This window comes from Malania oleifera, chromosome 11 (genome assembly GCF_029873635.1).
Source record: "Malania oleifera isolate guangnan ecotype guangnan chromosome 11, ASM2987363v1, whole genome shotgun sequence".
Lineage (NCBI taxonomy): Eukaryota > Viridiplantae > Streptophyta > Magnoliopsida > Santalales > Ximeniaceae > Malania > Malania oleifera.
Genome location: NC_080427.1, coordinates 53,437,131 through 53,509,219, shown reverse-complemented (window position 1 = coordinate 53,509,219; position 72,089 = coordinate 53,437,131). Strand labels below are relative to the sequence as shown.

Genomic DNA, 72,089 nt, shown 5'->3' with positions numbered 1-72,089 from the left:
TGAATGTGGCGCCCTGTGAAATTCTACTGCTATAAATAAATATGCTTTAATACCAAAATATTTCAACTTGATACCCAAAGTGGGTACTAGGTACACTTATCCATAACTCATATGATACAACACGATGAAATAGCAAATACACTCCAAATACAATACCAGAGTACTACTTTCTTCCAAAATACATACACAAATCCCCAAAAGTCCATAACACACCCTGAAAACAGAAAGTATAATCATATACATCACGCCGTGTCTCACTAGAACCCACCCTAAACAATGCTAACTAGCCCTACCTTGGAGCGCTCTTGGCTTGGTTTCCTAGATTCCCTATAAATTCAAAGATTATAGGAGTGAGACACATCTCAGTAAGACGGAACTAATTATTATTAGTGTGTGGCAACATGAGTTTTACCATAGTAAAAGTACATCCATTAATTAACTTAGCTTTAATTGAGAAAATCATTTAAAACTGTATTCATACCTTTATTTATACATTTCAAAATACTTATTTTCTTTCATAACATACTATGGTATATATATTCCTCTGTATACGTAAATACACATATATGCATAAAAGAACTTCCCTGGATAGATAAACATACAATGTCATGAGTTAACCCCACATGATCGGGTTGTGTGGTCCGAAGGCTGGACTTAACCATGGTTGACATACCACCAGGCTAAGTCAAACTGTATCTATATCTGTATCTATAACTTTGAGTACGATTTGCCTACCCAACTGGTCCAGACTCTAGGGGGTAACTCTACTCTTCACTGGCCAAATCAATTGTATACCACCAACACTCTCACAACAATGTGGCTATACTAGTGTCTGTGAAGCTACGGTATCATGCTTAGCTATGGTCCATCAGGGTTCTTAAACCATATAATGCGATTTCTGAAACAATATAGTAACATAATTTCAATTCAAAAATCAGTGTAATTTGTCATACTATAAATCTGTATTGTAGTCCTTTATAGGACACTGTAATACTATATAAAATCTGTACTGTAGTCCTTTATAGGACGCTGTAATACTGTATAAAATCTGTACTGTAGTCCTTTATAGGGCGCTATAATACTGTATAAAATATGTACTGTAGTTTTTTATAGGAAGCTATAATACTGTATAAAATCTATATAAAACTTTGTCATACTGTAGTTTTGTATAAATTACTATCTTACTATAATGTTGTATACAACCATACCTCTGTTTATATATTTTTACCATAGAAACTAACAAATCTAATTATACATAACTTTCAAACTCATGCGACACAAATTGAGTAATAACTTAGACTATGATATTCTGCTGCAATACTGGTATAATTATCTTTAGGGTTTTACTCAACTCAATAACCCGATTTTCTCAAACATACATATATCATTTCAAGTTCCCATTCTCACAAATATTTATACTTAAGAAAACATATATATTACTCATAAATCACATATTATAATTTAATCAGTTAAATTTATGAAAATTCCTGACATAATCTATTCCTCTTACTTGTTTCCTGAAGCTATGCCTATAGGGATCCCAAAACTGTGTCTGCGGTGCTCGCACAAATCCTGTATCCATATATCCTAACTCAATTAGCTTAACCCTAGAATATTTATCATTTTACCTTAACTAAACCCCAGTAATTCAAAACCATCGACGATTTTCCTCTGAGCTCGTCAAACCGTCGACGGTTTGGTCCTGCACCAAATTGATTTCCCTTTTTATTTTTTCGGGTCTTTACATCCTCCCCTCCTTATAAAAATTTCATCCTTGAAATTTGCTAACTAATATTTATCAACATCTGGAAATCGCCAACATATTTACCGACTTTAGGGAGAGCCGGTGCCACCCACATAGCGACCCCATCCCAATTTTATTAATTACCCTAACTTATGGCGGAGGAATACCGTGGTTACATATACGGTTTTGGAAGATTACAATAACCAAATCAAAACTCTCCCAAAACTCATTCAAACATAAAAACCATTACATGTAAATCTACAATTAAATACATCTAAACTTACACATAGCATACTTACATACCATTACAAATAGATTTAAACTAAACAATTTATCCTAAACAAATCTTAATCATATCACCAAAATGCTTATCTACCTCGTGCTGGACCTAGCTGAATAGGTGTGGATATCTCTGATGCATTTTCTCCTCTAGTTCCCATGAAGCCTCCTCAACTGTGTGATTGTGCTAGAGTACTTTTACCAACGAGATCTTTTTAGTGCGTAGTTCCTGTTCCTTCTGGTCCAAAATTTGAACTGTCACTTCTTTATATGACAAGGTATCTTTAAACTCTAATGACTCAAAACTGATCACGTGTAAAGGATCTGGGATGTACTTCTTCAACATAGATACGTGGAACACGTCATGGATCCTAGACAGTACCGGAGGTAACCCTAACTTGTAGGCAACTGGACCAATTCTTTCCAGTATCTCAAATGGTCCAATATACCTAGGGCTTAACTTACCCTTTTTCCCAAATCTCATAACTCCTTTCATTGGGGCAATTCTCAAGAATACACGATCCCCCACACCAAACTCCAACTCTCGTCGGCTGGTATCAGCATAACTTTTTTAACGACTCTGAGCTATCTTGATTTTGTCTTGAATGAGTTTGATTTTCTCAGAAGTTTTCTGTACAATCTCTGGCCCTAGAATCTATCTTTCATCCACTTCATCCCAATATAATGGAGTTCGACATCTCCTACCATATAATGCTTCATACGGTGCCATTTCAATACTGGTCTGATAGCTATTATTGTAAGCAAACTCCACTAGTGGAAGATACTGAATCCAGCTACCTCCAAAATCCAGCACACAGACACTTACTTCCAACAATATTATCTAGATTCTGCCCTGGAGCACTCTAACTTTGATTAGTCGTATTTCTTGAAATATTTGAATTCTTGGGTGAGACACCTTTCAGTAAGAAGGAATATATTATTATCAGTGTGTGGCAATATGAGTTTTAGTGTTCCAAATATACTACCATTATTTACCTTTCCTTTCACTGTAAAATCATGTAAAACTGTATACACATATAAAAAAAAATATTTCAAAATACATACTTTCCTTTCACATTATACTCTATATAAAATAATAACTCTGTATAGGTAAATATGCATATATGCATAGAAGAACTGCCCTGGATGGATAAACAATAACGTCATGAATTAACCCCACATGATCTGGGTTGTGTGGCCCATAGGCTGGACCTAACAATGGTTGGCCTAACTAGACTAAGTTAACTGTATCTGTATCTGTATCTGTAACTATGAGTATGATTTGCCTACCCAATTGGTCAGGACTCTAGGGGGTAACTTTACTCTTCACTAGCCAAATCGACTGTATACCACCAACACTCTCACAATAGTGTGGCTACACTGGTATCAGAGTAGATTTATCTTATAAAAAAAATGTAGCAGAATTTTTGGGCCATCACAATGAAACAATCAAAACATAGCAATCGCCTTTCAGCCAAGAGAATAAAAGAGAGTGTGCGTGTCGTTTGCATTTTCAATTCGTGTTCTTGCCCTAATGTGCGAGAGTAATATGTTTAATTAGTGCACTAGGGTTTCAAAAACTTTCCCTTGAATTTTCTCTCAATTTGGAAACCATTCACGCAATATTTGGAAATAAGAACAACATTGTTTAATGTTTAAACACACGCATTAGTCGCTTGTTCCCAAAGGGTTAGTCGCCCGTGCTCTTTTAAAATTATCGTATTCTGAAAGTCAGAATAAGGTCAGTTGACTGTGCCTGATAGGTCAGTCGCTTGTGCCTATTCTGTTTGAATATTTTTTTTTATGGGGACTGGCATACGTTGCCCATGTCTTTTTCAGATATTATGACATGTGGACGGTCTCCAGATGTCCACATTTCTTTTGTAGATGTTACGACACGTGGACGACCCCTGAAAGTCCATGATTTCTTCGCCGACATGATAACACATGGAAAACCTCCAGATGCCCCTTTTGTTCATTGCTACACAGGAATTCATGGAGTATCTAGAATACGTTTTCAGTGTGAGAAAGTCCTGAATTGAGATACCAAAGTAAATCGAGATCAAAATCCCATGTGGGCCCTACACGATTTTGTGGGCCCCATACAGTTCCATATTGGGCCCCACACAACTAGGCCTTCCCTTTGACTTTTGACTTTTATTTAATATTGCAAGTCAACTTAGCTTGCAAGTGTAAGTGTGTGCTTAGTCACTTGTGTGAGTCTTTAATGTGTCTTGTTAGTTGAAGTCTTTATTATGTTTGGAATTGTAAGTGTTGAGAGTTGTGTGTCTTATTTTGTCTCCCATGCTTACATGGGAATTGATTGTGTGTATTTATTTTGTCCCCCTTATGCTAGCTTAGGTAGTTATGTTTGTGTCTTCCCCTTCCTTATGTAAGTTTCTTTATATATTTCCATTGTAAAGAGTTGTAACAACAGAGAGAGAGTTAAGTTAATATATTGTTATTCAATTAAAGACTTTGTCTTTTTGAGCTTGTCTAAGATTGTTCCGATCCTTGTGATTGAGTGGTGAGACGCTTTGTCCGTTCTCCTCAAAGATCAGTTGGTGAAAGATCAATATTTATCCAGAATTTCCATTCATTTCCATTTTCATGACATTCCATCCATCATCCACACGGCCACTACCAGGTTACTTCCACACAGCTAGCAATAGTCCATTTCACTTGTCACATATACATACATATATCAAGTGTGCGCAAAGGACTTCAAAAGCTAGTCTAACTTTTGAAGAATATCATCAAGATATCCGTCATAGTTGTTGGTAGCTTCAGAGTTCGTTTGGACCATTCAACTACACAGCAAAACTATTGCAACTTAAAGCTTGATTAAGGAATCCAAGGTGTGTTATGAATTTGTGTGAATCAAACTAAGTCTTCCAACAATTTTACCTTGCTAAGATTGTTCTTAAACCACTCTTATATTGCTTGTGAACCTTTGTTTAAAATTCCATAAGCTTTGGGTGAAAAATCACATTGAATCCTTGCATTTTAGTTCAAACCCGTAGCAGGTTAGTCACCTAATCCTAACGGTCAACTGACTAACTTGGGTCAAGTGAGTAGCCTTGATGGTTAGTCGACTAACCTTGTATTGACTCTTGGTATTTTTCCAAAAATATTAAACAGTCGATTGACCCAACACTGCCACTCCAGAAATATGTTTTTAAATTATTTAGGCGACTGACCCTTGATCTACAATCGATTGTAGTTGCCCAAACTTTCAATATTATTTCACATTGTTTGAAGCTTTGCTTAAACTTGTGTAATCCCGTGCTTGAAACTCTAAACTTCCATGTTTAAATATCACATCTGAGCTATTAGATTTCATGATTGATACTTGCTAGCTTTTAAATCAATCATTGGGAATATTGTTTGCTAAGCTTAGAATTTAATTCTTGAAACATTGAAATTGCATCTTTCCGTATTTAACTCAACATATTTCTGAAAGAATCAATTGGGACTTATTTCTGAACAACATCATACACTTTTTAAAATTCCATAACATGCGAAATTTGGATGATGGATGGAGGTCGTGAAAGAGGGGAATGAATGGAAATCGCTGAATAAATATTGGTCACACACCAACTGATCTCCAAGGATAACATACGTAGCCTCTCGCCACTCAATCACAAGGATCGGAACAAGCTTAGACAAGCTCACAAAGACAAAGTCTTTAACTGAATGACAATATATTAACTTAACTCTCCCAGCTGTTTCAACTCTTTACAATGGAAATATATAAAGATACTTACATGGGGAAGGGGAAGACACAACCATAACTATTATTTCACATTGTTTGAAGCTTTGCTTAAACTTGTGTAATCCTACGCTTGAAACTCTGAACTTCTATGTTTAAATATCACATTTGAGCTATTAGATTTCATGATTGATACTTGCTAGCATTTAAATCAAACATTGGGAATATTGTTTGCTAAGATTAGAATTTAATTTTTGAAACATTGAAATTGCATCTTTCTGCATTTAACTTGACCTCTTTCTGAAAGAATCAATTGGGACTTATTTCTAAACCACATCATACACCTTTTTAAAATTCCATAACATGTGAAATTTGGGATGCTTTATTGTGTTTACGTTGATTAGTTGAATTCTCAAATCAAGGTGTCTTGAGTGTGTATGCTTGCTTGTGAGGGTTGAAATTGGTAGGACTAGGTCACCCATCCCCGTCCTACATCAATTTTCAAATACAGAAGCACCACAGTCACCTGCCTTTCAACAAACTTGTTTTTCAATAATTTTTGGTTCCAAACTTAATTCATATATTTGAAAACTCATTTTGGACTTTGAGAAAATATTTTCCATGAATAAAATTAGGTATCTAAGTCCAATGCCATTTCCTAGGAGCTTCAATCAATCAATATTGAATTTTGAAGTACTTACATGAGACTTTCATATGATTTTCCTATCTTAGTGTCTAAGTCTTCATGTTGTGAAACTTCCAATATGTCTTCTGAGCTTTATGCACTGCTTCAACGAGCTTCATGTCTCATATGACTTGAACCTTCATGTTTATCATGTCTCATTGCCTTAAGTTTGATTTTCCATTCAGACTCTTTAAGCATATCCACTTGAAACCATAAGATCACTTAAGTCCTGAAACTCAACCTTGCATAGCCATGTTAAGTAACCTTGATTTGTTATCATCAAAATGAGATTAAGTCTTGTTAGGCCAATATAGAAGGTAGTTTGTCTTGGGGGCATAGGATTGTTGGTGTTTAATTAAACTAAATTCGAACCATCATTGATTGTAAGACTATCGTTGTTACAGTCTTATATATTTGTTTGTACATTTTACTCTATTTTATTATACCTTTTTAATGCTATAGTCTTAAGAAATATTTTATTTGATGTTCACGATGTGTTTTTCATTCAAATTTTTGGTTTATATTTAGAAGGAATGATGCATTATTAACTAATTGTAACTTTATTTGTTTTTTGGTCGTAAATTAATAGTGCATGGATATGAAGATTATTAAGTATTCAAGCATGTGCATGCATTGTTGGTGTATGCTTCAATTTTAATAGAAGTAAGATAAAATATTCATTTTGTGATTTCCAAGATACTGTAAACATATGACTCTTCCACCAATTATAGTACCTAATGGAAACCCCTGCTTGGAATGATCTTGGTGGGATAGGCAAGAATTCAACCTTACCCGAAAGTTATTGATCCATTCTGAATTGCATAGCCACCCGATGTGGCAGGTACTTTGCTACACAACCTATTTCAACTAGCTCACAAGCACACAAGCACCTAATGAAAGACCGTAGCTCATTGTCTAAACTCAACCAATCAAACATAGATTGTTATTTTGTTAACGGTGCATTATTAGTGACAATTTTAAAAATCGTCACTAATACTTATGATTTTATAAACTGTTACTAATAATTCACTATATTAGTGACGATTTTTAAGACCGTCACTAATAATGAACCCCTTTGGGGATCTTGAGTTGACTTATAAAGGTCAAGTTAGAGGATAATTTCTTCTCAGTGAGACTGCGCAGAGATGAGTCCTATGTACTTGGTAACCTATTGACCTTTTTTTCAGATCAACAAATGCATTATTAGTGACGGTTGTAAAAATAGTCACTAATATAAGACTACTAGTAACAGTCTTTCTCTTCAAGCATTCTACTTAAAAAGACATGGGTTGCTCGTTATATTTTATCTTCAACTCATCCAGATTCTCATTTGTAGTGTCAAGCACACTAGCAAGGTTAACCACAACATTATTTATATCATGTTTTGCTTCTTGGATAATATTAGCAATTGTTTTTATCTTTCCATTGCTATGAATTGTTTTTCTCCTATTGACCCTATTGAAATGTAATCGTCTTCACGAGCAACCCACCCATGCGCGCATGCCAAGAAAGGAGGGGGGAGGACAGGAGGAAAGAGGGAAAGGAGAGGGGACCCCAAACTGAGTGGGGTCAGTTCTGACACGTCCATCACATTGAACTGGGTGTGTCGAAGCTGACAGTGCCCAAAAAATCCTTCCTAGGAGCTTTTTCCCCATTTAGAAGTAAAGTTAGAAGACAAACAAACTTAGTAAATTTAGTTCATTTTAAAATGTCCAAGTTGGTCATATAAGGTCCAAATTGAGTGTGGTCAGTCCCGACACATCCATGAAATTAAGCTCAACGTGCTGGAGCTGACGGTGCCCAAAAATTTCATGCCAATTGAAAATTATGCGCTTAGAGGTGAATATAGTAAACTTAGTTGATTTTAACCACCTAAGTGTCCATTTTGGGCATATGAGGTCCAAACTGAGTGGGGTTAGTCCCGAGACATCCATCACATTGACCTGGACGTTCCGTAGTTGATAGTGCCCAAAAACTCCTCCTCGGGAGCTTTTTCCCCACTTAGAAGCAAAGTTCGAATACAAACAAACTTTGTAAACTTAGTTCATTTTGTGCACTTAGATTTCCAAGTCAAGCATACATGGTCCAAACCGAGTGTGGTCAGTCCGAACATGTACGTGACATTAAGGTCGACGTGTCGGAGCGAACGATGCCAAAAAATTCCATGTCAATAGAAAGTTATGTCTTTAGAGGAAAAATTAGTAAAATTACTTGATTTTAACAACCCAAGTGTCCAATTTGGGCATACGAGATCCAAACTGAGTTGGGTCAGTCGCAACATATCCGTCACATCGAATTGGATGTGACGGATCTGACGGTGCCAAAAAACTCCTCCATGGGAGCTTTTTCTCCACTTAGAGGTAAAATTAGAATACAAACAAATTTAGTAAACTTAGTTCATTTTAAGCACCTATGGGTCCAATTTAGGCATACGAGTACTGAATGGGGTCAATCCCGACACGTCTCTCAAATTTACCTGGACGTGCCTAAAAAATCCTCCCTGGGAGCTTTTTCCACACTTAGAAGCAAAGTTAGAATACAAATATAGTAAACTTAGTTCATTTTAAGCACCCAAGTGTCTAATTCAGGCATAAAAGGTCTAAACTGAATGGGATCAGTCCTGACATGTACATCACATTGACTTGGATGTGTCGGAGTTGATGATGCCCAAAAACTCCTCCCGGGGAGATTTTTACTCACTTAGAAATAAAGTTAGAATACAAACAAACTTAGTAAACTTAGTTCATTTTAAGTACTTAGCTTACAATTCGGGCATACAAGGTTTGACTCGAGTGGGGTGAATTTCAACTAATCAAACTTAGTTATTTACAATTGTATTATTTTTTTAAACTATGTCTGAATGTTCAATCATTTTGCTATCAAATCATTTTTAATTATAGTACTTACATATACGTTCAAACATTGTATACTAATTTCTTGTAAAATTATTATTTTGTAGGGTTTGCAGTTGTCACAACACTACGACAATGCCAGTCACTACAGTCAGATGCATGCAACTTTTGACTTTTCTTGTATTCTTTGTTATTTGAACTAGATTTATTTTTTATTTTTTAATTTGAATTTGTATTTGTATGTATTTGAATTTTGAATAATTTGTATTTAAATTTTGTATAATTTATGAATGTCTTAGCAATTCTGATTTAATTTTATGTATGCTAAAATGTAATTACAGGTTTTTATAGGAATTAAAAAAAAAATTATTTCAAAGTATTAGTGATGGTTTGAAAAACCGTTACTAATAATAGTAAAAAGAAGTATTAGTGACGGTTTTTAAACCGTCACTAAAAGACTAAGACCCTCACTATATCATCAACATTTTCTTAGCTAAAAATCGTCACAAAAGCCCAAATATTAGTAATGGTTTCATAACCATTACTAATAGGCAATTATTAGTGATGACCATTAAAAACCGTCACTAAAAGAGTAGCATTAGTGATGGTTTAGTTACCCTCACTAATAGCGGGGCATATTAGTGACAGTTGCTAAATTGTCACTAATATTTGGCTTTAGTGACGATTTTGAGCAAAGAACATGTAAATTTTATAGTGACAGTTTTAGGCTTTTAGTGACGGTATAAAACCATTACTAGAAGTGAAGTATTAGTGATGGTTTGTGGATTCGTCATTAATAAGTATTAGTAATTGTAGCTCTGGCGACTAATTTCGAACTGTCACAAATACTGCTTGAACTATTACTAATACTTATTAGTGATGGTTCTGTATTATTAGTGACTATTTAAAATCGTCACTAATAACCTTATTATTTTTAGTGTGAGGTAATCTGAACCTGATGAAACAGAAAGCATACCACCATCACTGCTCTCTAAGTCCGCCTCTTCTACTACATTCGTCGATTTTGAAGAACCCTCTTTATTTTCTGCATTCCCCTTCTTCCTTTTCAGACACTTTGTTTTTATGTGCCACTTTTTCCCGTACTTAAAACACCTTATGTCATTTTTCTTCTTGGACTGAGATCGAGACTTATTACTACTTGATCCATTCTGAACTTGCTTCTCCCACATTCCTGGCTACCCTTCACCACAAGCCTTTCACCTTGTGAAATCACATCGCTAGCCTTCTTTCTTTGATGAAAACCCAGCAGAGCACTAGTTACCTCTTCCAAATTTAGGGTTTCTTTGCCCTATGTTAGAGTTGTAGCCAGATTTTCATATGTATGAGATGTAGGTGGGGAATTCAATAGCATCAACTTCTTGTTTTCTTCCTCGAGCTTTACATCAACCCACATCAAATCACTTATAATCTGATTGAATACATTGATGTGTTGGTTCAAATTCGAACCCTCTACCATCTTAAGCCAATACAACTTCTGCTTAAGATACAACTTGTTCATTAAAGACTTGGACATATACCGACTTTCAATTTTTTGCCAAATAGCCATAAGAGATTTCTCATCCATGACGTGATGCAACACATCATCGGTCAGACAAAACCTGATAGTCGCCACAACTTTCACTTACAATTCCTTCTAATTCGTTTCGTCCATGCCTTTCGGTTGACCTCTGTATAATGCATTCACAATACTTTGTTGTACCAACAAATTTTTAACCCTTCTCTGCCATAGTCTGAAGTTTCCCGTTCCATCGAACTTAACAACATTGGACTTTGCAGAAGAAATTCCAGAAGCCATTATAACCAAATGCTCTGATGCCAATTTGTTGTGCAAATGAATGCACAGCGGAAACAAATGATCTTAGAATGCAGCAACCAACAATGAAATATACAGAAAACACAATCATGTAGATTATATGAAAGCAATAAAACAATGACACAAATAATTACGTGGCTCGACAATGCTTACATCCACGGGAGCAAACGACAGTGATTTTTCACTATCTTCAGTCAAGAGACATGGATTACAACATACAATATATGTAACCTTCCTAGAGGTTTTTCCTCCCAGAAACTCAACCTATATAACTTCCTAATTCAAAATTTGAAAACTAGCGTCAACTAACCGAGCAAAACCGTCGATGGTTTCAGACATACCATCGACAATTTAAAGTCAGGACCAAATAGTCGATGTAACACAGCAAAATTCTCGACTGTTTCTTCTGCACCTCGACAAAACCATTGACGATTTTAGAAAATTGACATTGGTTTCCTCTCGCAAACCAGCTTCACTGTTTTCTATGTTTTGTCTATGCATATGCATTGCTTCACTATTTTCTATGTTTTCTCTTTGTATATGCATTCCACTCGACATATGAGCCACATAAGCAACATATTACAACAGATCCAAACTTTAATAATGTTCCATAGGGAACAATATGGTGTAATACATATCTTTATAATATATATATATATATATATATATATATATATATCCAATGGTTTATGCCCAAAAAACTTGGAAGATGTTATATAATTTTCATTTTTTATTTCAATATTTTAAAAATTATGAAACATAATCTAATTTTTTAGTTTTATAAAATTTATATGAAATAAATTAATAACAAAAAAAGTTTTAACATTATATATTTGCAGAAATAATTTTATTTTTAATTTTTAAATAATTACTAAAAAGCCACATTATTTTTTTAATTCTTTAACTCTTACTTTATGAAGGGAAGTATGATATTCCGATCCTAAACTTTGATTCAAGTGAGTTGTGTATTGACTTTCTTCCGATTGACATAAATTTAAATTCAAATCCTAAAATCTACGATCCTAAAAATGAATTTATATCATTTTTAGAAAATTAAAAAATAACTTATATCTTTATAATTATTTTAATGTCTACAAATAAAAAATAAAAAAAAATATTTTGTAAAATAATTTTTTTATGTTTTCTACAAAAACTAAAACTCTAAATATAGGCTAAAATTCTAACAATTCTTTAAAATTAAAAAAAAGTACAAAATAAAAAGTAAAGAAATATTTTTCACAACTCATCATTTTCTTTTGTTTGAACAAACGCAACCTTAACAAGAAACAACCGGATCAAATGTAGACCAGCGGGAATGCATGTACGGGGTCGGAAACGGAGAGGAAGAAAAGCAGAAGGCTGAAGTGAGGATTGTCAGAAGAAGAAATTTGGCAATTGCCAATTTTCCATCCAGCTTTAAAACCCCTCTCTCTCTCTCTCTCTCTCTGAGCTCACCGCGGTCTGTGCTTCCTTTTCTTTCCTCTGTTTTCCATATTCTGTGCATTTCCTCCTCTTCTTTTCCTTCTTCATTTTCACATTTTCTCACATTCTCTCAGAGTCTCAGGTAGAGCAAAGACTTGCAGTTCTGCACGGCAAGCGAGTCGAAAGGGACGCCACAGAGGTAAATTAATTCATTCGAAGCTTTCCTTCTTCCTTCTTCTCCTTCTTCTTTTTTACTGATAATAATATAATAATCATCGATGTCTTGACAAATCGTTGTCCATGGTTGTTGTTATCGACCGACATCCGACGTTGCTGTCGTCATCCGCTAGGGCGTCGCTGATTTGACTGTACCTCTGCACAATTAGCAGAGGAGGAGCGAGAGTGGAGTCAGGGGCTGTCTTTTCTTGTTTCAGCAGGTACATATGTTGAATTCATTATCTCTCTGTAGCTTCTTATTGTGTTTCTCTAGATGCGAGTTTCGTTTGAAGTTGTTACGAAAATTCATTCTCTGATCTAACTCGCTTTCTCCTGTTTCAATCAAATTGTTATTGCAAATTTTCCTGCAGTATATATTCATTCTCTCTCTGTCCTTCCTTGCTGCTTGTTCATGTTTTGTTGTTCTTATCCTCAAGAAAAATTCATGTTCTGAATTGCTCATTATTTTTTTCCTGAATTTAATTAGAACAGTAGGATTGGAAAATCACACTACAATATTGAGATTGGAGAACGATTCTAATCAAGCATTTTTAAGGACTATCTTGTCTTGTAACAGCGATCACTTCTGTCGTTCTTAGACAAATTAAAATCATAAGGTTGTAAATGTCAGGAAGAAAACATGTCGGTGGGGATTTAAATGTGAACAATTGCTTACTATTGTTGAATCAACAGTTGTTACTTGTTGATCCTTATAAGAAGACAAAAATCTATATGAATGAGTCCGAAGCAAAGTCGGATAATGTTTGCTCTGATTTGCAGGCCGGTGATCTGTTAGCCTCCACGTGTTCTTTTGGAAACTAAGACGGAAGAAGAGATTCCATTAGGCCAAGGCTGAATCATCCGTTAAGGTTGTGTTTGGCAATTATAAACCATGAATCCCAACACCTTCACCAGTACTTCTATGAATCTTATGACAATAGGGATCCCAATAAAAATCTTTCTAGCAAAGTTAGATAGCTTAGAGCTGGGCGTACGATTTGGAAGTAAGGATGAAATCCCTACACAGGATAACAGGGAAAGAAGAGAAGGGGAAAAAAAAAACCAGAAGCAAAGAAGAGAATAGAGAAGCCAAGGAGGGGAAAGTTGGCAAGGGAGAGAAAAACGGAAGGTAAGGAAAAAGGAAAGCGAAAAGAGGCAACAGAAAATACAATAGCTAAGAAGGAAGAAAATGAAAGGAAACTAAGGGTCCGTTTGTATCAAGGGATAGGAAGGCGGAGGAGGGGAAAGAACAGGGGAAAACACATAATTTTTTCTTGTTAATTTTCTTGGTTTTGAAGATGACATTTCCTCATCTTCTTTTTTAGGTTTGTTGAAATTGGAGAATGATAATTTTCTCTATTGATTCACACTCAATATAAGGATTACAAGGGTGTATATATATATATATATATAAAAGAGAAATGGAAAAAATGGAAAATAAATATGGAAAAAATGAAAAGTAAATATTGTACTAAAATGGAAAGTGTATATATCACTAATACTCTCCCTCAAGTTGGAGTATGGAGATCCGTAATGCTCAACTTGCGTGATAAGTTTTGGAAATGTTCACGACCCAAAGTTTTGGTGAAGATATCGGCAAGCTGACTGTGGGTAGGAATATGCTTCGTGAAGAAGAGGCCAGCCCGTAACTTGTGACAAATAATATGACAATCGATTTCTATATGCTTGGTACGTTCGTGGAAAACAGGATTCTGGGCAATGTGAAGAGGCGTTTGGTTGTCACAATATAAGAGCATAGGCTGAGAATGCGGTACGCCAAGATCATGTAAAAGAGTTTTGAGCCATGTAAGTTCACAGATAGTGGAAGCAAGTGCCCGAAACTCAGCTTCGGCGGAGGAGCAAGAGATTGTAGTTTGTTTCTTAGTGCGCCAGGAAATTGGACTAGTGCCCAACTGAATGAAAAACCCAGTGGTGGAGCGGCGAGTGAGTGGACAACTAGCCCAATTCGAATCAGAATAAGCTGAGACTTGAAGAGTGTTGGCAGTAGGAAAAAATAAGCCTTGACATGGAGATGCCATAATGTATTGAAGAACACGTACATCAGCATCATAGTGTGGTTTTCTGGGCTGGTGCATAAATTGACTGAGAATATTGACTGAAAATACAATGTCGGGACGAGTGATGGTAAGATAGATCAAACGTTCAACGAGTCGCCGAAACGAGCTTGGATCGGAGAGAAGATCACCATCAGTATTATTGAACTTCAGATTTTGTTCCTTGGGAAAGTGGGTAGGACGAGCACCCAGATGACCGCTATCGGTGAGGATGTCAATAGCATATTTGCGTTGGTTGAGAAAAATGCCAGTGGGAGAGCGAGCTACTTCGAGGTCAAGGAAATATTTCAATTTTCCAAGATCCTTAAGTTTGAATTCTTGAGCGAGCATGACTTTGAAAGTGCTAATATCAGAGAGATCATTGCCAACCATGAGAATGTCATTAACATAAATAAGTATAAGAGTAAAAGACTGACCCCGAGAGCGGGTGAAAAGAGAGTGATCGGCCTGAGATTGGGTGAAACCCGCAGCAAATAAAACAGAAGATAATTTAGAGAACCAATTGCGAGAAGCTTGCTTGAGGCCATAAAGGGATTTTTGAAGACGACAAACACGAGTCTCCCCTTGTTTACAATAACCCGAGGGAGGGATCATATAAACCTCTTCATCGACGTCACCATGGAGAAAAGCATTATTGACGTCCAATTGAAGAAGATGCCAATTCCGAACGGCTACCACTGCAAGAACACACCTGACAATAATGAGTTTAGCAATAGGAGCAAAAGTATCATAATAATCCAAACCTTCTACCTGACTGTATCCTTTGGCCACCAAGTGAGCTTTGTGTCGCTTTATGGATCCATCGGCCCAGAGTTTTGTTTTGAATACCCATTTACAGCCAATTGGTTTTTTTTCCAGGTGGAATGTGTTGAAGAACCCATGTATTATTGGTTTCCAAGGCTTGGATTTCAGAAATCATGGCTTCACACCAATGGGAGTGTAGCACAGCCTGAGAATATGAGGTAGGTTCGGGATGTTGGGACATAACAGAAAGAAAAACCAAATGTTGAGTACAGAAACGATGATAAGATAAAAAAGAGGAGAGACAATAAACCATACTTGAGGGACATCTTGAAACTTGTGAAGCCGTGGAGGACTTTGGTAAAGTAGGGCAGATATAATCAGTTAAGTGAGAGGGATGTGTGACAGCTCATTTAGGCCGTGAAGAGGTGGGTGGAGGGGGTGGGGGGGGGGGGGTGGAGGAGAAGAGGGTGAGGGTGGGGGTGTCGGGGAGGGGACCAAGGGAGAAGGAGAGAGAGATGAGGGGCTAGGGTTAGGTGTGGTTGGTGGAGGAGGTAAAGTGTAGGAAGGATGTATATCAGGAATAGGAAGAGGAAGGACTGGAGAAGATGTAGGGGTTGGAGAGATAAGATGATAGAGAAAAATATTTTCTTCAAAAGTGACATCACGGGAGATGAAAATTTGTTTGTTTTCAAGATCGTAGACACGATAAGCCTTATGATGAGTAGGATAACCTAAGAAAACACATCGAAAAGCATAAGGAGAGAATTTATTGCGATGTTGGCGAGTGGTTTGGGCATAGCTCAAGCACCCAAACACTCGCAAGTATGTATACAATGGTGGTTTCTGAAAAAGAAGTTCATAAGAGGACTTATGATTGAGGCTGGGTGAAGGAGTGTGATTAATTAAATATGTGGCTGTTAGAATGCATTCGCCCCTAAAAGAAATGGGAAGATTGGCTTGAAAATGTAAACACCGAGCCACATTAAGAAGATGGCGATGTTTACGCTTGGCAACACTATTTTGTTGAGGTGTATCCACACATATGCGCTCATGGAAAATGCCTTGGTCATGGAAAAAGGATTGAAGCGGGGTGGATAGAAATTCTCGACCATTATCAGTGCGTATATGCTTAACAGTGCAATTGAAATGATTTTCAACAATGGTGCAAAAATTTTTAAGGCAAGTGAAAGTATTAGATTTCATGCGCATAAGATAGACCCATGTAGCACATGAGTAGTCATCCACAATTGTTAAAAAATAATGTGCACTAGAGAGTGAAATTGTAGGATAACGACCCCATATATCACAATAAATCCAATTTAAAAAAAATGTGCTCTTATGTGTATTCAAGGAAAAAGGTAAACGAGTGTGCTTTGCTCTGGCACAAACATCACAAGGCAAATGAGGAGAATAAATATTTAAGGTTTTCAGCAGACATGAAATGGAAGGGTGACCGAGACGTTGATGCCAAAGAGTAATGTCAGAAACATGTTGAGAGTGGAAAACGCAGGTGGAGGGGGGGAGGGTTTATAGTGGTAAAGTTCATCGTTGATAGGTCCTGAAAGACACAAAAGGTGGGAAAAAATATAGCAACACAATTGAGATCCTTGGTAAGTTTGTTGATGGATAATAAGTTAAATTTAAATGAAGGCACATAAAGAACATGAGAAAGAGAGAAAGTAGGAGAAAACCGCATAGTACCGGTATGAGTTACAGAAACAATGTCACCATTTGGAAGTTTAATGGGGCATGATTGATTGAGAAACTGAATATTATCAAGAGAAGACAAAATGGAAGTCATGTGATCGGAGGCACCTGAATCAACAATCCATTTAGTGTTAGAAAGAGAAGCCGAATGACAAGAGGCGAGGTTACCAGCAAAATAGGCAGAGTTGGTGTTCAAGGGTGATAAAATATCCAAGAGTCGATGACATTGTTCACTGGTGAGACTAGAGACAACAATCTCAAAAGAGGTTGAAGAACCAGTGATAGTATTTGCAGCCATTGAAGAATCAGATATGATGTTGGACATAATGTTAGATCAGTTCAGATGAATCAAACCACCGAATCGGGTCAGATCCGATCTCTGCGAATTGGGTCAGATTCGATCACCGATTGCTTAATCAGAGAAGTTGAAGGTGCCATCGGAGTATTAAAGAGAGAGTTGAGAGCATTGAGAGCATTGAGAAGCTGCTGGAGATGAGATGGAGAACTTCCTTGACATGGGAGCGGCGACTGTAAGATAGAGGGCGCTGAAAACTGAGAGAGATGGAAGGCCGTCGAGGAGCTGAGAGAGACGAACCGCGAGGTAGGAGATGAGTGTGAAAGATGAACACTCCACGGCACTGATGAGCCACGACTGAGATACGACGGGACGACCAGAGCGTGTTCTCGGTTGCCGGAACCGGCGAGAGTCTGGTGGGTGTGCAGCGGCAAGGGTGGGCAGCGACAATCAGACTGAATCACATCCAGTGAGTAGACCGTATTGAAAAAGGAAAACACTTTTCATCTCAAGAAAACCATCATTGAAGAATAGCACAACTGATTAAATAAAAAAAAAAAAAAACAAGGTTCATGGTCTGGTCATGCAGGCGTTGGCGCAGCAAGGGCAAGAAAGGGACGCTTCCATGGCGAGTGGGGTTGCTGGGAGTTGGTGCAGCAGCGATGGAAGTTTCTGCCAGATGAGAAATCGCCCAAAGGAAACGCCAGAGAACACAATGACAAGAGAGTGCCGGAGACTGAGATACGATGAGGGAAATGAGAGAGAGCCGAGGTAGAGTGAGATGACGCTGAAATGAGAGAGAGCCGAGACAGAGTGAGATGACGCCGGAAAAAAAGAGACTTAGTCAAGAGGACCACATGCATGTGAGTGGGTGGAGACGTCGATGATGCGACGTTACGTTCGGCGCTGGGAGTTGCACCAGCCGGGACTTCGGAGAGCGGCCGGAGAAGATTAACGGAGAAGCACTGAGACGACTAAAAACTTCGAAGCTGAGGAACTGCAAGACTACCAGAAAAGAAAAAAAAACAGAGAGAGAGCTGAACGAGTCGCCGGAGGGTACTGCCGTGGAGATACGGCCGGAACTGAGCACGAACAGAAACGCCGGGAGGCCTTAATCGAGAAGCCGCCAGAAAACAGAGAGAGGGGAAGCAAAAATGGCGAGAGAGACGACCGGAAATTTGCTGCACTGACTGTTGCGTCGCCGGACTGAGAGGGATAACTGAGACGAGACTTTGCCGGATTGAGAGAGAGAGACTGCAACTGAAAACTAAAAAAAAACACTAGCGAAGCTATGACTGAGACGGAGATAACGCTGGAATGGAGAAAAATTAGGTTTTGCGTTCAGAAACAGTAGGCGGCGGCAAGAAAGGTTAGGGAAGAAAATTAGGTTTGCTCTGATACCATATTAAAATTGGAGAAAGATAATTTTCTCTATTGATTCACACTCAATACAAGATTAGAAGGGTATATATATATACATAAGAGAAATGAAAAAAAGATTAGAAGGGTATATATATATATACATAAGAGAAATGAAAAAAATGGAAAGTAAATATCGAAAAAATGGAAAGTAAACATTATGTTAAAATGGAAAATGTATATATCACTAATAAGGTTGGCAGTCCCTTGGTGCCCTTGATCAAATTTCGTTTTGCTTTTGTAGAAACTATTATTTCACGAAAAAAAGAACAAGGAAGAACATCAATATTGACTGAAAGAAGCAATGAACAGTTGCTGTGTTGATGTATTTTATTCATAATAGCCTTTATGTATACAATTGCAGGAGGAATCAAAGAATAAAATTGGTTACAGAATAATTACAAATAAAACCAGAAAGGAATAAATCTGTTGTAACCAATTGGGAATGTAGCTGGGTTTTGTTATAACTGCTAATATTGACATTAATAAAAGTAAGCACACCTGCACTTTCCATTTAAGCATAAAAATTGCTTAGCTTGCAAAACTAAGAATTGCTTCCTATAGACCTTTTTCTCTCACTTATATTTTCCTAGTCCCATTTCAAAATACATTTAAAAAAAAAAAACTTTGGGAGGGCCTCGACTGCACAATAGTGGCAGACTGTTCCTCGGTTACAATCTATCAAACTTTCGAACATTGGACTCCCAACCACATTCTATACCATATTCTTCATATCCTATGGACTACCCCAATCTCTCTGTTAACAGAACAGCAGCAGCACCAACAGAATAGAGTCTAAGAGCAGTAGCAGCAGTTGTCTCTCACACGCAGAGCAGCAGCAGCGGTTGATCTTCTGTTGCAAATTAACAACTTGCAGTTGTATTTAACTGTTAGTTCAGTCAGTAGTTTTAGTTGATTTGCTATTTGTTTTGAGTTGTGAAAATCAGTTAGGGATTATTGTATATATATTTACTCTGTTGTAAGCTTCATTCAATTCAGTGAATAAGATTTGAATTGTAACATGGTATCAGAGCATTCTTTTTTGTTTTCAATTTCAAAATTCTTGATTTCAAAATTCTTCGAATTTTTCAATGGCTTCTACTGCTGGATCTTCACAATCCATGTTCAATTCAAGCACAAGAATAGCAGATGAATATGCTAACAATCCTTATTTTCTTCCTACGAATGAAAATCCAGGTTTTGTTCTTACTTCTCAACCTCTCAGAGGTCCATAAAATTATACAAGTTGGGTTAGATCTGTGTTCTTGGCTTTGAGTTCCAGGAACAAGTTTGGATTTGTGAATGACTCAATCACAGAACCAGATCCTTTTTCTTCTTTATTCAATTCTTGGAGTCACTGCAATGCTACAATTCTTTCTTGGCTAACCAATTCTTTGAGTATGGAATTGAAGCTAGAGTGATGTATATCAATAATGCAAAGGATTTGTGGTTTGATCTTAAGGATAGACTCTCTCACAGGGTAATACACCACAATTGTTTGAACTTGAAAAAGAAATCTCTTATCTTTCACAAGGTTCACTCTCAGTGAGTTCCTATTTTACAAAGTTCAAGATTTCATGGGATGAGTTTGTCAACTATTAGCCTTTTACTGTTTGTTCTTGTGCTTGTATTTGTAGATCCAAGGCTTCTAAGTTGGATGTCCAGCACAAGGAACATGTTTTTAGGTTTTTGATGGGCTTAAATGATAGTTATAGCAATCTTATTGGTCAAATCTTGTTAATAGAACCATTTCCTTCACTGAGCAAGGTTTGTTCATTGGTTCTACAAGAAGAAAAGAGAAGGAACATTGGTCATGGTACCATGGGTGATAATCTTGAAGCTATATGAATGTTTATTACTCACAATAAAGGGTGATTTCAGAATCACAATGGTGGCAAAGGAGGAGGGCATTCTAAGAAAGAAAGGCCAATTTGTACCCATTGTGGTCTAACAGGTCATATAGCTGATAAATACTACAAGCTTCATGGTTATCCTCTAGGATACAAACCCAAAGGAGGCAACAAAGTAATGGCTAATCAAGTGACTGGTGGTTTTAAGAATTTTGATCAAACTTGTGGTTTGCCTGGTTCTTTGCCTCATCTTGGTCTTCAATCAGAGATCATGCCTGCATCAAATGTTTTTGATGGTTCTCTTAGGGTAGCTTCTTTGCAGACAAACTTCTCAAAATAGCCTTCCTTGGCACAATGTCCAATTACTCAGGCTCAGTGTGAACAATTGCTTGCTTATTTGAAAATTCATTCAGCATTTGGATCAAGAATTGGTACTCAAGCTTCTCATCAGGTTGCTTTTGTCACGACACCTGTTGCATCCTCTCAACCCTTTTTCAATTCTTGTAGCACTTCTACTCCTCGTTCTTCTAATTTTTTAGATAACTCCCTTTGGTTTCAACCAAACCTATCTCACTCCATTTTTTCTACCCAATTTGTTCGCACACATGATTTTAAATCCAATGATTGGATCATTGATACTGGAGCCACTGACCATATGGTCCATTCTGTCTCTTAACTAACTTCTGTTACTTCCATTGTATAATCTTATGTCTATTTGCCAAACAGGAAAAAGGCTTTAGTTACACACATAGGCACAGTGCAACTTTCTCCAACTCTCATTCTCATTGATATCCTGTGTGTCCCTACCTCAAGCTTCAATTTAATTTTAGCTAGTAAGCTTACAAAAAATCTTTATTGTTGCCTTATAATTCTTGGTAATTGTTGTTTCATTCAGGACCTTGTTTTATGGAGCACGATTGGTCTGGGTAAAGAACACAATGTGCTGTATTTGCTGCAAGATTCTGCTATGCACACTACTCTTGCTATCAATACTGTTCATGTTGGTTATTCTTATTCAGAGTTGTGGCACACTAGGCTAGGTCACCCTTCTTATTCCAATTTTTTCTTGCTTAAAGAAGCTCTTGATGTAAATACTTCTAATAAACCAGATTGTTGTGATGTTTGTCATTTTTCTAAGCAGAAAAGACTACCCTTTGCTTGTAGTATTCATGTTTCAAATAAGCCTTTTGAGCTAATACATTGTGACCGATGGGGTCCTTTTGCTACTTATACTATTGAAGGTTTTAGATATTTTTTAACAATTGTGGATGATTTCATTAGGTGTACTTGGGTTTACCTTGCTAAACAAAACTCTGATACTCAGTTTCTTCTTCCTCAATTTGTTGCTTTGGTTAAAAACAATTTAATGCCACAATTCAGACCATCATGAGTGACAATGACACTAAATTTTTTCTAAAGGATTTCTTCCATAATAATGACATCTTGCATCAGTTGAGTTATGTTGATACTCCTCAACAAAATGCCATTGTTGAAAGGAAGCATCAATATATCCTCAATGTTGCAAAAGCATTGTTATTTCAATCCAAGGTGCCATTAAACTACTGGGGTGATTGCATATTGACTGCTGTTTATTTTCTTATTCTCATTTAAAATGTTTTGGCTATTTATGCTTTGCTTCTACTCTTTCTCACAATAGGCACAAGTTTGCACCTAGGGCTAAAAAATGTGTGTTTCTAGACTACCCTCATGGCATTAAAGGATATAAACTTTTGGATATTGAGACTAATTCTATTTTCATAGCTAGAGATGTTCAATTATATGAGCATATTTTTCCATTTGGGAATTCTGTTAACCCTTCTATTTCTTATCTAGATAGTTTTTTTTCCCTTATTGTACTTAGTTTTTTTTCCCTTATTGTACTTCTAGTTCTTTTGTTCTTAATTCTGATCTTCACTCTCCCCATTTTTCTTCCAATTTTCTACATTTTGATGCTTCACACTCCAGTCCATCTTTATCTCCTTCTACAGAATATAATTCCTCTAACCATGATTCAGCAAATTCTACTTCTTCAGCAAATGTTCCTTCTAACCTTGAATCTGTAGATGCTCTCTCTCCAGTATCTATTGCCTCATCTCCTTCCATTCTTCCTTTTCCTCCTTTAAGAAGGTCTATTAGATCTCATCATCCTCCCTCTTACTTATCAGATTACTCTTGTAAGCTTGTTAGTACCAAGCTTGCCTTTGGTTTGCCATATGATGTTTCTAATGGCCTAAGCTACTCTCACCTTGGCCCCTCTTTTCACTCTTTTTTCATGGCTATTACTTCTAATCCTTCAGAACCTGTTTCTTTTTATCAAGCAGTCTAGTTTCCTGAGTGGAGAGAAGCCATGGACAAAGAAATTGCTGCTTTGGAAGTTAATGACACTTGAACTCTCACAACCCTACCGTCTGGTAAATCTCTCGTTGGTTGCAAATGGGTGTATGTAAAAACCCAAAATGTGAAAAAATTGGTTTAAATATTAAGAGGGGCAAAATTAGAAATTTTTGGGTCAAGGGCTATAAAAGGAAATTTCTATTACTTCTTCATTAAGTAAACTCAATCCTATCTCTCTCTCTCTCTCTCTCTCTCTCTCTCTCTCTCTCTCTCTCTCTCTCTCTTTCTCTCTCTCTCTCTCTCTCTCTCTCTTTCTCTCTAAACTCTCTCTACTCTCTTCTTCTCTCTAGAATTCTTCGCCGATCGTTGACGGAATCGAAAAATGGAAGCTACCATGAGGATCGTGGAAGGATTCTCTACAACTTCTATTGATCGGAATCTCGTTTCGGAGATTTTTGGGTTTCGGCGTAAAATCGAGGTAAGGCTCGATTTTTAATTCTGATCCAGTAGTTTTGTAGGTATCAGTCTTGTGAGTATATTCTGTACTATGATTTGTAGGTTTTGAAACTCGGTTCGCTGTTTAGGGACCTTGGAGTTCAGGATTTGCTTACGGGGTTTAGGTAAGGGGAATTATGTTTATATTGGTTATTTTTGAAATCAGACTCGGTGCAACTGTGATCCACGGTCTTGTGTGTGTTTTGGCTACTCATTTAGGGGGATCTAAAGGGGAAAACTATGAGTTTTTCATTATTATAGTTTTGGGAAAAAGGGGGCGACGGGCTGAATCCTGGGTTTTGTTGAAAACTGAGTATATGTTTGATTTATACTGTGATATTGGGATGACAGTGCCTTGACTTTGTTTAAACTGTATTTGTTTGGAAAACCATGATTTAGATTATCAAATGAGTGTGGTTTGTTTGGTTATATGAGCATGCATGTGTGTGTGATATGTTGAAGTGCTAGTAGGAACGCAATTCCGAAATTGTTACAGGTACTAAGAGTGGCCGGCTCTATATCCGAGGGCGTGTGTATCGCCAGCCACGTTGGCAAGAGTGGTCGGCTCTATATCCGAGGGCGTGAGCCTATTCCGACAGATCAGGCCGAAGGGTGTGGATCCACTAGTTAGCGCCGGTACGATGCCATGGGAGTCAAGGACTAGCCATGTTCTGGTGGCGCCGTGCTTCGCGGGTTGGCTACGAGCCAACGCCGGAATGCCGGACCGGCTTCGGGCCGATGGGTGTGACGACACCGAGTTACTGATCATGTGTGTGTATTATGACGGAGCTGCGTATAAATGGCCTTCGTATGTGTGCGTGTATGTACTGTGTAAATTAGTACTGGAATGCATTTAATTGCGTGTATGTTGTATCATGATAACACTCAAATGCCACACACCGATATAACCTGTGTTCTTCTTTACTAAGAGGTGTCTCACCCCTACTGTACGTACATGTTTACAAGTCCTTCGGGTAACCGATACTAGGGTCCTGGTGTAGAGAGCGTAGTGGCCGGTGTACTAGGTTAGTGCTTGGGTAAGTGCTAGGACTGTAGTTTTGTTGGGTTGCCATTTTGAGTTGTATTTGGGCACTTAATTTGTTTGTTTTGTTAGAGCCATGTTCTGCTTTTGTATTGACTCTGATATGGTACTGCATATGTTGATATAGAATGACTTTTTCCGCTACGTATATGATTATGATTGGATAAGTTTAGGGTGCCTGGGAACCCCACGGGGTCGGACCCTCATCATGTGTACTATATTTGTGATGATTTATATGATACAGGGACATGTTAGGTTACAATTTTCACCCCTGGGTTCCATTTCCGGGTTTGGGGCGTGACAGCTTGGTATCAGAGCTAACCAGGTTACTAGATCTTGTAGACTTGGTTAGGCTTAGTTATGAGTACATACCAGAGTATAGGATGTGGATATGGGTAGAGTTTGTTGAGGGTTGTTCGGTTGCTAGATTGGGAATTGTCGATGGTATTCCGTGTTTTTCTTGGGATGACGATTCCAGTAAAAGTAGGGCAAATCATTGATGACTTTCATGTCGGTGTGATAGGACATACCTAGACCTGGAAGGAAGTAGTTAACACGATTAGTGTAGATCATTGTGTTAACTGTATATGTTATAGGGATACTGATAGATTCCTATTGTGTTGCAGAATGGAGCCCAAGGATAATAATCTGGGAAGTGGCTCCGAGGAGACTACGAGTGATGAGTCCCCTTCTGTGCCTTGAGGTTTGACGAGGCAGGTATTACGGGAGATCGAGCGGAGTGTGAGGAGATGCGATCGCTCTCCTACTGCTGCGAGGTGCACCATTGAGAGGGTCACACGCATGCATCCTCCGACGTTCTATGGAGGACCTGACCCGATGACAGTAGAGGACTGGATGGAGAAGACTGAGAGGATTCTGGGAGTTATGCACTGCATGGATAGGCAACGAGTCCTCTATGCTACTTTCCAACTGTCTGGGGAGGTGAGTCGATGGTGGACTGCGGTGAGTCTGCTGGAGAGGCAGAGAGCTGGTCCTGAGGAGATGACATGGAGCTATTTCAAGGAGGTGTTGTTTGACATATACTTCCCGACTTCAGTACGTGATGCAAAGGCAGATGAGTTTTCTGCTCTGACGTAGGGGAGTTTGACGGTGCAGGGGTATGCGACTCGATACATAGAGCTGTCCCGTTTTGCACCATGTATGATCTAGAGAGAGTATGAAAAGACTCGAAGGTTAGAGAAGGGTTTGAGGAAGGATATCCGTAGACTGGTGGGTATGCTTCAAATCCGCGAGTTCTCGGTATTGGTGGATAAGATTACGATGATCGAGACTGGTATTCGAGAGGACGAGGCGGATCAGGAATTGAGGAAGAGGACAGTACCTTATGGTTCTCAGATAGGGTCTCGTCAGGGATTGTGGAAGAAGAAGAGCAAGGGCTTGGGTTATCATCAGAATACCAAGCGCCAGGTTTCTCAGGGGAGCCAGACTGATGGTCGTTGTACCAGATGCAACAGGCAGCACGAGGGTGAGTGCCGGCCATTTGGGGTTAGTTGCTACAACTATGGACAGCCAGGCCACAGGTCTCGTGATTGTTGAGCACCGAGGCAAAATGTGCCTGTAGTTAGTGGGGACCGAGGGAGCAACTAGATACCTTGGGGAACCATTCAAATGAATACAGCTTCGGCCAGAGTATACTCTCTTACTCTAGCGGACGCTGAGCATGCAGGTAACGTGGTGACAGGTACCTTATTATTGCTTTTGAATAAAACTTCTGTTTTGTTTGATTCGGGTGCAACCCATTCTTTTGTATCTGTGAATTTTGTGGGACAGTGTGGGGTTGAGACTCGAGATATGAATTAGGTGTTATCTGTTACTACGCCATCTGGGAGTGTATCTTCCTGTAGGAAGATGTTGGTAGACTGCCTAGTGGAAATTCAGGGAAAGCTGCTGTCGCGACGTCCCGGGAGCGCGTGTGCCCCGGGCAGCGAACTAAAAATCATTTTAATATTTTCATAGAAAAACATGGAATGTCGGAGTCGCCACTAACCTTTAGTGCGGTTAGAACACATGATTACTACCCCGCTAGGGGTAGAATCGGTCTACATTACCAGAGTTGGGGTCGGGAGTTCGGTTACGCGAGGGGAAGGTACTAGCACCCCTACGCGCCCGTTCTTACGAACGGTACCTAATTAATTTGAAATTATCCCTAAGTTAATCTAATAAGCCTTTAAATTACTCCTTTTTATGACTTTATAATTACACGTGAAAAATAAATAAATAAATAAATATGATATAATATATGCATATATTCCCTCAGAGCTTAGGGTACGTGATGCCCGAAGGCTCATACCCCCCGCAATAAAATCATAGGGATAAAAAAAAAAAATAATAAAATACTTTATAAAATACGCTCCCAAATTTTAAAATTGTAAGTAAAATATTTATAGGAAAATAATAGTATGGGAGGTTTTAATAATAGATATAATAATTTAAACATAATAAATAAATAAATAAAATAGTAATAAACTAGAGTATTAGGATACCACAATACGTACTAATTAACATATATAATAGAAGCTAAAATATCTAACATACCAATAATAGTAGAATATAAACATATAATATAGACTAAGATAATGAGCATATCATAATATTAAGATACTACATATACGTTATAAACAAAAATACTTAAACATACCATAATACACATAATTATGATAATAATAATAAACATCCACAAATAATATAATACATAATAGATTACTATAATACTATATATACTAAACATACCATATAATAACATGATACCAAAACACCAAATATACTATATTACTTAAAGTATTAAACTTACCATAATAAATAATACCTTATATATTAACATACTTAAAGTATCATAATAATAATAATAAATATATGGTATTACTCAATATGCTATATTAAAAGTTACCTAAAATACTAAATTGGATGCATGATGTTACTTATAAATCCTAAATTGTTAAATACCTAGTATTACTAACATTCTAGAATATTAAACACACATACAACTATAGTTCTAAAATATCACATATACTGCAACTAGTTTACTAAAAATTTTAACATGACCAAAATTCTAAAATACTAATAATATACTATAAAGTTAACATACAATATAAGCATGAATAAAATATCTTACACACAAGAACCACAACAAGATGACAACCCAAACCCTAAGAATACATATTACGCATTAAGACAATATAAATTTTACAATATAAATACCATCATGATAAAATCTTACAATATAAACCATACCTCAATAAATACAACGAATAACGAACACACCCTAAAAACACATATTAAACATTAGATTGTATGCCCTATCAATATAACCCTTACCATGCGAATATTAACATTTCAATAAATACAACCATAGCTCTAAGTGCTAGATATACAACTTGAATATCATATACTTGAATTCACACAATAAATATTACCACATTTAGATACAAGGCAATAGAATACTTACCACTGCAAATAAAGGAAACCCTACAACAATGGGAACAAATCAATTAATATTTACAATAATTACCACAAGAAAAAAAATCCAAACAAATATCACTGCAATAAAATGAAACCGTAAACACAATATTACAATTTTAACGCATATACAATAAAAAGGCCAGATGCGAATATTACCTACATACTACAATAAATAATATATTAATATACATAATCATACAATGAAGTATTAAACTTTAAACATTAAAACAAATCAGAATAAGAAAAGAAACAGAAAAATAAATAAGTAAACTAATAAATAAATAAATGAAAAACAAAAAGAAAAAAAAATATATATATAAAGTAAAACACAATACACGTGCACGTGTGTCTGTGTGTATAGCATGTATGGTGTGTATGGCCGGACTGTGTTGATGTGCAGGGATGATAGGGGTTACCTGGTGTGATGGCCGAACTGTGTTGATGCTTGCTGGAATGAAGGCTGGGCTGGAAGCTCTCGGGTTGGTGGAGAGTTGCTGGGGTGACAGCGCTGGGAGGTTTCGCCGCCGGAACTCGCGGTTGGAGGGAGCTGAAGGTGGCTTCTCGCAGACGAGTAGATTCGTGTTGCCGAGTCGGAGCCTGGACAGAGGGTTGCCCGTGAGGCCGGCAGCGGCGCTGAGGCAGCGGAAGATTGCTGCAGACCGGCGTTGGCCTCGTCTGGGCGGAGGACGGTTGCCGGCTGGACAGCCTGGACTGAAAGTTGCTCGTGAGGCCGGCCGTGGCACTGAGGCAGTGGAAGATTGCGGCGGACCTGCGTTGGCTTCGTCTATGCGGCGGGCGGCTGCCGGTTGGACAGCCTGGACGCCAAACGGAGGTGCTGGCTTGCTGGTTGCTGCGTTTGGCTATGCACCTCTGGCAGTGAGGGGTAAGAGAGTAGGGAAGTAGAGGATGTGGGGGCTGGTTTCGCGAGAGGAAGAGAAGGAGAGATCTTTTTTATTTTTTATTTTTGGCTCGGCCGTGTTGCGCTGTGGCTGCCCCCCCTTGGCTGTGAGCTGTGCCCTCTTCTTATAAAAAAAAAAAATTTGAAAAACAAACCCTAAAAAAAAATTCCTTTTTCAGTTTTTGGTATTTTTCTTTTTTTGGAAATAATATATACTACTATTATGGTTATAAGGAAATAATAATAATAATAATAATAATAATAATAATAATAATAATAATAATAATAATAATAATAATAATAATAATAATAAGTATAGCAAAATAATAATAATAGAAAAATAGTAATAACAAAAATACATAAATAAATAATAATAGTATAAAAAATAATAATGATAGCAAAATAATAATAATAGTAATAACAAATAAATAAATAAATAAATAAATAATATAAAATAATAATAATGATAGTAAAAATAATAATAATAAATACTAAAAATGTTAAAAATAATAATGATAATAATAATAATAATAATAATAACAGGATAAATAAATAATAGTAATAATAATAATGATAATAAAGGTAAAAATACTAATAATAATAATAAATAAATAATAAATAATAATAATAATAATAGTAATAATATTATTCCTAAAGATAAAAGTACTAATAATAATAATAATAATAATTAAAAATAATATTAATAATAATGAAAATAATAATAATAATAATAATAAGACTAATTAATAATAATAATAATAATAATAATATGGATAAATGAAATAATAAAAATACTACTAATAATAATAAAATAATAATAATAATAATAATAATAATAATAATAGTAATAAATATATTGGGCCAGGGTAAAAATGGGGTGTCTACAGCTGCTACCGACGAATCTTGTAGTATACGACATATCAGGGTTTGATATCATTCTAGGGATGGATTGGTTGTTCTCCAGTTATGCTGTGATCGACTGTCGTAGGAAGGTAGTAGTTTTCAGATCTCCTAGGAAGCAAGAGTACGAGTTTGTAGGATCGTGTGTGCGTTCAGCGCCACAGATTTTGTCGGCATTATAGGCGAGGAGGCTACTCTTGGACGGATGTCAGGGGTACTTAGCTTGTGTGGAGGAACCTCCGCGGGATAAGTTGAGACTCAAGGATATTCGGGTAGTTAGCGAATTCCTGGATGTATTTCTAGATGATTTACCCAATTTACCTCCAGATCGTGAGGTGAAGTTTACGATAGAGTTGCTGCCTGGTAAGGCACCGATCTCTAAAGCTCCATATCGGATGACTCCAGAAGAACTTCAGGAGTTGAAGGAACAGTTGCAAGAATTACTGGACAGGAGATTCATTCGACCTAGTGTTTCGCCCTAGGGAGCTCCAGTACTGTTTGTGAAGAAGAAGGACAAGTCGATGCAGATGTGCATTGATTACTGTGAGATTAATAAGGTAACAGTGAAGAATCGTTATCCTTTACCTCATATAGATGATCTCTTTGACCAGTTGTAGGGGACGCGGGTCTTTTCGAAGATTGATTTGCGGTCAGGATATCATCAGGTGAGGGTTAAAGCGGAGGATGTAGCGAAGACGACTTTCCGAACTAGATATGGCCACTACGAGTTTTTAGTCATGCCTTTTGGGTTGATGAATGCTCCGATGGTGTTCATGGATCTGATGAATAGGGTTTTCCATGAGTACCTAGATCGATTCGTAGTGGTATTCATTGATGACATTCTAGTATACTCGAGGAGTACGGAAGAGCACGCGGAACATTTGAGGTTAGTGCTACAGATTCTGCGGGAGAAGAAGTTGTATGCTAAGTTGAAGAAATGTGAATTCTGGTTAAGTCAGATCGCATTCTTTGGCCATGTGGTTACTAAGGATGGTATATCAGTTGATCCTAGCAAGATTGAAGCTGTGGTCGACTGGGTAAGGTTGAAGAATGTGTAGGAAATTCAGAGTTTTTTGAGACTGGCGGGTTATTATCGTCGGTTTGTAGAAGGTTTCTCTAAACTGTCTGGACCTCTGACACGATTGACCAGGAAGGGAGAGCAATTTGAGTGGACCAGTGATTGCAAGTAGTGCTTTCAGGAGTTGAAGCATCGGCTGGTTACTGCTCTAGTATTGACCATTCCTTCGGGGGATGGTGGATTTGTGATTTATAGCGACGCGTCTCTAAAGGGCTTGGGATGTGTGCTTATGCAATAGGGTAAGGTTGTGGCGTATGCTTCTCGGTAACTGAAAGAGTATGAGAAGAATTACCCTACGCATGATCTGGAGTTGGCTGCTGTTGTGTATGCACCGAAGATCTGGCGACACTATTTGTACGGGGTGCAGTGTGAGATCTTCACTGACCATAAGAGCCTCAGGTATTTCTTCACACAGAAGGAGTTGAATATGAGGCAGAGGCGGTGGCTTGAATTGATTAAAGACTACGATTGCACGATCAGTTATTACCCGGGGAAGGCTAATGTGGTAGCTGATGCGTTGAGTCGGAAGTCAAGGCCTACGACTGTATCTGCGGTTGTAACTCAGTGTCACATCAGACGGGATTTGGAGAGCTCAGGTATAGAGTTGGTGGTGGGTGATCATCAGGCTTATCTTGCTGGTTTGGTGGTCCAACCGATTTTGTTTGAGCGTATAAAATCCGTGCAGGCTAGTGATGCAGAGTTGGCAGAGGTATGGAAAAGGTACAACAGGGACTAACTATAGAGTTTAACATCTCTGAGGGAGGTGTGCTGAGGTTTGGGACCAGACTGTGTGTTCCGAACGATGATGAGATCAGAAGGACGATTCTAGAGGAGGCGCATCATTATATGTTTATGGTACATCTTGGTAGTACGAAGATGTATTGGGACTTGCGTGAGACCTTCTGGTGGTCTGGTATGAAGAGACAGATTGCTCAGTTCGTGGAGCAGTGTCTGACGTGTCAGCAGGTGAAAGCTGAACATCAGAGGCCTGCAGGGCTGTTGCAGCCTTTGCCTATTCCGGTGTGGAAATGGGAGCATATTTCCATGAATTTTGTGACCGGATTGCCGCCAATGCTTCACGGGCAGAATGCTATCTGGGTGATCGTGGATAGATTGACAAAATTTGCTCATTTCATACCGATGAATGTTAGCTATCCTTTGAGTAGGCTAGCAGATTTGTATGTGCATAAGATTGTGAGAATGCATAGGGTACTGGTGTCCATTATGTCAGATCGAGATCCGAGGTTTGCTTCTCGATTATGGACTAGTTTGCAGGAGGCATTGGGGACGAAGTTTACTTTCAGTACAACGTTCCACCCCTAGACTGATGGATAGTCGGAGAGGACGATACAGATATTGGAAGATATGTTGCGAGCTTGTGTGTTAGACTTCGGTGGTAGTTGGATACAATTTATGCCACTTGTGGAGTTTTCTTATAACAACAGCTTCCAATCTAGTATCGGGATGGAACCGTTCGAGGCTTTGTATGATCAAAGGTGTCGATCTCCTTTGTGTTGGGATAAGGTTGGTGAATGTCAGGTGTTAGGACTTGAACTTGTGCAGCAGACGTATGAGAAGGTGAGTTTGATCCGGGAGAGGATTAAATCAGCTTAGAGTCGGCAGAAGAGTGTAGATGTTCGCCGCCGTGAGTTAGAGTTTGAAGTGAGAGGTAAGGTATTTCTGCGTATTGTTCCGATGAAAGGAGTGATGAGATTCGACAGGAAGGGCAAGCTGAGCCCGAGGTATATCGGACCATTTGAAGTACTTGAGCGAGTGGGTCCGGTAGCCTACAGAGTTGCATTACCTCCAGCACTTTAGAGGGTCCATGATGTGTTTCACGTCTCCATGTTGAGGAGGTATGTGTTGGATCCTTCACATGTGATTAGTTATGATGAGTTGGAAATTGGGGATACTTTAACGTATGAGGAGATACTTGTTTAGGTTCTGGACCGTAAAGTTCAGAAGCTTCGTACTAGAGAGATACCATTAGTGAAGGTATTGTGGCGAAACCACGAGGTTGAGGAAGCTTCTTGGGAACTAGAAATGGAAATATGCCGGAAGTATCCACAGTTATTTTGAGCACTTGTACATGATCCTACTGTGGGTTGGGATAGGTGGTTAGTCATCAGGAGTGTGAGTATTGTGAACTTTTGAGACTGTTGTATATGTAACCACAGTATTCCTCCGCCATAAGTAAGGGTATGTATGTGTATGTGTATGATGGGACTGTGCTGTGATGATCGCCAGTTCGCTCTTGAGTTGTGTCTAGGTGTATGTGTATGATGGGACTGTGCTGTGATGATTGCCAGTTCGCTCTTGAGTTGTGTCAATGTATTTGATTGTATGTATGAATCTGGGAATAAGAGATGGCAAATTTTGAGGACGAAATTTTTGTGAGGGGAGATTGTAAAAACCCAAAATGTGAAAAAATGGGTTTAAATATTAAGAGGGGCAAAATTGGAAATTTTTGGGTCAAGGGCTATAAAGGGAAATTTCTATTACTTCTTTATTAAGTAAACTTAGTCCTATCTCTCTCTCTCTCTCTCTCTCTCTACTCTCTCCTTCTCTCTAGAATTCTTCGCCGATCGTTGACGGAATCAAAAAACGGAAGCTACCATGAGGATCATGGAAGGATTCTCTGCAACTTCTATGGATCAGAATCTCGTTTCGGAGAATTTTGGGTTTCGGCGTAAAATCGAGGTAAGACTCAGTTTTTAATTCTGATCCAGTAGTTTTGTAGGTATCAGTCTTGTGAGTATATTCTGTACTATGATTTGTAGGTTTTGAAACTCGGTTCGCTGTTTAGGGACCTTGGAGTTTGGGATTTGCTTACGGGGTTAAGGTAAGGGAAATTATGTTTATATTGGTTATTTTTGAAATCGGACTCGGTGGAACTGTGGTCCACGGTCTTATGTGTGTTTTGGCTACTCATTTAGGGGGATCTAACGGGAAAAACTATGGATTTTTCATTATTACAGTTTTGGGAAAAATGGGGCGACGGGCTGAATCCCGGGTTTTGTTGAAAATCGAGTATATGTGTGATTTATACTGTGATATTGGGATGACCGTGTCTTGACTTTGTTTAAGCTGTATTTGTTTGGAAAACCATGATTTAGATTACCAAATGAGTGTGATTTGTTTGGTTATATGAGCATGCATGTGTGTGTGATATGTTGAAGTGCTAGTAGGAACGCGGTTCTGAAATTGTTACAGGTACTGAGAGTGGCCGACTCTATATCCGAGGGCGTGAGCCTATTCCGGCAGATCAGGCCGAAGGGTGAGGATCCACTAGTTAGCGCCGGTACGATGCCATGGGAGTCGAGGACTAGTCATGTGCCGGTGGTGCCATGTTTCGCGGGTTGGCTACGGGCCAACGCCGAAATGCCGGACTGGCTTCAGGTCGATGGGTGTGATGACACCGGGCTACTGATCATGTGTGTGTATTGTGACGGGGCTGCGTATAAATGGCCTTCGTATGTGTGCGTGTATACACTGTGTAAATTAGTACTGGAATGCATTTAACTGTGTGTATGTTGTATCATGATAACACTCAAATGCCACACACTGATATAACCTATGTTCTTCCTTACTGAGAGGTGTCTCACCCCTATTGTACGTACATTTTTACAGGTCCTTCGGGTAACCGGAACTAGCGTCCTGGTGTAGGGAGCGTAGTGGCCGGTGTACTACGTTAGCGCTTGGGTAAATGTTAGGACTGTAGTTTTGTTGGCTTGCCATTTTGAGTTGTATTTGGGCACCCAGTTTGTTTGTTTTGCTTGAGCCATATTCTGCTCTTGTAAAGACTCTGGTATGGTACTGCATATGTTGATATAGAATGATTTTTTCCGTTGCGTATATGATTATGATTGGATGTGTTTAGGGTGCCTAGGAACCCCACGGGGTCGGACCCTCATCCAGTGTACTGTATCTGTGATGATTTATATGATACAGGGACAGGTTAGGTTACAATTTTCACCCTCGGGTTCCATTTTCAAGTTCAGGGCGTGACAGTGTACATAATCAAGTATCACCCTGATGGTTCCATTGTAAGGTACAAATCTCATTTGGTTGCCAAGGGTTTCACTCAAAAGCTTGGCTTAGATTACTCAGATACTTTTTCACCTATTGCCAAGTCAGTTTCAGTGTGGTTATTGCTTTCTTTAGTTGCTGTGAAAGGGTGGTATTTACATCAACTTAATGTCAATAATGCTTTTCTTCATGGAGAGTTAATTGAGGATGTGTATGTGTCTCTTCCACTAGGTTTTCATAGCAAGAGGGAGCATCTTGTTTGTAAATTGAATAAAAGTCTATATGGACTTAAGCAGCCCTCCAAACAGTGGTTTGAGAAATTCTCTACCAAAATTTTGTAGATGGGATTTGTCTAATCAAGATCTGATTATTCTTTGTTTACTCACACATCTGGTTGTTCTTTCACAGTGCTGCTAGTCTATGTAGATGATATCTTGCTTACTGGTAACAATCCTTCTTGTGTTGAACATTTGAAGCAAGTACTTGATGCCAAGTTTGGTTTGAAAGATTTGGGATCCCTAAGATACTTTCTAGGACTTGAAGTAGCTAGAACTGATGAAGGGATTAGCTTAAACCAAAGAAAATATGCATTTGAAATTCTGAAAGATATAGGTTTCATTGGCATTAAACCTGTTAAATTTCCTATGGAATAAAACTTGAAGTTGTCCAAGTATGAAGGTAAACCACTTGCTGATCTAGTTCTCAGTGTAGAAGGCTAATTGGTAGATTGCTATACTTAACTTTAACTCGACCAGATATTACCTATACTGTGCATAGGTTAAGCCAATTTGTATCACAACCTAGGGAGCCTCATTAAGTTGTAGCAAATAGAGTACTTCAGTATATTAAAGGCTCTCCAGGCAAAGGACTTTTCTTTCCAAGTAATTCGGAGCTGTATATTAAGTCCTTTTGTGATGCAGACTAGGTTGGTTGCCCAGATACAAGGAGATCATTAACTGGTTATGCTGTTTACTTGGGTGAATCGTTGATTTCTTGGAAATCAAAGAAGCAAGGAGTGGTTTCAAGGTCCTCGGCAGAAGCTAAGTATAGGGCTATGGCAAGTGTAACTTGTGAGATCACATGGGTGTTACAATTGCTTAAGGACTTGAAGATTGAACATCCTAAACTAGCCTTGCTATTCTGTGACAACCAAGCAGCTTTACACATAGCTGCAAATCCTGTTTTTCATGAAAGAACAAAACACATTGAAGTGGATTGTCACTTGGTAAGAGATAAGATTATGGAAGGCATAATAAAAACTTTTCATATTGCAACAAACTCTCGTGTGGCTGATATATTCACCAAGGCATTAGGCTTCTCTTCTTTTTCAAGGCTATCAGAAAGGTTAGGATTAAAGGATATTTTTGTTATGAGGCAAAGCAAATCACTCTCTTCAGTGCAAGTCACAGAGATCAAGGATTGTGACTTGAGGGGGAGTGTTGATCTTAGTCTAATAGAACAGCAGCAGCACCAACAGAATAGAGTCTCAGAGGAGTAGCAGCAGCTGTCTCTCCCACGCGGAGCAACAGCAGCAGTTGATCTTCTATTGCAAATTAACAACTTGCAGTTGTATTTAACTATTAGTTCAGTTAGTAGTTTTAGTTGATTTGTTATTTGTTTTCAGTTGTTAAAATCAATTATGGATTATTGTATATGTATTGACTCTGATGTAAGCTTCATTCAATTCTGTGAATAAGATTTGAATACTTCCATTCAATTTTAACACTCTCACCACCAAAACCAACTTAGGGCGTGGTTATTGCTATTGTTGTTGTTCTTGTCGTGGTCTTGAATCACATCCATGGCGTGGAACATGTAATACATACATACATACATATATATATATATATATATATATATATATATTAACTTATACTAATTTTATATTACTCGATCAATTCATGATTGAACAAAAGTTTAATCAATACTGTTGCTGTCCTCCTTTTGCTTAATTTGGATCCATGTTTTGCTGACAGTTTTCGATTCTGCTACTGCTGTTTGTTTTGTTGCATATGTATATAAGTAAACTTGTGGTTTTTGATAGTGTTCGCAGTGCTGAAAATTTGTTAATGTGGCAGCTTCTGCTGTCGCTGTTCTTTATTTTATTTTACTATTATTATTATTTTTGAAAGTCTTGGATCTTGAATCTATCTTTTCACTTTAAAAACTGCCACACTGCAATGTTAACCATGCTGAAGCTTTTCAATTCTAGTTACTCTTTAGCATCTTTTATTTTTCTTCTTTTCTGAAACAAATTTAACCTTATTTCTGTTCAACTGACTATTTTATGATTTGTTGCAGATGGAAGAACTAGAACAAGCTATTAGGGAGAATATTGAAAAGTCCTTTGAGGAAGAGAATAGCCAGCTACGGCTGATGCAGGAGCTGAGTGCTAGTCTTAAAGAGTTGTGCAGTACGCTTCGTCAGTGGGAAGCTGCTAAAAAGAGGTTAGCTGGTTTAAATCGCCTCCTTGCCAAGCCTCCCATGTCGATTAGACTGAAGAAAGTCATTCAGGTGGTCTTCTGTATTTTTTATATTTGTATTCTTATTGTTATGATTTCTTTAATTTAATATATTCGCAAGAATTTATAATGCATTAGTCTCCAGCATGTGCAAAAGATGTCTCCGTTTAGCCCACGTGTATTCCAACTTTAGCCTTAGTTATACAGTTAATTTATGATTTCATGTTGCATTGCCTTAGGTAGGTCCTTGTCATGGTTTATTACTCACTGGTGTTCACCAATGTCTTTCATTGCTCCCCCAGACGCAAATTTATTAGATCTCCTCTCCAATTCTACGAAGCTTTTTGTTGTGCCAAAGTAATTCAAATAAGAGTACTCGAGTTAGACTAGCTATCCCTGGTTTTCTTTATTGTGATTTCACTCCACGCCCCATGAGGCAACTGATTCTTCGTACTCTTCCCGAAAGGATGTTGAATTATTTATTTCTGTTTTAGGTACGACTGTGCAATCCAAATACCTGCATATATTACTATATAATGATACTGACCAACATGTATATATCATATTAAGATTGGTTCCTTGAGGGGCACCATGGTTCAGAGACGATGGAGTCATCGGTCTTTGAGAGGGGACGCAGATAATAGACAGATCAGAGGGGACGCAAATAAAGATAAAATACAGAAAATTGTTAATGTGGCGGAGTTTTATTTTAGTGCGCTGGCTATTGAGTTTGATTCACTTATGAAGAAAGCTGCAGTTGCTGATGTTCTTCATGTTGAGAACGACACAGATTATGATGCAGTCTGCATGGTAAAGGGAACGTATGGTTCTAAGGGACGACTTTTTCTTGCTCCAAAATATGATAGGCTTATGAGAGAGAAAGTTGAGGCGGCTGGATTTAAATTGTTCCCGCGGTTGGCTTAGTTCTTTGGACCCCGCCTCAAATATACCATTTCATCATCTCTTGCGAGGTTGGTGATTGTGTTTTATATATCGTACATGTGTAATTTACTTGAACTTTCTTATCTGATTGCTAGTTTAATTAATCTAATAAATTTTGAGTAATTAAATGCATTTGCTTTTAAACTCTAGGTCTAGAACATTTTTATAACAGATGAGAAGTTATAAGTCGCGGTTAAATTTATCTTACAGGCTTGATCTAATAAACTAATGTCAAGACTCCTTTCTAACTACTAAGTAGAAATCTGTAGTGTTGAAATGTGCAAAATGAATACAAAGAGTGATGGAATTTAACTTGTTAAATTAGACTCTAGAGACAAGGGAGCTTGATGTGTGCGTGTGTGTGTGCGTGTGTGTGCGTGTGTGTGTGTGTGTGTGTGTGTGTGAGAGAGAGAGAGAGAGAGAGAGAGAGAGAGATACTGTTTTTATTCATGAAAATGTTCACATTTAGTTTCCTAATTTGAGGAACACGGACTCAAAATGATTTTGCTAATGTTAACCCCATGAGCAGTGAATCCACATTGTGCTTTATGCGACTATAGTTTGGTATATGCTTAAGAAGGTTTGTCATTTTTTTTTAGTGTAAATATATTTTTAATCAATGTGCTTAATTGGTTTGCTGGATATTAGTTGCTGTCATGAACACTTTTCCTCAATTAATTTATGCATGACTACTTAATACATGTTTAGTACATAAGAATGGAAGAAAATCAATCGGGTGGAATGAAAAATTGAATTTCTCGCTTGATCATTTCATCACTCTCTCCAGTCGTATTTGTGCTCTATACATTCCATTTCCTACGCCATTTCATTATGCAAACCAAACATGTTAATTGCAAGAACTTTTGAAAGCCTATTTAATTTTTCGCATCATTCTTTTCAGTCTATCTAAACATAACTGTTTTTTGTTTTGTTTTGGTTTTTTTTTTATGTTGAAGCTTCGTATGTTAAAAAACTTTGCAAGTAACTTTTTTTCACCAGTAATAAATGTTGCAGTCGACCCATGCAGGGCAATGGCCAAATATGGAAGCTGGGTTTTTCACACTCGGAATGAAGAATGCATGCCTGCATACTCCCTAGTTTGGAATTAGTACGTGTACATACACACATATACATAAACCTTCTCGATTGCTCATGCATTAGGAAGCTATGTTTTTTTTTTTTTTTTTTCCTCTTTTGGACAAGTAATGTTTCTTCATCAAACCCCTATACTTTTCCAAGTTCTCTGCTGCCCCTTTTAGTCTTTCATCCTTTAGAACTTTGAAGTTCACAGCTAGAGATACATGTTGCCAAGTTTGGTTTTCTTTTGATGATTGCTGCGGTAAAGTCCATAGCGGTCGACCTCTGCGTTGTGGCTTTTCAATTCTGTATGACAGCTGAAACAGATGAGGTTTGCTTTGTGCAAAGTTCAAAATTGGACATAAGTTTGAAGTTGTCTTTTTTTTTTTTTCTCTTTCCTGCTTCTTTCTCTCATCTTAATTCCCTTTCCCATGTGAAATTCAACTGAGTCTCTTATGCCATCAATTAGGAAACTAATTTACTTTTTCATGCTTGGTTTAAAAAAGAGAGAATTAATTATAAATATATTACAATTAATTAATGAACAAGTTTTCTGATTTTTGCACATTACTAGTATTTTAATTTTTTAAAAAACATTTTAGTCGTAATAAGAAAGATATTTTTTAATAGTATTTGATATATGGAGACATAAAATATAATGAAAAATAAATTTCAATTCCTTTTTTCCTTTTCTCAAGTAAATTTTTTGGTCGAAATAGTACTTAAATTCTTAATCTAAAGGGAGGCTAAAGGATTATTTCCATTCTCTTTTTTGTCCCTTCATATGAGCAAGAAGCATGAGAAAATACAGGCACCTACAAAGCAAACCAGGGCACTTTTACTCCAATGGACAAAGTAAATTGAATCAGGACCAGCATATCGAAACAACTACGGACCAATAGGAAAAAATTGATGCATGAATAATTCCTCCCACTGTGTGAAGGAGGAAGCAAAACAAAGTCTGCTTCAAATAAATAGGCTCCTTAGGGCCTTCCTCAGGACAACATCAGCGCTAGAAGAAATACATGGCAATAACTGAGTTTATGTTAGTCAAGCTACAGAAACGAATTCATTTATTTGGGTATAATGAAGTGAAATAATATATGATTATCTTTTAATGTATTTTTTAAATTGTAAAATAGTTATTAATTTCTTTTATATATTTATAAAATGATCCTATGAACAGTAACACTTAAAAGTAACTAAAATGTTTTATTAAATAGTTCTAAAAAAATGGTTTTTGAAAAACACTTTTTACAATAAGTGTTTTTTTTTTTTTTTGATAATTCGGGGATTTCAGCTACCATTGCATCACTTTGGACACTATGGTGAGGCACCAAACCCAAGTAGTGAAATCTGCCCGCCCATTGACGCACTTATGATAATTTACCGGTGTAATGCCTAAAGAGGTAATCGAAATCGTGACCTTAGGGTCACCAAAGTCACAAGTTGTCCTTACTACTTGAGTTGACCTTATTGGACTTAGAATAAATGTTTATCATAATAAAAGACAAACACCGCTTTTTTTTTTTTTTTGGTTTTGTTTTGTAAAAGTGCTTATTTTAGAAGGTGGTAGGTGCTATAAGTATTTTTTTGAAGAACTCTTAAATCGGGATTAACTTTTTTTGTGATTGGCAAAAATATGCTGCCTTTTTTTGAGGTTTTAAAATTCTTAAAGACCTCTCATGAGCTTTTAAGACTTTAAAAAATCTCTCTATAAGGTTTGTAAGTAAAAGTTAGCATAATTTGAGGGGAGTAAGTCTTTCAAAAATCAAATTCAAGAGGCATTAAATTGTTGGCTAGCTTTTGAAATTTTAGGTAGGATCAAGGGATATTTTTAAAATTATAGATTCGTATCTTTTTATCAAATCGTAAAGGGTGTCACTATCTTTGTGTAACGACCCAACCCTTTATACAGACCGGCACTGTTAACCCAAATATAGAATACCTGTACCTGATAAACATATATAGACAACCCACCCTAAATAGGAACATACGAGTGTAAATCATACATAACTATAATGTAAATGTTGCGGAAAAACATAAACATTCATTGGGATTTCTACTAAACTTATACCATAGCTTACTATTGTATCCTTAAATACATATATCCAGATTTAGAACTTAACCTGTTATTATAACCCTCCAAAAAGGAACTCCAACTAAATTTAATACGTGATTAGAACGCTTGCGTAAGCTAAACCAAAAACAACCTCCCAAGTCCCTCTAGCTACTAAGACCGACGCCCTGATGGACCTGAAAACGGGTGAGACATTTTTCAATAAGGTGGAAAGTATTACAACAGTGTGTGACTGCGTATACTTATTTCAATCAAATTCAAAACATACAACGAACATTTTCAATATTGTGGTGCAACAGGTAAAATAACGTAAATACTATAAATTTCTTCCATAAAAGCCTTTAAATCATGTATATGAATATTAGAACAACGACTAGCTTGGTATGACATAATTCCACCTATTTACCCCATGGCACGGGTTGTGCACTGATGCCTCTAACATGCCCTATTTGTGCAGACATTGCCGAGCATCTATTCTATAGTCCGACTGCCTCCCTTGGTCTATTATTTCACCAGTGATTACAAACTCCTGCAAGCCGACTATCTTATGTACCCACACTGATTCACATGTGTGATTGCACTGTATTTACTAACTACGAAACCGAGCCTCTAGGAGAATTTTTCAACCCTCGCACTGAAGTATATATCAACTCCTTTCACTGAAGTCTTTTTCAACTCATTTGGTAGCAAGCTTGGTTTCCATTTATCTTATATACAATTTATAATGAAAATATAATAACCTGTGCAATTCCAGTATTTTCAGAAACTCATTCAATCACTTCGAGTATAAACCGGCACACTCTCTCGGTTTACCCTTTTCACATCTATAGCACGGTGTATAACCGACACCTGTTTTCCATATTTCCAGTATAGTAAAGTGGAACTCCAGTTCCTATAACTTAAACAAATATTATAAAAGACTCACACATTTCCATTTCAACCATATGTCACACGAGTTTAATCAAAAGTCCGCTATATGATATAAAATTCACTAAACACCATTCAAATGGAAATAAAGGATTCAAGAATCTCCTACTACAATAATAGTGCAAATAAGTGGTTTTGTAACATTTGGAGATCATACGTCGAAATTCTCGTTTTTATCAAAAATCGTAAAATCATAAAACCGGCACTTCTACCCGGCGAAATTTAGCAAATAAGCAGTTAAAACATACATATTGATATAAACTAACTTTTTAGCGGATTGGTTTTACATAAATACTGTTGTAATCAAATTTCCCTTACCTTAAACTCGAAAATGAAAACAAACACGAAATGGTCCAAATTGACAACCCGGAATCCTCGAAACCTAAAAATCACATAACATAACTTCACTGCAAGCTAGCCTACTATATAACTCCCTAATTAAAAAGGGAATCAGATCCTTACCTCAATTTTTGGGAAAATCCAAAAATCTCCAAAACAATTATTTGATCTACTAGAGTTGTAGAGCTTCCTCCCTTGATCCACGCAGGAACCTCCATTTTTAGAAATGGACGTTGAACGGTGAAGAATCGTAGAGAGTGAGAGGAAATTTGCTAGTTTAGAGAGAGAGAGAGAGAGAGAGAGAGAGAGAGAGAGAGAGAGTGTGTGTGTGTGTGTGTGTGTGTGTGTGTGTGTTTTTGAGTTTCTTAGCCCTTAAGCAACCAAAATGGATATTTATAGGGCCCTTGACTGAGTTAAACTCATCGATGATGCGGCGTCTTCATCAACGTGTCCACCACATAGCTCGTCGACGAAGCCATACCTTCGTCGCCGAGCCCTTTCCAAATATTTCTTCGTTCGCTCGGTATTCCCTCATCGACGAGGCTCTGAATTTCGTCGACGAGGAACTGAAGGTACTTCGTTAATGAACTCACTGGCTTCGTCGACGAACCCTACTGTAAATCCCCTTTATTATGTTTCTTACGTATTTTCCTTATTTACGGATTCAGGTCTCTACAATCTCCCCTCCTTGTAGGAATTTCGTCCTCGAAATTTATTAAACAATCCTTTCTTGTATTTCCATTTTTACGAAAGAGTCAACAGCCACCCACATAGCGACTTCGGCCCAAATCTATTACATACTCTCACGTATGGCAGAGGAATACCATGGTTACACAAAAGATACTTTGGAAGATTACAAACACAAACAAAACTCTCCCGAAGACCATGCCATTTAATCTATACCATCTATACTACTATACATACTTATGAACTACCAAATAACTGTGGGTACTTCTGATGTATTTCAGATTCTAATTCCCATGAAACTTCTTCCACTGCATGGTTACACCATAATACCTTCACGAAAGGTATTTCCTTAGTTCGTAACTGCTGAACCTTCCGGTCTAATACCTGTACTGACACCTCCTCATATGATAAAGTATCACTAATCTCTAGAGGTTCGTAGCTCAGTATGTGTGACAGATCTGGTATGTACTTCCTCAGTACAGACATGTGAAATACATCGTGGATTCTAGATAGTGCTGGGGGTAAAGTCACTCGATAAAAAACAGAACCTATCCTTTTCAAGATCTTAAAAGGCCCCTTCTTCCTGAACCTCATGACCCCTTTCATTGGAGCGATGCTCAGGAATACCATAAACCCTACCCCAAATTCCAACTCTCATCGACGAGTATTAGCATATCTTTTTTATCGACTCTGAGCTGTCTTGATTCTTTCCCTGATCAATTCAACCTTTGCAGAGTTCTGCTGAACCAATTCTGGACCCAATATCTGCCGCTCACCTACCTGATCTTAGTACAACAGAGATCGACACCGACAACCATAAAGTGCTTTGTAAGGTGCCATCTCTATGCTAGCCTGGTAACTGTTGTTATATGCAAATTCAACAAGCGGTAGATATCGTATACAATTATAACCAAAGTCCAATACACAAGCCCGCAACATATCATCTAATGTCTAAATAGTCATTTCCGACTGTCCATCTGTTTGTGGGTGAAAAGGCGTACTGAACGTTAGTCGTGATCCCAAGGCATCCTATAGACTATTCCAGAAACTAGATGTAAAATGCGGATCTCAATCTGAAACAATAGAAATAGGGACACCATGAAGTAGTACCACCTCCTGCACTTAAAGTTCTGCCAACCTATTCAAAGAGTAGTTGACTCTGATTGGAATGAAATGTGCAGTCTTCATCAGCCGATCCACTATAACCCATATAGCATTTTGCCCATGCATCGCCACAGGTAGACCCGTCACAAAATCCATCAGGGCATGTTCCCACTTCTACTCAAGAATGTCAAGTGGCTGAAGTGGTCCTGCTGGCCTTAGATGCTCCGCTTTGATCCGCTGACATGTCAAGCATTGCTTTACAAAACGAGCGATCTCCCTTTTCATGTTAGACCACCAAAAAGATTCCGTCAAATCCCGGTATATTTTCGTATTACCAGGATGTACAGTGTAGAGTGAACAGTGTGTCTTCTCCAAAATGGCCCGTTTAATCTTGGCATAATTTGGTACACAAACCTTGCTATGAAATCTCAACATCCCATCGCTAGAGATACTGAAATCTGGCTTCAACCCTTTCTGAACTCCTTCTTTAACCTCAACTAACTCTGGATCCTCCCTCTGCGCTACCCGAATCCTCTCATGCAAAGATGGCCGAACCACCAAGCTAGCAAGAACAACTTGATGATTTCCTTCTACCACCTCCAAATTCAACCTTTCAAGGTCCATACAGATTTGATGCTGAACCCCCACTGCTGAGATTGACGCATCAACAGACTTCCGACTCAGAGCATCAGCTACCACATTAGCCTTTCCTGGGTGATAGCTAATAGTACAGTCGTAGTCTTTTATCAACTCAAGCCACCTGTGCTGTCTCATGTTTAGCTCTTTCTGTGTGAAAAAGTATTTAAGACTTTTATGGTCAATAAAAATCTCACACCTTTCACCGTACAAATAATGCCTCCAAAATTTCAGTGCAAACACTACCACTTCTAATTCCATATCATGCATCAGGTCGTTCTTCTTATATTCTTTGAGTTAATGAGAAGCGTAAGCAACTACTCTACCTTGCTGCATTAGAACACAGCCAAGACCCTTTTTAGAGGCGTCACTGTAGATAACAAAGCCGCCATCACCGGATGGAATGGTCAGAAATGGAGCAGTAACCAGTCGCCGTTTCAGCTCCTGGAAACTCAGCTTGCACTCATCAGTCCAATCGTACCTTACGTTCTTCCGCGTGAGTCTCGTTAAAGGACCTGCTAAACTGGAAAACCCTTCTACAAACCAATGGTAGTAACCTACAAGACCTAGAAAACTTCTGACCTCCTGAATATTCTTTGGCCTTGCTTGGTCCACTACTGCCTCAATCTTACTTGGGTCCACTGATACACCTTCTTTAGACACTACGTGCCCTAGAAATGCAACAAGTTCCAGCCAGAACTCACACTTCTATAGTTTAGCATACAACCTCTTATCCCTAAGCATTTGCAACACCAGTCTCAAATGAACTTCATACTCTCCAGCACTCCTAGAATACACTAGGATGTCAACGACAAATACCACAACAAACAGGTCTAGATATTCATGAAAGACCCTGTTCATCAAATCCATAAATGCTGCAGGTGCATTAGTCAAACCAAAAGGCATAACCACAAATTCGTAATGGCTATATCGGGTTCGAAATGATGTCTTCCAAACGTCCTCCGCTTTCATCTTCAGCTGGTGATACCCAGATTGTAAATTGATCTTAGAAAAGATCTGCGTGCCCAGAAGCTAATCAAACAAATCATTAATTCTGGGTAGCGGATATTTGTTCTTTATCGTCACCTTATTCAATTCTCTGTAGTTGATGCACATCCTCATTGACCCATCATTCTTCTTCACAAATGACACCGTTGCTCCCTAAGAGAAACACTAGGTTGAATGTACCCCTTGTCTAGAAGCTCCTGAAGCTGCTCCTTCAACTCTCTTAGCTCAGCTAGAGCTATACGATACAGAGCTTTTGATATAGGCGTCGTACCTGGAGCTAACTCTATAGCAAATTCCACTTCACAGTCTAAAGGTAATCCTGGCAAGTCCTCTGGAAACATGTAAGGGAACTTGCGCACTACTATAATCATCTCCAGATCACGTTCTTCTACTAGCGTTTCTTTCACAAACACCAGAAACCTTGGGCATCCCTTCAGGAGTAACTTCCTAGTTTGTAGAGCTAAAACGATCTGTGGTGCGGAACACATACACGACCCTAGGAATTTAAATTCCTGCTCCCCAGGCAGTCTGAACAACACCTCCCTTCTGTGGCAATCAATACTAGCATAATTGACCGACAACCAATCCATCCCTAAGATGATATCAAAGCCATACATGTCATACACCACAAGGTCAACTGGTAGCACTCTCCCCTGAATTTCTATCAGGAAGCTATGGACTACACTGCCACACCCGACGGCAAACCCAGACTGTGTAGCCACTACCAATTCATAATCTAACGGTTGCACCTCTAAACCACATAATTTAACAAATCCACGGGAAACAAAAGAATGCTTTGCCCCAGAATCAAATAATGTAACAACTTTATGAGAAAGCATCTAAATGATACTTGTGACAACATCACCAGCGTTCTCGACATTGGCGGGAGTCAAAGAATACACCCTAGCCTAGGTCGTACCCCTTGCTGACCACCATGCTGTGCCTGAGTATTTCTCTTGTTTGGCTGTTGCGACGTTCCACTGTTCACCCGCATACAATAGTCTCTCATCTGATGCCCTTGCCTACCACACAACATACAAGCCCCTGTAGTCAACCAGCACTGCCTAGCGTGTTTCTTGCCACACAAAGAGCAACCACGATTAGATGCAGTATTTTGGGACGTACCACCACTATTCTTCTTCCAACTGCCCTGCCTTACCCCAGCCGAAGAACTAGGAGGCACTGGGCTCTTCTTCGAGACCTGAACCTCTGTGTCCTCTAGCAAACACTCCTATGCCACAGTGGCTTTGTCAAACAACGTAGCAAAATCCTGTAACTGCAAGATCGATGTCTGCCTACGGATCTCCTTCCTTAGACCCCTCTGAAACTTCCAGGCCTTCTTTACTTCATCTAGTATCATGAATGGAGTGAATTGGGACAACTTTTGGAATTTGCAGTGTATTGCTGCACCGTCAGTGATTCCTGCGTCAGGTTCATAAATTCCTCCATCTTCGCGTTTTTGACCGCGGCCAAAAAATACTGTTTAAAGAATAGCTCTTTGAACCGAGCCCACGTCAACGCTACTGGTATCAGTCGGTACTCCTTCATCTTCTTTACAAACACCCACCATCTTTCAGCCTCCCCTGCCAACTTGAACGTGGCAAAGGTGACCTTCTGCTTCTCTGTGCAGTTCAAAACATCCAGGATCTTCTCGATCTCCTGGATACAATTCTTAGCACGAACTGGATTTGCACTTCCTACGAAAACCGAGGGCTTCAACCTTGTGAACTAATCAATGGAGCAACCCATCTCAGTCGTAGGACGATCCTGCCCCCTATTCGTTCGCACCACCTCAGCTATAAGCTATTGTGCGAACTCCCGCAATACACTAGTAGAGTCGCTGCCAGCCTCATGGCTAGCACCCTCATTACTACTGCCTCCCACATTGGCAGTAATATCCTTTGATTCCATCCTGAAAAGCAATTAGGAGAATCCATTAGAAAGAGTAATAGCCTAAGCATCAGCTAATACTATCATACTACAGACTCAGTCCTCTTATTTCATATCCTTAATATTGACGCACTCCAATAATTTAACACCATCACTCTAACTCAGGTTCCACCCTTCCACTTGGAAACAAAACCGTCAATGGATTTCCTTGATTTTCTAAACCTTTTGATTGATCTAGAAAAACACAGAAGTCTATCAATAGATTTCCGTCTCCAAGTATATAAAGCAAAACCTAAGGTCTTATCCTTGTCCTATACTCTGGTATATTCTAGACTACAAAATCCATCAACTCATAAGTCCTGAACATATCCCTAACCAGACATCATGCGTCAAAACACACCTCCGACTGGTTATGAGCTCTGATACCAACTATAACCACCTAACCCTTTATGCAGGCCGACATCGTTAACCTAAATATAGAATACTTGTACACTACAAAGAAACTGGTTTTTAGTGACGAAATTATTAGTGGTGATTTTAATTTCGTCACTAAAAGTGGGTATTAGTGACCGTTCTAGCAACCGTCACTAATAGCATCATATTAGTGACGGTTTTAAAACTGTCACTAATAATTTCATCACTAAAACCAATTTTCCCGTTCGAACTATCGTAAGAAACCACTTTTTGCGTAGAAATTATCTCATAAAACTATTAGCTATGGTTCTTGGGGTATTAGCAATGGATTCAGATCGTCACTAATTGTCGATTATCAGTGACGATTAAGCAACCATCACTAATAGTCTATCATTAGTAACGGTTTGGAAAATTCGTCACTACTAAAAGGGTATTAGTGACGATTTTGCCACTGTCACTACTGGTCGTCTTATTAAAAAAATAAAAAATGTATTATTTCAAACTATTAGTGATGGTTTTTTATTTCATCATTACTGGTTCCTTATTAGTGACGTTTTTCTGAACCGTCACTAATAGCCTTTTATATTAAAGAAAAAGTAATAAAAAATCATTTCAGAGTAGTAGTGACGGTTTGGAAAATTCGTCACTACTCATAGGGTATTGGAGACGGTTTTGCCATCGTCAGTACTGATCGTCTTATTAAAAAAATAAAAAATGTATTATTTTAACTATTAGTGACGGTTTTTATTTTCGTCACTATTGGTTCCTTATTAGTGACGATTTTTTGAACCGTCACCAATAGCCTTTTATATCAAAGAAAAAGTAAGAAAAAATCATTTCAGAGTAGTAGTGACGGTTCCGTCACTAATAGCAATTTTATTTAAAGAAAAAAAATAATTTTAGAGTACTAGTGATGGTTTTGTATTTTCATCACTAATGGGTCCTTATTAGTGACGGTTTTCAGAACCGTCACTAGTAGTTTTTTTATTTAGAAAAATAAACAAAAGTAATTTCAGAGTAGTAGTGACGATTTCTTATTTTCGTCACTACTCGTCCTTTATTAGTGACGGTTTTACGAACCTTCACTAATTGCCTTTTCATTTAAAAAATAAATAATAATTTATTTAAGAGTAATAGTAACGATTTAAAAAACCGTCACTGATGCTCAAAAGCTGAAATCCCTGCCTTAACCCGCATAATTTCCCACACTTTTCCCAAATTTCTTCTTTCTCTCTGACCTCCTTCTCCCTCCCGCTGTCTCTTATTTTCCCAAATTTCGTTATGCTCCTCCCTCCTGTCCCTCCCTGCTCGCTCCTCCCTCCTCGCTCCTCCTTGCACGCAGCGCAGTCCTCGTGCCACTGAATTTCAAGTCGCCGCCCACAGCATCTCCTCTCTGCATCCATGGCGATCACAGATGCACACGATGGAGGCGTAGGCGCGAAATCGAGTCTGCACCACGACTCGGATCTCAACCTCTCTATCAGGAGGAGACCCAGTGCTGGCACTACCTGAGCTGTTCCTGACTCGTCCCTGACCGTGGACTCTTCAGGAGTTGAGAGGTCCATTCTTGGTTCGCCCAGCGACGGTTCCCCAGTCGAACTGAGGTCTGATGATGATCGGACAAAGCTGGCGAAGGATTCTGGTGAAAGGATTTGAAGCGGTGAGAACGGAGGGGTTGATGCTCCCTTGAAGTTTGCTCATCGGCCTTCTGTCCCTGCTCACCGTAGAATAAGGGAGATTCCTTTTAGTTCCAATGCTATTTTCAAGCAGGTTGCCATCATTAATTGTTTTTTCCTTTCTCTTTGTTAAAAATTCTTAAATTTATTTATTCATTCATTTATGGTTTGCTTGCGTGGGTAAATGTTTTTGCAATTTTCAATATGTTCCAATGCTATTTCAAACAGGTTGCGTTCGTTGATTAAGTTTTTATTTTAGTGATAGCATCGACAATTATATTAAGCTGTCTTTCTTTATTCATGGCGTTACTTGCTTATAAAGAATTAGAATTTATCACACATTAGAATTTAAGTAATATAACTACTGCATCAACAGTTGATATTGACACCGTTTGGTGTCTTGCTCTCAGTTCTTTGTTTGTCATTGAAGTACGAAATGTTTCATTTTAATGGCCCTCCCATTATTTTGTTCATACAAAACTTTTAAATTTTTTCACCGACCAAAGTTTCATCAATTAACTGCTTATACTTGAGGGATGATGGTTGTTAAAAGCATTGGGGTGGGCTGTTTATTACTTTTGTGGGGTTAATGTTTTAGGCATTTTTTGTCGAGTTTTGATGGCCACAAGCATGTTTGAACACTTTTTGATCTTAAGTACTGTGGAGAAGAATATTTGTTATGGATCTGTTGAGAAATGAAGCTATACATTGTGTAGTGCTAACTATAAATTATGTTTTGTGACAGAGCCATGCAGGCCTCTTCAACCTCTGTATTGTGGTGTTTGTTGCTGTAAACAACAGGCTTATCATTGAGAATTTAATGAAGGTTTGTCCTGCTCATGTTTTCAATTCAGTTGGACAGTTATGGCTACTGTATTAAGCACATGTTTTTTTCTCACTCAATGGCTTTTCTAGTATAGGTTTTAAATCTTAACTGTTCTTTTTTAGAAGAAGCACTATTTTAGGATTTGCAGTTTTTAAATGATTAATTCTTGACATTTGTTGCAGTATGGCTTACTAATTGGGTCCGATTTGTGGTTTAATTCGAATTCGTTGAGGGATTGGCCACTTCTTATGTGTTGGTGATGTTTCTAAATTTTTCTTGGCATTATATTTCATTTTTGTCCATCTAATATTCTAGGTGGTTCTCATCACAGTCTTAGCCTACCAATCTTCCCGCTTGCTGCTTTTATAGTTGAGAAGTTGGCACAAGAGAAGTATATAGCTGAAACAGTGAGTGTTTTATATCTTTTTATTTTCTTTCTAGTCTTCGTTAGTTACTATTTAAACATTCATATCTTTTTATTTTCTCTTTATTCCTTGGTAGTTACTATTTAAACATGGAACAGAAATTCCCTGATTAGGAGTTTGCTACTTGTCTTATGTTGATATATATAATTCTTGTCCTTATTTTCTAAACCCTGTTGATGATCCATTAAACTTTAATAGTGAAATCTCTCTATAAGAAACTTTAAAAAATTTTTATGGGTGATGTTGTTCTCTTCCTTTAATCTAATTGATTGAAACCTTCATGTGCATCGTGTTTTTTTTTTTAATATTCTGGCCATCAAATATTGCTCAATCCTTCAATCACCCATCGAGTTTTTCAATCTTTATGGGAATTCAACTAGTCAAGTCAAGATAAGAGCAATGGTAAAAAGATGGATGCAAAAGATACAAATTTGGTGGGGCTGGTTTTTTGCTGGAAGCATTTGGGAGTACAATTGGAAGGAACTTTGAACATTGTTCAAAAATTAAGACAAGCTTTGTATAATGCCTATTACTGATCCCTACTTCACTACACCAAGCCTCTATGTCATCTACTTGGGGTTGGGTACACAAATCCTTCAACATCACCCTGCTTTATCAATGTCATGGGAAACCTTCGACATCACCTTGCTCTATCAATGTCATGCTTTCCCTTAAACTTTTGAAAATCATGCCTTTCCTCACTATTTAACCTATTGAACTCCAAACCATCTTGCTGAGTATGGAGGTAGCTTGTTTCCACAAGTTGGAGTTTGAACAGTTATGTTGCACTAATTAGGATTGTGGTTTCTTTATTTCATAATTATGGTTGTTAAAAAATCTATGCATACAAATCTAAATTACAGACTGTAAGTACAAAGAATACAAGAATAACCTGAAAATTAGGATTTTTTAGTTTGTGCATTTCATAATTGGTGTTTGAATTTTAGCCATGAAAACCACCTTTATGTGGCTACTTCAATTCATTATTTTGTTTATAATGGGATTTCTAAAATTGGCCATGGTAGAGTTTGCCTACTTCTTCTTTGTTTTGCATGATCATGCGCTAAATGATCTAACTTCTAATCTGATGTTGCAGGTTGTTGTGTTCCTTCACCAAATAATAACTACAACTGCTATCTTGTGCCCAGTTTTTGTGATTCTGAGGTTAGTTTCTAAGTTCTAGACTTCTAGTGTAGATGTAAGAGTAATATGCCTTACTAATAGGTTTTCTTTTTTGTACTTTCCGTTTGTTATCTTTATTTAGTTTTGATTGCATTTATGAAGATATGGAATAGTGAATGATGCTGAAAATTGGTAGGTTCCTGCGAGTAACAAATGCTTACCTTTGTTGAAACCCATACCCGAATTTAATCATGTAACGAAAAGCATGCAGTGCCTTTTAATTTATCAAACATCTTTCCATCGCTATTTTTTAAGTTCTCAAAACTTAATTATAGGGATCTAGTAACTGATAGCCTGATAATTCTGAACATTGAACTTTAAAATTTTTTTAAGCATTACTGCTTTTGAATATGACCAAAAGTTATTCTGATATTTTGGATTTGAGGTGCATGGACCTAAGCTGCTAGGAAGTTTTAGCCAATCCATTCATTGCTATCTGCAGAGTTAGATTAGCAATTTTGTACATGTCTTAATCTCTTGTTAAGGTTTCTCCTTGGTTAAAACCTTGTCAAAATAATTAGCAAAAAAATTTGATTTATACAATGATTAGTTCTAAATTCTGAAGGTGTGATTCACATGTCTTATCTGGTGTCACATTAATGCTATTCACTTGGATTGTGTGGTTAATATAGGTTTCTTATGCACATACAAGCTACAATATGCGAGCATTTGCCAAGTCAGCTCATAAGGTATGAAATATCTCTTCCTCATGTGCATATTTTCACAAGTTGTTAAACTTATTTGTGGCATCTTTTTTTCATACTTGGATAGTAACAAACATCTTATTGAATTTCTCTGATTGAACAATAATTGTTTGGGTATGTAGTTTTAGTGTTGAGCTGCATATATATATAGTATTGTGTTTATTTAATTCTATGACCTGGACATCCTTACAAGATGAAAATATGTGCCCAAGACCTTGGACTTGGACATACTAATGTACCTTACAAGTATTACAAGATAACACTAAGCATTCTCACTTACAAAACACTTCCATGTTGCCAACCCACAAAACACAGTTACAATTCTTTTTTGTACATACAACACACACAATTTCTATTGTTTGCACACTCAAAATTTTTTCCTGCGCACAACACACACAATTTCCTTGTGCTTATCTAACTTCATTTTATAGATGATTTAACTTCTAGACTGCATGCTTGGATTGATATATCTTGTGAATTGCATGCTGATAGTGGACATTAGGACTGCATGTTTGATTGGAACCCCACCTGCATGACTGATGTAGTGATGTGTATTGCCTGCTAGTAGATACTTTTAGGTTGTTGCATGTCTTAATCTAAATGACATCTATATGATACAAAAATATTGTGAATTGCATACTTTTGTGACTTGCAGGTTTGGGAAATGTTCTATTTATAGACGACATGCTGTCAAAAATTTGTTGACTTTTTTCCAAAATAATCATAGCCATATAGCATATGCTCATGTGGTTATAGTGTGCTTAATGTTAAAACATTTTTGAAAGAATGAGTGAACTTCAAATGAACTTTGAATTTCATCTCTAAATTTACTTTTGCATATGCTAAGAGAAAATTCTATCAATCATGGACTCATTTGCATTATTTGATTGTTATAGTTGTTTTAGAGTCTTATGGAAGCCATGTAAACCATAAACATCATATTCTATTTTTTCATAGAACTATATTCTGATATATATTGTTTATGAGATGCATGAATACGTTACATTATTTAATGCTTATTATATGAAGCTTTTGTGCACTCGTAAAATTCATTACTGGTTGGATTATTGTGAACTGTTTATTGTAAACACCTAGGTTTGGAGCATATCTCTATGGAAAATGTCATATTTACAGAAGAAATGCTGCCAAAATTTTTCAAAAAATGTATACTAATTTTTTGAACTTTCTTAATTTGTAGGGTTTGCAACAGTCACAACGTCATGCCAACGCCATGCACTACAGATGCAGCTTTTGACTTTTTTTGTTATTAGAACAGATAAAATTTCTGTATTTGAATTTGAATTTGTATAATGTATTTGTATTTAAATTTGAATTTATATAATGTATTTGTATTTAAATTTGAATTTGTATAATATATTTGTATTTGAATTTGAATTTGAATTTGAATTTGTATAATATATTTGTATTTGTATTTAAATTTGAATTTGAATTTGATTTAATGTTATGTATGCGAAAATGTAATTACAGATTTTTATAAGAATTAATAATTGGAAAAAAATTAATTTAAAATTATTAGTGACGATTTTAAAACCGTCACTATTAATTGTCTAATTTAAGTATTAGTGAAAGTTTCAAAACCGTCACTAATAATTGTCTTTTTTTAAAAGTTGTAGTGAAGGTTTTCAAACCGTCACTAAAGCCATAGTATTAGTGACGGTTCTCACATTCGTCACTAATACTATATTATTAGTGACGGTTTGAAGTATTAGTGATAGTTCTCACATTCGTCACTAATACTATATCATTAGTGACGGTTTGAAAACCGTCACTAATAGTTGCCTGTGAGCAATAGTGACGATTTTCAAACCGTCACTAATAATAGAGCATTAGTGACGAATTTAAAACCGTCACTAATACTATGACTTTAGTGACGATTTTTTATCAAACCGGTGTAAAATTTATAGTGACGGGCTTAGGTTTTTAGTGACGACTTTAATCAGTCACTAATACTCTATTATTAGTGACGATTTGAAAAATTCATCACTAATAAGTATTAGTAATGGCAGATATAACGACTAATTCAAAACCGTCACTAATAACCTTATTTTTTGTAGTGTATAAACAATATTTGTAACCCTTGATTGTAGTTTTTGACGAATAATAGTGAAAATCAGTCGCTTGCTCCCATGGACGTAGACACACTGTCAAACCATGTAAATTCTTATGTCATGCATTTTTATTACTTTCTTTTATTCTCTTTGTGATTGATTGGTTTTGTATTGTTCATCGTTAGTTGCTGCATTGCACATTATGATTCAATTTGTATTTCCGCTACGCATTGGTGTATACTCTTTGTGGGACATCATTAATTATAATGGCTGCAAAAGTCCTAAATTAATATTGAGTCAATCTAACTCGTCTGGTGAAAATTATTATGGTTGCAAAAGCTTGGTTTTTGAGTTAGATATTCTTTGGCATGTTTGGTTTGGCGGAATAGTTATTCCTTAGAATAAAATAGAATATAGTTTGAATTTTATGAATCAAAGAATAATTATTTCTTATATATTCATAATTATTTCATTTAACATGTAAAATTTAGGAATAATTAATCTTTATCTATTCCTTATTATGAACTCATAAAATGTTTGACACTATAATTTACTTTAAAGTAACAACATAATTTTTAGTACAACTAATTGCAACTAGCCTAAGAAAATTAATAATGTCTATTTTTTGGAACAGATGTTCCGCAAAACCAACGTAGCCTTAGTAGCAATGGTAAAAACTATGAAAGGAAGTGTTACAAGTTTTAAGCGAAGATAGTGATTAAAGCTAAATATTTTTATGGATGATGCCTCATCTAGTGGCGAATTTAATTACTGATTCCCTTAAAAATTGATTGTAGATGAAAACTAATCTCAACAAAGCAAGGATTCCACATCATTAGTGAAAATTTCTTATCATGATCCAATAGTAAAATTCTTTAATTAATTAATTTGTTTTCGATCAAATTGGCACACATCACCAAAATCAAATTTAATTAGGAGCAAAACTATGTATATTGGTTTTTTAAGGGGTTGCATTTTTTGTTTCTTGCACATTTATTTTTTTAAATTATCCACGTAATGTCGTTCAGAATATTTGATTTTAAATCTCAACACGCGAACCCATGCTTCAACTGATTAGAAAGTTGGACTTCTTTGGAGACGAGCCTGTCCGACCGTGCTTGCAGAGAACTGTCCAAAGCTCCGTAGTTGAAAACAATAATCGCGAACCTCGTGCAACTATTTTAATCATTCTTGGAGCCAAATTTAACTTATAGCGTTCGGTTTGATTTTGGTCGACTATGCCAATCATAGAGCAGAACATTAACGTACCATCGATGGGCTAGCTCAAATTTAATTATCCATGAAAAAAAACTGAAAAGGAAGAACATATTCCATCGTACGTCCTATATAAGCACAGCAATGTATTCAAGAACATGCACGAAGAACACCACATATCCACAGGTGTTGATGAAGATGCCGCCATTACTTTTTATAGCTATCTTCATCCTCTCGCTTCTCTTGTCTCCTGCTTCCCCACAACACCCCACCGTCGATGAGAACAACCAGAAACTCTTGAAACTCGCCATTTCCTGGCCAACCTCACTCTGCAACGGCAAAACTAATTGCAAGCACAACGATCCTCCGGACCGATTTTCCATCCACGGCCCCTGGCCCCTTTACAGGGACCCTCTCGGACCCAACGCCGTCGACTGGTCGACTTTTCCGGTCATCACAGAGGCCAAGATGAAGATTGACTGGGCAAGCTACGGGACCGCCACGAATCGGAAGTTTTGGGACCACGAGTGGAGCAAGCACGGCAGGGTCTCGGGGCTCTTGCCGCCGGCGTACTTCGAATTGGGACTCACATTATTCGACAGAGTGAACCTGGGAAATCATCTGAAGTCGGAGGGAACGTACCCGGAAGGGCAGACGGTGAATAATAAAGATTTCACGGCGGCGGTTTCGAAGGCGGCGGGTGGGAAGAATGTGATACTGCTGTGCAACAAGGACAAGCAGGGCGTGACGCAGCTCTACGAGATCGATATCTGCTTCGACCTTACCACGCATGCGCATGCTTACGTGAATTGCGATAGCTCGAAGTCTAGCTGCCCCGACCGCTTTCGGTTGACGAAAGCTAATAGTATCAGATCTGCCAGCTCTACCGATTCTCCTGTGCATGCTGAATAATCATGAGTTGGATCTACATATATATATATATATATATATATATATATGTAGATCCAACTCATGATTATTATATATATTTGTCTCTTCTTGCAGGTTGATCAATCTGCCATCTTTTTCTAGCTAGTGATTTTGGTGGAGTACTTCCGAAATTAATATGCGTGCATGACTAGCTACTATATTACTATATGCACGCATGTATGCAATATTGGAACTATCTACTTTGTCACCAACAATAAAGATTAGTATTCATGAGCAGAGCATAATATGACATTATTAATATCTGTAAAGTATATGCTAGAGATGGAGCCAGAGACAACTAGAGACGATGCATTGTTGAGTCAAGAAAACGCGTGGAATTATCTCTTTATTATCATCCCCATTGTAACTCTCATTTGTGATTAATTTTTATCTTAAATGTAATTCATTCCAAGCCACTATAAAAGGAGGGCTGTGGAAGATGTATTGTATGGAAGCACAATAGCTCAGAATAGCACAGCAATGCAAAGAGAGCACAGAGAGTGCAAAGAGAGCTGAGAGGAAGTAGGGAGGAAGAGAGAGAGAGAGAGAGAGAGAGAGAGAGAAATGTAACATTTTCCGGTGAGTCATTGAATAGTTGGTGTGTGCTCCGTGGACGTAGGTCGTTCTTGACCGAACAACGTAAAATTCTTGGTGTCATTCTCTTCTGAATGCTCACAGGGTCCTAACAAGTGGTATCAGAGCCTGGTTGGAGCAGAAAATCTAGATCGGAAGTCATCCCGAAATTCAGGGCTCTGTCCAGTAGATCAAAACTGTGTTTTGAGGCCACCATCGTATTCTTCTCGTTGAGACGAAGAGAAGGGTGCCCGCTGGAGCTCGAACGGAGTTCAGACGCGCCCCCACGCGCCTTGCCGGAGCAAGACTCCTCTTCACGCCCCGTCCATGCGCCGGAGAAAATCTCCTCACGCGCTGCACGCACGGCATGCGTCTTCTTCGCCCGTTCTGCCTCGACCCGACCCGAAGAGAAAGCTGACCCGACCCTGCAGGTGACTCAGATTCGGGTGAACCTGAGATCCGGTTCCTAACCCAGATCTGTACACAGTGCCATGTCAGCGCGCATACCGCGCACGCGCCAGTAGGGCCACGTCAGCAGGAGTACCACATGGCAGAGACGCGTCAGCAGTGGGACCCACAGCCACGTTAGCGCCATGTCATCAGGTGGACCACACTACCACGTCAGCAGGTGGACCCCCGCTGCCACATCAGCAGCACGTCATAGTGCCATGTCAGCACCACGTCATCGGGTTGACTAGGTTTGACTAAAAACTTTGACTGAGCTTCTCGGGGTCGTTTTGGGTCCGTTTTTCGAGCAACTTGAACCATTTCTAGGGTTTTCGATCGTTTCGGCTCCATCCGTGCTATCCATTTGAGCTAATTCCATCTCTAGATTAGAAAATCGAGATGTCAAATGAAAAGAGCTCAAAAATCGAAATGTTCAACGGGAACAATTTCGATTTCTAGAAGATGCAGATAGAAGACTATTTGTTTGGGAAGGAATTGCACTTACCGTTGAAGGGTAAGCCAACATCCATGAACGAGGACGAGTGGGCGTTGCTTGATCGAAAAGCCCTAGGAGCCATCAGAATGACGTTGTCGAAATCTATGGCGTTCAATATCAAGCATATAACATCCACCAAGTCTCTGATGGATGCGCTCTCAAATATGTACGAGCAGCTTTCAACCGCAAACAAGGTACATCTCATGAAAAGACTATTTACGATGAATATGTCTGCAGGTGAGAGTTTCAGCAGGTATCTGAATAACTTCAATGAGTTGTCTGATCAACTCGCCTCAGTTGGGATAACGTTTGATGATGAGATTCGGGCTCTACTGATTCTCAGTCAGCTACCTGAAAATTGGAATGGTGTCGTCACTGCCATCAGTAGCTCCGTAGGAAAATCGAAGCTTGTATACGATGAGGTCGTCAGCATGATTTTGACAGAGGAAATAAGAATCCAGCCGAACCATAGCTCCAATTCGAGTTCAGTCTTGAACATGGATAATCAAGGCAGAGGAAACAGGCATGGACGATCAAACAATTGCGGCAGATCTAGGCCCAGGCGGTCTCAATCCGAAAATCCCAAAGGTACTCAGGACACAGGTTCTCAGAGCACTAAAGCTATTGAGTGCTGCAACTGTGGAAAGACTGGTCATTACAGGAACCAGTGAAGGAGTTAGAAGAAAGAATTCGAGATAAGGGTAAAGACAGAAGCAAATATTGCTTCCAAGAATGATGAGATGTTGATCTGCTCTTTGGAGAGCAAGCAAGAGTCTTGGGTCTTAGACTCCGGAGCCTCATTTCATGCCACATGCTGCAGAGATTGCCTAGAGGAGTATACACCAGGTAATTTTGGTAAGGTGTACCTTAGCAACAATCAATCTTGCGACGTAACCGGCAAGGGAATTGTGAAGATCAGTATAAACGGGTCAGTATGGAAACTGAAGGATGTCAGGTATATTCCAGACTTGAGAAAGAATTTGATCTTAGTAGGTCAGCTGGCAGATAAGGGATACACGACGAAATTCATTGGTGATGAATGGAAAGTCTCAAAGGATGTACTAACGATTGTACGAGGTAAGAAAAGTGGAACACTTTTTCTAACCTCCAATGCCTCCATGTCTATTTCAGTTGCTGCAGGAAGTGACGATAGCAACATCTGGCACCAACGACTTGGTCACATGAGCGAGAAGGGACTCAAGGTGATGCACTCAAAGGAAAAATTGAGTGGTCTACAGTCAGTGCAGGTTAACATGTGTGAGAATTGTATAGTCAAGAAACAGAAGAGGGTTAGTTTCCAGATAAACACCCATGAATGTGTTGGGACACATCAGTAGAATACCGAGAATCCTCAAGTGGAGGAACCAGTGGAGCAGATCGTCGCACCACCATCTCCTACTCCAGCTTTGGAGCTTAGAAGATCTACTCGGTCCCATATACCAGACAGAAGGTATATTGATTACTTACTTCCTACAGATAGAGGAGTGCCTAAATGCTACGATGAAGCATGTCAGGTGGCAGATACGAGCAAGTGGGAGCTTGCGATGAAGGATGAGTGGAAGTCCCTCACCTCCAATAGAACGTGGAAGTTGTCCAAAGGCCTTCACAACAAGTGGGTGTACAGAATCGAAGAGGAGCATGACGGTTCTAGAAGGTACAAGCTTCAGTTGGTAGTCAAAGACTTTAAGCAGAAGAAAGGGATTGACTACACTTGATTTTTTACACCAGTTGTGAAGATGACAGCCATCAGATTAGTCCGCAGAAATCGAGTAGATAGAAAGGTGGCGACTATAGTGAAGTTGTGTTCAACTTCAGTTGGTCTTCATGCTTGAAGACACATGTTATGAGCACATCATTTATTCATGATACTCTGGTTGAGAAGGTGTCTTTGTCTCCAAGTGGGAGATTGTTAGAGATGGAGCCAGAGATAGCTGGAGACGATGCGTTGCTGAGTCAAGAAAACGCGTGGAATTATCTCTTCATTATCATCCTCATTGTAACTCTCATTTGTGATTAATTTTTATCTTAAATGTAATTTATTCCAAGCCACTATAAAAGGAGGGCTGCGGAAGATGTATTGTATGGAAGTACAATAGCTCATAATAGCACAGCAATGCAGAGAGAGCTGAGAGGAAGTAGGGAGGAAGAGAGAGAGAGAGAGAGAAAAAGAGAAAGAGAGAGAGAGAGAGAGAGAGAGAAAGAGAAAGAGAGAGAGAGAGAGAGAGAGAGAGAGAGAGAGAGAGAGAGAGAGAGAGAGAGAGAGAGAGAGAGAGAGAGAGAGAGAATTGTAACATTTTTCGGTGAGTCATTGAATAGTTGGTGTGTGCTCCGTGGACATAGGTCGTTCTTGACCGAACCACGTAAAATTCTTGGTGTCATTCTCTTCTGGATGCTCACAGGGTCCTATATCAATTAATATTTGAGCATGACAAACATAATTATATCCAAAATCATGTTATGATATTGATATGATATTGGTATTTGATATAAGTATCCATGAGTACATACATGATATGAATCAATGTTTGAAACATTGGATGATAAATTTGAGAGCATAATTGGTATAAAATCTGAATATATTAAATTCAGGGGGAGTCACATGACTTACTGCTTGTACTATGTTTTGTTTCTTCCTAATTTTTCAATTGATATCATGAATTAATGAAATGTTCAATTAGTATTATTCTTTAATATTTTAATTGGTATCACAATTCAAAAGTTCAATTGGTATCATGAATTAATGAAATTTTCAAAGAGGGATATGCTGTTAGTAAAGATGTTACAACACATATATGAATTACAAATATGAAATATACATGACTATTTGACTATTGAAGCATACTGCACATGCCATATTGAAAAATAATGAATTGAGTGTGTACATATGTTTGATATGCATGTTTGATATTTATATGCTCAAAATATGATTTTATTTGAATTTAATCATTTTTGATATCTTACTCTTTTTTATTGATGTCAAAAGGGGAAGAAGTTTTGAGTAGAAAATTAGCATGGTATTAAAAAATTGATCATGATATATGTATCAAAAGGAGGAGTATTTGTACTTGAACGATATTCTTGAACTTGAATAATGTGATGAGCGTGATAGTAAAAGAGTTTTTGAAATTAATCTTGATATTGTTAACTTTGTTGAGATGATACTTATTGTAACGGGGAGTCTTTTTAAGGCTCACTCAAATTTTTGTTTCTTGTTTGTCATCATAAAAAATGAGGAGATTGTAACTTTTACAAGACTTAAAATATTGTTTTGATGATAACAAACAAAAGAAACTTAACATATTTGGTTAAGTGATGACATTTCAAGACTCAACTATGAAAATGTAAGGTTGAGTATTCACAAGGATCCATTGAAAGCTTATACTTCAAAGAAGGATAATCATATGAAGCTTAAGGCATGGATTCAAAGATGATTTAATAAATCTTGAAGATTATGAAGGCATGCATATTAAAGTGAACTTGCTAAAAGCCTAAAGTACATTGAAGGCTTGAAGAAAAGATGGACTCAAAGTAAGGACATACATACAGACTTCAAGAGTTAAAGGAATCTTAAGGAGGTTTCATGTAAGTACTTCAAATAATTTCAATATGAATACATGAAACTCTTAAGTTAATTACTTGGACCTAGATACCTTTTAAAACACTTGGAAAATATTTTTATAAGGTCAAAAATTATTTCAAAAAGGTTAAAATTATTTTTGGAATGAAAAGAACCAAAATGAGGATTTTCCAAATGCTGTTAATTTTTCTATATCCGCATTGACAGGAATTTTTCTTTATCAAACACTCCTTATTTTAAAAAGTATTTAACATGAAAGTTGTGGGATTTTCTCGTAGCTTTTTGTTAACACCAAGAATGTCAAATTTGGAGTTATGTAGGAAACGTTATGCAAAAAAAGCTGAAGGGTATTCAAAGCTGACAACAAGACAGGCGCCTGACCACGTTCTACTAGAAGCCTGACTGTGCAATATGAAAAGTTTGTCTGTGTTATATTAGACGATTGACACCCTACTGCCTTTTTAAAAATCTAGGTAGTGGCCTGACCATTTTTGATAGGCAGCTGACCTTCATATAATTTGAAATTTTAACAGTTGGGAAAAGTTTCTAAAATTGGTTTCTTGAGCACCAAACTTTGTGAAAACTTGGGGAATACTCCAAGTAACTTGGACAACACAAAAATTATGATTTTTAACTCTATAAACACATGATTAAACCCAAGGATGAAATACACCAAGAAATTATTTAGCAATTAAATACTCTCAAGTGCTCTCAATTCTTAAAGGCTATCTTGCTCACATCTTGTGCATGAATTCAACTGAGTTTTTGCTAATCTTCTTCAATCATTCAAAGACTATACTGGTGATAGATTTATATTGAGCTTCAATTTTATTCCATATTGTTATTTACTTTAAAGTATATTATAGTATTGAATTGTTGTACTAATTTGCTCTGTTTGAGAGTGTCTTTGTACACTGAATATTTTTTTGTTTTGTAGACGGTTCAGGTTCTTGAATCGTTGTTGGACCAAGCATGGGATATCACTTGGAGAGGTGACTACTCTAGCCTATTGAAGGAGTGTTGAGCGTGGGGTATCACTTGTAACAGTATTGTTTCGCCCAAAAAGGAACTGATTTAGTGGAATCCTTTGATGGTTTGCCAAAGGCGAGGATGTAGGCTAGGGATAAGCTGAACCTTGTAAAAATCTTGATCTCCTTTTCTTTCCCTCTACTCTCTTTAATTTTCAGCATACTTATAAACTGCATGGATGTTTTAAATTCTTAATCATAAATACTATGAAGTTTGGAAATTAAATAAATTTAAATTTAAATTGTTTTTGGGTTTGCGGAAACTGAAAGGGAGTACATTGGTTGATCAATATTTTGCGAAAACTGTAAGAAAGTACGTTGATTGGTCAACACCCAAAGACTCTTTAATTGAAAGTTTATTTAAAGTTTAAGCTTTTGTAAAGAGTGTTGGATTTTATATTAAGCATTATATTGAGAAAATAAATCCATTACTACAAAGATTAAATCAAAATCATATATACATGACTGCAAACAAACAAAAGCTGAATTCTTATAAAAAGCTGAATCTTATATTTTGGTTTGGATATTGTAGCTGATTGGATAATTGATTGGTTTGATTGGTTGATTAAGTTTTATTTTATTGTGTGGTTGTGGATTGACTAAAGACTTAAAGATTTTTTTGTAAGTTTGATAAATAAACAAGAGGTAAAGAATTCTTAAAAAGATATAAAAGAAATTTTAATATCCTAATTCACCTTCTTTGCCGCTTCCGCCATCGTCCACTCAAGCCCTCCATCTCCGGCCATATCATTCCTTGCAAACCCATCACTGTTACCATCTCCAAACTACCATAGCAGCAATAGTAATAGCCACACCAGTCTCCACGCACACCATCTTCTCCCTCATAGCCTCACGACCATCACTTATCCATGGCAAGACGACTCTCTCTCTCTCTCTCTCTCTCTCTCTCTCTCTCTCTCTCTCTCTCTCTCTCTCTCTCTCTCTCTTTAATTCGCAGCACTCTCCAGCAATAGCATACAACACACAATGACGATACATACAGAGACTTGCCTTCCATTTCTCTACAGCAAATAGTAGCGGATAACGTACTTCTCTGGAAATCCATCTTTCTCTACCACTGACCCAAACCTGCATCCTGATGGTCGTCACCACCCCGATGATGTTTTCTTCAGCGAAGAGCAGCAGTAGCTCCCGAGGACGTTGTAGTCTCTCGGCTCTTCGTCATCGGCATCTCTCCCTCCCTCCCTGGTGGCTCTCGAGTTCTTGGCTCTCATTTTTTTGCTTCGGCTTGTTTGTCTCTACTCATCCTTGGCTGATTAACCTCTCCTGCAGTCTCTCGTCAACTTTAAATCTTCACTCATCATCTTTGTAGCCGGCGATAACAGCAGCAGCGTTTACACCGTTGGATCGTCTCTCTCAGTCTCTCATTTGTTCTCAATTCTCGGCCTCGTTCATCTTCTTCGGAAGTTCTCCAACGTCTTCATTTTTTTCAAAAATCTTGTAAACTTCTGGAGTGCCCTTGATTTTGTATTGATGAATCATCTTGTATACTTCTCATGTTTGATCAACCTATAACAATCCATTGACTAGCATTCGAGCAAGCCTTTATCAAAGCACCAAAGTTATATGATCAAATTCTATATGTTGTGTCTCGGTTTTCATTTCTTCCAACACATCAAAAGCACAATCAACGACTCCTGATTGACCACATGCAGTGATAAGTGCATTGAAGAGAACCCGGTCTGGCTTCCTTTTCGGCTATCTTGTAGTTTCTCAACTTCTATGTTTGGTTCTCCCGTCTTCTTTGGCAGTAGTCTTCAACTGGTGCATCTCCTGTGTTCATGTTCGGTTTGGTTCGGTATCAGTTCTCCGTCCCGATTGGTGCATCTCCGGCACTCTCTGGTTCTCATTTTTTTTATTGTCTTGGCTAGTATTCTCCAGTATTGCCGTTGCTTGCAGCCGCTTCTCCGGAGTTCTGTTTCAACTCGCATGCACATGGTTCTCTCTTGGCTGCATATTTGTTTTTTTTTTTTTTTTGGCATCTTTCCGTAGTTCTCTAACATTTCCACATAGGCTCTAAGCTGCACTGATTCTATCTCTAATAATTCAAACTTTATCATACGCCTACTGCACTTTTTTTGGTTTCAAAACTCACCTCTCACCTATCTCATCCCAGCATATAGGAGAATGACATCTCCTATCATATAGCGCCTTGTAAGGTGTCATGCCGATGCTAGTATGATAACTATTATTGTGTGCAAACTCTACCAACAGAAGATACTGAGTCTAACTACCCCCAAAATTCGGCACACAAGTCCGTAGCATATTTTCTAATATATGAATTCTCCTTTCTGACTGCCCATCCATCTGAGGATGAAACGTCTTACTGAATGACAACTAGGACCCTAGAGCCTCTTGCAAGCTCCTTCAAAATTGTGATGTGAAACATGGATTTTGGTCTAATACTATAGACATTGGAACACCATGTGATCATACTATCTCCTAAATATATATTTCTACCAGTCTGTCCATGGAGTAGTTGACTTTGATAGGGATAAAGTGAGCGGTCTTTGTCAGTCGATCTACGACCACCCAAATGACATTCTATCCCTATCGTATCGGCGGTAAACGAATCACAAAGTCCATAATGATGTGATCCCATTTCCACTCCGGGATGTAAAGTTGTTGTAGTTGACCCGCCGGCCTCTCGTGCTCAGTCTTAACCTGCTGGCACATTAAACACTGTTGCACAAATTCAGCTATCTCTTTTTTCATGCCACTCCACTAGAAATACTCTCACAGATCCCTATACATTTTAATGCTACTGGGATGTATCGTGTATAGGGATCTGTGAGCCTCCTCAAGGATCGCCTTTTTGATATCCTCATCTGCAGGCACACAGAATCTGGTACGTAACCGCAGAGCTCCATCATCCGAAATACTGAACTCCACCCCCTGGCCTTCCTGTACCTTCTCTATCAACTCCATCAACTTTGTGTCATTCTTTTGGGCTGCTTTAATCTTTTCCTATAAGGTAGGCTATACCACTAGATTGACAATAAATGTCTGGTGATCATTTTCTACTAACTCCACGTCAAGCCTCTCCAAGTTCACAAGGATCGTGTGATGAATTACTGCTGCTAACTATGTTGTTTCCCTTGATTTTTGGCTCAAAGCATCAGCCACCACATTAGCTTTACTTGGGGATGGTAGTAGATAATACAGTTATAATCCTTGATGAGCACTAATTATCTTCTTTGGCGCATGTTCAGCTCCTTCTGCATGAAGAAGTACTTTAAACTTTTATGGTCTGAAAATATTTCACATATTTTGCTGTACAAATAATGCCTCCAAATTTTCAGTGCATGAACCACTGCAGCCAATTCATAATCATAGGTGGTATAATTCTTTTCATATTCTTTCAATTTTCTAGAGGTATATGCTACTACTCAGTCCTGCTGCATTAATACACATTTGAACCCCCTCAAAGATGCATCACAGTAGATCACATAACCATTACCTCATAATGGAATGGTCAATACTAGTGTGGTGACGAGCCTCTACTTCAATTCCTGGAAGCTTTGCTCACAACTGTCTTCTCATTCAAACCTAACATTCTTTCTGGTTAGTCGCATCAAAGGCTCTGACAATGCTAAGAATCTTTTTACAAAACGACGGTAATATCCCACCAGTCCCAAGAAACTCTTGACTTCCGGTACGTTCCTCGACCTGACTCAATTCACCACTGCCTCTATTTTGCTAGGATCTACTGAAATTCCATCCCCTGATATAACATGCCTAAAAAACGCAACTTCCTCTAACCAAAATTCACATTTGTTAAATTTGGCATACAATTTCTTTACCTAAGCATTTTAAGTTGTAGAGACCCAAACTCGTATAACCTGGGTTCGTCGACGAAGGAGTCACATTTGTCGATGAAGTCCTTCAGAGTCTCGTCGACGAATTTCAAAGCCTCTTCGACGAGCAAATACCGAGCGGGTCAGAGAATATCCGGAACTTGGGCTCGGCAATGAAGGGATGGCTTTGTCAACGAGCTGTTTGGTGGATTCGTCAGCGAAGACGCCGCCTAGTCGACGAGTTGGACTTGGTCAAAGGCTCTATAAATATCCAGTTTGGTTGCTTAGAAGCTAAGTTTGCTTCCAAACTCTCTCTCTCTCTCTCTCTCTCTCTCTCTCTCTCTCTCTACCAATGAAACTTTTCTCTCTATCTAAGAATCCTCGCCGTTCGACGCCCGTTTCTAAAAACAGAAGTTCTTGCGGGGATCAGAGGAGAAAGTTCTACAACTTTAGCGGATCAGATCGTTGTTTTGAGGATTTTTTGGTTTTCCAAAAAATCGAGGTAAGGATCTGATCTCAAATTCTATTGGATATTTGGATAGTAGTCGAAGTTATAGTAAGATTATGTTATGTGGTTTTTAGGTTTTGAGGGTCCCGGGTTGTCGATTTGGACCGTATTCATACGAAGTTTAGTTTCGGATTTAAGGTAAGGGGAATTTGATTACAACAGTTATTTTTGGAAAACTAAACCGCTAAAAAGCTAGTTTATACTTATATGTATGATTTAACTACTTATTTGCTAAATTCTACCAAGTAGAAATGTCGGTTTTACAATTTTTTGGTTTTTGGTAAAAACGAGGATTTTGGCGTATGATCTCCAAAAATTATGAAAATCACTTATTTGCATTTATATTGTAATAGGAGATGTTTGAATCCTTTACTTTGCCTTTCAAATGATGTTTACTGGATTTATATCATTTAGCAGCATTTTGGACTAAACTCGTGTGATATATGTTGAAATGGAAATGTATGAATTTTCTATACTATTGATATAAATTATGGGAACGAAGTTCCAAGATGTTATACAAAGTATGTTGAAATGGGAATGTATGACTTTTATATACTATTGATATAGATTATAGGAACGAAGTTCCAATTTGTTATACTGAGTATGTGAAAAACAGAGGCTGGTGACACGTCGAGCTGTATCAGTAAATAAAAAGGGGTAAATTGAGTGGATAGGCACCGGTTTGAACCCAATGTGATTATCTGAATTTGTGAAAATACTAGAATTTCACAGATTACTATATTTTGCTATAAATTGTATATATGATACCGGAACCACAACTTGTGACCAAAAGAAGTTGAAAGAAACTTTAGTAAAAGAAGTTGAAAGAAACTTCAGAAAAAGGGGTTGAAAGATACTCCAGTTCGGGGGTTGAAATAAACTCCTAGGGCTAGATACCGATGCTAGTAGTACAGTGCAACCATGCATGAGAAATCAGTATGGGTACATTAGATGGTCGACCTGTGAGGAGTTAGTAAGCTGCTGGTAAAAATAAACCAAGGGGCGGTCGGACCATAAAAGATGCTCGGCTTTGTCTGCACGAACAAGACACTGTCGAAGGCAATCAGTGCACAACTCGTGCCACGGGGTAAACAGGCAAATTGTCATATCAAGCTGGGGGTGTTCTATTAATCATATGCATGATTTAAATACTTGATGTGTAGATAAATGTTTTATGTTACAGTATTATAAACAAATGTTTCAAATGTATGACTTTGTATGAAAATGTGCATATATGCAGTCACACACTGTTGTAACACTTTTTTCCTTACTGAGAGGTGTCTCACCCTATTATACAACCTTTGTTTTTAGATCCATTAGTGCTTCGTTCCTAGTAGCTTAAGGGCCTAGGAATATTGTATTTTTGGTTTAGCTTACGTAAGCATTTGAATCCTATATTAAAGTACTTAGATGAAGTTCTTTTAAAATCTGGAGGGTTGTAATAACAGGATAAGTTATATGTCTGGATTTATATAATTTTGGATGTATTAGTAAGCTCTGGTATAAGACTAATAGAAATCCCAATGGATGTTTATGTTTTTTCGCGACATTTACATCGAAATTATGTATGATTTATACCCGTATGTCCCTGGTTAGGGCGGGTTGTTTACGTATTTTGAACAGGTACATGTATTTTGTATGAGTGAATGACACCTGGGTCCTTATAAAGGGCCGAGTTGTTACATAAGTACTAGACTTAGATGTGTTTCATGCTCCTCAAAACTTCTTGAGTAGACTAATATGTCATCAATGAAAAGCACAACGAACTAGTCTAAATACTAGTGAAAAATTCTATTCATCAAATCTATGAATACAATAGGAGCATTCGTCAGACCAAATGGCATAACTAGGAATTCATAATGTCTATACCTAGTCCTGAAAGTCGTCTTCAAAATATCTTCGATTTTAACTTTCACCTAGTGATAACCTAACCTTAGGTCGATCTTGGAATAAACTCGTGTACCTTGAAACTGATCAAATAAGTCACTTATATGGGGTAGAGGATACTTGTTATTAATTGTTATTTTGTTTATTTTCTTGTAATCTATGCACATCCTCAAATACCCATCCTTCTTTTTCACAAATAACACTGGAGCTCTCCAGGGAGAAACACTAGGTTTGATAAACCCTTTATTCAATAAATCCTGCAACTGATCCTTTAATTCTCCCAATTCTGATGGAGCCATTCGGTGAGGAGCTTTAGAGATCGGTGCTGTCCCTGGAAGTAAGTCGATAGTAAAATCTATCTCATGGTCGGAAGGCAACCCAGGTAGTTCTTTTGGAAAAGCATCTAGAAACTCCTTAACCACTAGTGTACTGACAAGCTTCAATTCATTTTCCGTCACCCCCTTTACATAAGCCATAAACCCCTGACATTCGTCCAGAAGTAGTCTTCTTACCTACATAGCTCACACTAATTGAGGTGGGGATTGCACCCGTAATCCCACAAATATAAATTCTGGCTTTCTTGGTGGTCTAAAAATCACCTCTTTCATATGACAGTCGATACTAGCATGGTTAGTAGCCAACCAGTCCATACCCAGTATTACATCAAATCCATGCAAATATAGCACAATTAGGTAAGCTAGTAATGCACTCTCCTGAATTTCTATAGGGTAACCCCTGAGCACCCTACGACACCTCACCACTGACCCTGTTGGTGTTGCTACTGATAATTCAACATCTAATAATTGTGTCTCAACACCTATAAATTTAACATATCCCACAAAAATAAAAGAGTGGGTGGCACCTATATCAAATAAAATAATAGTTTGATATGATAAGGTAGCAAAGGTACCTGTCACGACGTCATCTGCGGCCTCCACATCTCCCAGCATCAAAGCATAAACCCTCGATAGGGCTATATTACTCTGTTGGTCTCCACAAGGAACTCGATAACCTCCTCGGTGCGGTTTTGGAGCAGGAGCGGTACCAGGTGTTGTAGGGCAATCTCGTACTAAATTTCCCGGTACGCTGCAGTGATAGTAGATGCCTCTCCCCACTCGACACTCTCCTAAGTGTCTCTTTCCACATGTCTAACAAAAAGAGTAGGTCTACACTCCCTGAACCTCCCGACCCCCTGTCTCCTGCCTCTGTCCTCTACCATAATTTCCTCTCTTCCACTAGCCTTAACTAGATCCCTACTGAAAGCCTGAAGGCGTGGACCTCTTCTTCTGTCCCTGCTCCTATGCACCCATCCGCTCATTGGACTCAGCCACAATTGCTTTTTCTACCAAATCATAAAAGTCCTGCACTTTCAACACTGCTACTTGCTTATAAATTTCTTGCTTCAGACCCCTTTCAAACTCTTTGGCCTTATTTGCCTCATCGGGTATGATGTACGGGGCGAAGCGGGACAACTCTATAAACTACGCCATGTACTGTTGGACTGTTTGCTATCCCTGCTTAAATTTAGGAACTCTTCCACTTTAGCCTCCCTGATAGTGGCTGGAAAGTATTTATTGAAGAATAAATCTTTAAAACGGCATCAGGTCATAGCTATAGGCACCGCCCTATGCTCATCCAATAGTTTCACTGCAGTCCACCATCTTTCAGCCTCTCTTGTTAGTATATAGGTGGCAAATAAGACCCTCGATTCTTTAGTGCACTGTAGTACCTTCAATACTTTTTCTATTTCCTGCATTCAATTTTCGGCGACTATAGGATCAGCTCCTCCTAAAAATGCCGGAGGGTTCATCATCATGAATTTCTCTATTGTGCACCCGTGCCCTGCAGACGGGCCTCCCTGCGCTCTGGTACTTTGTGCGATCTTAGTCATGACCTGCTGAGCTACACTGCGTAGTACCGAATCTGAACTAGCCCTGCCTGCACCCGAGCTATTGCTCGCATGAGCACTACCACTACCAGGGTCCATCCTGAAAATAAAATAATTATGACTTAGGGACCTTACCCTTATCATTTACGTATCTAACCAAAACTCTTAATATCCCTCTACCCTG

General features: G+C 38.0%; 2 protein-coding genes and 1 pseudogene across 3 annotated transcripts; all 3 read left to right on the top strand.

Moving 5' to 3' along the window:
• The first annotated feature begins 12,395 nt into the window (after positions 1-12,395).
• Positions 12,396-39,557, top strand: LOC131168241 (uncharacterized). Of its 2 annotated transcripts, none has more exons than XR_009140270.1 (5): positions 12,396-12,565; positions 12,663-12,727; positions 12,879-12,965; positions 37,392-37,604; positions 38,123-38,501. XR_009140270.1 is itself a non-coding variant. In XM_058127541.1 (5 exons), exons 3-4 carry the CDS (start codon positions 37,392-37,394, stop codon positions 38,474-38,476), a joined length of 567 nt encoding a protein of 188 aa, XP_057983524.1. In that variant the 5' UTR covers positions 12,599-12,727; positions 12,879-12,965; the 3' UTR covers positions 38,477-38,523; positions 39,522-39,557. The 2 variants fall into 2 exon arrangements, 1 of the variants encoding a protein (XP_057983524.1); XM_058127541.1 differs by lacking the exon at positions 12,396-12,565 and adding an exon at positions 39,522-39,557 and having other exon boundaries at positions 12,599-12,727; positions 38,123-38,523.
• Positions 39,558-50,057: 10,500 nt separating this feature from the next.
• Positions 50,058-54,724, top strand: LOC131167546 (diacylglycerol O-acyltransferase 1-like; annotated as a pseudogene).
• A 2,173-nt stretch (positions 54,725-56,897) lies between these two features.
• On the top strand, positions 56,898-57,665 carry LOC131167545 (intracellular ribonuclease LX-like). The gene has a single exon (XM_058126347.1). It carries the CDS (start codon positions 56,898-56,900, stop codon positions 57,663-57,665), a length of 768 nt encoding a protein of 255 aa, XP_057982330.1.
• Positions 57,666-72,089: the final 14,424 nt, after the last annotated feature.

Coding starts and splice junctions, on each gene's coding strand:
- LOC131168241 (XM_058127541.1), top strand. CDS start 37,392: ATGGAAGAACTAGAACAAGCTATTAGGGAGAATATTGAAAAGTCCTTT. Junction 37,605..38,122: donor GACTGAAGAAAGTCATTCAG/GTGGTCTTCTGT, acceptor TATCATATTAAG/ATTGGTTCCTTGAGGGGCAC.
- LOC131167545 (XM_058126347.1), top strand. CDS start 56,898: ATGTATTCAAGAACATGCACGAAGAACACCACATATCCACAGGTGTTG.